Source organism: Mytilus trossulus, chromosome 9 (genome assembly GCF_036588685.1).
Source record: "Mytilus trossulus isolate FHL-02 chromosome 9, PNRI_Mtr1.1.1.hap1, whole genome shotgun sequence".
Taxonomy (NCBI): Eukaryota; Metazoa; Mollusca; class Bivalvia; order Mytilida; family Mytilidae; genus Mytilus; species Mytilus trossulus.
In genome coordinates this window covers 19,967,782-20,028,729 of record NC_086381.1, presented here as the reverse complement: position 1 = coordinate 20,028,729, position 60,948 = coordinate 19,967,782, and the positions used below count along the sequence as shown (strand labels likewise).

At 30.4% G+C, this 60,948-nt stretch overlaps 1 protein-coding gene across 1 annotated transcript; it reads left to right on the top strand.

Moving 5' to 3' along the window:
* The first annotated feature begins 361 nt into the window (after nt 1-361).
* Nucleotides 362-29,702, top strand: LOC134685271 (uncharacterized). The gene is made up of 10 exons (XM_063544868.1): nt 362-480; nt 5,339-5,529; nt 6,358-6,415; nt 7,876-7,985; nt 9,213-9,350; nt 10,414-10,536; nt 11,583-11,719; nt 14,122-14,345; nt 21,177-21,269; nt 22,543-29,702. Exons 2-10 carry the CDS (start codon nt 5,346-5,348, stop codon nt 22,916-22,918), a joined length of 1,443 nt encoding a protein of 480 aa, XP_063400938.1. The 5' UTR covers nt 362-480; nt 5,339-5,345; the 3' UTR covers nt 22,919-29,702.
* The last annotated feature ends 31,246 nt before the right edge of the window (nt 29,703-60,948 follow it).

Genomic DNA, 60,948 nt, shown 5'->3' with positions numbered 1-60,948 from the left:
ATATATATAATTCAATGCAAAACCATAACACAATCGTATATTCCTATTTAAAAGGACGATATACCAGAGGCGGATTTAGGGGATGTATATGAAAATGTATAATCCAATTTCTCGTCCAAAAAATAATACATTGGTGAAATCACATGCGATTTGGGCTTTGGGCTTTTTTCACAGGAACACATTTTGGCTCACACATGCACCAATTGTCTTTGAATGAAAATATATTTCATGTTCATTTGTTTAATATTATAATCCCATGTTACTCGTCTCCGTATGGCTCCATATATATAATAATATTTGACAAATATTGTAATAAAGTGTATTGTGGTCTATCCGTTCTGTTCTATAATATCGGTCTTTCGTCAGATCTTAGAAACGGAAACGGAAGTGCTTTCTAGGTTACAGGACGCCAAAATCTTGGACGAACTACAACTTGACTATTATTCTTCCTTGTCTGTTATTGTTTGGACTTATGCACTGGTATAGTTTAGAACATTTGCAAAAACCTTATCACGGTCACCGCCTGCACCACACACTTATAATAATTCCGATTTCAATCGGTGTTTGGGGGGTTTATTTCCCCATTATTGTTTTATTTATGCTCTTTTCTATATATTTACTTTTGTTTACATATAAATGTAACAAGAAAAAAAAAATCATAAAGCATACTTAGAGAGCATTGGATTATAGGTCAACGAAATTTTACATTTCTGCTTGAAGATTTTGTGTGGGCCTGGTATTGTGTAACAGGTGGTATCAGGTGTGTTCACTCATACAGGTCAACACCTCTCATGAGGGATTTCCCCAATAAATGGTGACAAATTGGCAGGTCTGTTTGTGTGCAATAGACTTTTCCCTCGTACATGTTTCTAACCTCACATGTTCACCTAAAAATGTAGATCCGTACACCCCCTACATGCGGTAGGTCTTTTCACCACCACACACCACCGAACACCACAAAAGTTCATTATTTTGTCATTTATTGTTATCAATGTGAATTAAATATAATATCTAAGTCATTAATTCAACAAATCAGAAGATTTAAATCCAAATATCTACAGAAAACAGAAAGGAAGAGTCTTATAACACCCCACTTTTTGAACTCTGCTGACCCTCATGGACACAAATATACTTTTTTTCATTTTTAGCTCACCTGGCCCGAAGAGTAAAAATGCTTAGCAGGTCAAGATTTATCTGCTCTGAAATTTTCAGATGAATCGGACAACCCCTTGTTGGGTTGCTGACCCTGAATTGTTAGTTTTAAGGAAATGTTGCTGTTTTTGGTTATCTTGAATATTATAATACATTGTAGGTAAAGATAAACTGTAAACAGCAATAATGTTCAGAAAAGTTAGATTTACAAATAAGTTAACATGACTGAAATGGTCAATAGATCCCCTATGGAGTTATTGTCCTTTATATTCAATTTTTAACAATTTTCATAAAACTTGTAATTTTAACTAACATTTTCCACTGAAACTACTGGGCCAAGTTCATTATAGATAGAGATAATTTTAAGCAGCAAGAATGTTCAGTAAAGTAAGATGTACAAACACATCACCATCACCAAAGCAGAATTTTGTCATGAATCCATCTGCTTCCTTAAATTGTTTAATATTCACATAGACCAAGGTGAGCGACACAGGCTCTTTAGAGCCTATAGTTTCTTCTTCTAACTCTTCTAAAAAATAGTTGTACCAATAATAATAAAAGAGAAAAATATCAAAATCTAACCAATGAACAGAGATCCAGGATACTTGAACTGATTACTAATTATGAATATATTTGAATTTTATAACACACACAATGTAATCTGGAAAGTGATGAGCAGGGTTGGCAAAAACCCGGGTTTTATGAGTATTGCCCAGCCCAGTGGGAAATACTGGTAAAACCCGGGTTTTACTGGGTTTTAGTGGGTAATACTGGGCAATACTGGGTAATATAAAATACTGGTCTAAATTTTATAGAGGATTCAGTGATCAAACACAAATGTTATACATTTAAGATATATATAACCTTTTTTGTTTGTCTGGATTCATAAAACTGTAAATATAAAGCAAAAACATTTTTTAAAATAAATATAACTCTTATTTAAGAACTAACAATTAGTGTAAGAAAAATTACATTTAAAAAATGTATATGTACTGTCACTAATTAGTAAATTATTCAGATTAGAATGCAAATTAGTTTATGTAACACTAATCAGCCCTTTCAATTCTATAAGTGTTAATGGCATGACCCCTTAGGGTGTTTATTTAGCAATATAAATGTATAACATTTGAAATTAACAATTCACTTAAACATTGCAAAAATTTTTTTTCTTCAAAAGTATGGATTATTGAAACGGTGTCTTCCTCCTATTCCCACTTTTTAAAAATACTATTCCTTCTATTCCCACTTGCAAATAACAATAGGTGTTTTGATAAATAATTGTTTTTTATAACAATCAAGGTTAATTAGAATTTTACCAAAGATTTACCTGTATTTTTTTTAAAAAGCCTAACATATTTGGTACACTGTTTAGGTATTTTACCTTGTTTATTTGTAATATGTTTCTTTTTTCATCATAGAAATACTTAAAAATAAAGAAAAATTATGATAAATAGATTGGAGTTAGATTTATTTTTAATTTTTTGAATTTGTACTAAGAAATAAAGATAAATTATGATAGAAGATTGTAGTTAGAATTATTTTTAAAAATTTTGAATTTGTACTTAAATATAAAGAAAAATTATGATAAATAGATTCGAGTCAGATTAATTTTAAAATATTTGAATTTGTAACCTTAAAAAATTGTCTGAGAACTTTTCCATCTTGCAAGAACACAATGTACAACAAACGCAAGAAGAACCTTCCATTTTACCAAAACTGTAAAATCAATCATGCTAACAGACGACAACACAGTAGGGTGTATGCTCATCTTCAGTACGCAAAAGAATCTAACACACTTATCAGCTCGTATATAATACATGATAATCCACTCGTACCCAGTTTATTTCCAGCCAAGAGTGAACTAGTATATACAAGTTTCCTGACTTTACTTAAAGATCTCTGCCACCAGCACCAACTAAAACTTCAGCCTACCAATATCTTCCTGGACAACAAAGTCGCCATCTGAAAATCTGCCACTAGACGCAATACATCTGGAGAAAAGCACAAGAAAGTGGACTTCAGGTCCCATACAAGGATGACGACAATATTCATCAACTAGTATGCTGTGCCGCTGTACTTCCACTTATACCCTTTGCTGAGGTTGAAGGTGTGTGCTTTAATGCCCTAACAGACATAGGTCAGATTGATACCAACATCAACTAAACAGCCTTTACAGACTATGTAACAACATACTGGGTTGAACAGAACAGTCACCTTTGGAACCACTACTTAACACAAGGATCAAGGACAACAAATCATCGAGAGGGATGGCACAGCAAGCTGAAGAAACATTCCACGCAGCCACATCCAAACATCTTTCAACAAATTAAACTTCCATATGATATTTTACCTTTTCTTACCAGATTTATAAAAAGTGGGAATAGAGGGAATGAACCATTGAAACAATGCTTGGTAATAAACAAGGTTTCCTTAAATGTGCAAATCTTGTATTCTGTCTACATACATGTAGAAGGGAAAGAAATTGAATTTTTCATTCTTTTAGAAATTACTGTCAATGGTTATCTGTATAAAAAGTATATATTCAGCTGTAATACTATGAAACTACACCAAGACTTTACTATTTTGTGTTAAAATAAGCTAAAAAAATCATATTGCCCAGTAATGCCCAGTAGTCCCCATTTCTAGGAGTATTGCCCAGCCCAGGAAAACCCGGGTAATACTTTGCCAACCCTGACCCGGAGACGTTTTTCCTTATATTGATTTTTGATTTAAACATAAAAAAGATGCCTTGAAAAATTGATTAATTTATATGTAATTTAATTTATCTGATCTTTCTATTGTATAATATCGAAGTTTTTCTTAGTAGTGGTGGTTTTTGAGGTGTTTGGTGGTGTGCAGTGGTGAAAAGACCCACCCTCCTACATGTACATGTTCGATTTGCACCCAATTTTTATTCAACAGGATATTAGATATGTTTTTATGATATATATATAAAATATCAAAAGCATGAAAAAAAAGGTGATTTTTGATAATTACTGAAGAGACAATGGTTTAGTTTAAAACATCAAAGCTGTGATGAAATACATATTTGAAATAATGCATGTCTATAACCTTTTTGGAATAATACACAGCTACAGTTGCAAACTCTCCAGAGGTGCTATCCAGCACTTTGATTTCTTTATCAATTTGATGATAAGTTATTAAATGTCAGTTATATATATGCTAAGTGATATTCATTTCACTGTGATCTCACTTTATTTTGAAACAATTAGAAAAACGGAAACATGATTAAGATTTATTCAACAAAAAAACGCATCATAATCTCACTTTATATTGAAACACTGTATTGAAAAAAAAAATAGCAAAATTAAAACAAACTTGTAACCAAAACATGACTCAAATTTATTCAACACAAAATAAAAATGCTTTGTCAGAATCTCACTGTATTTTGAAACAATAAAAAAAAATATTTATAGCAATACACCACTTTGATACCAAAACCCAGTTAAAAATTATTAAACACAAAACCAATAGACAGGGTGCGAACATGTAGGTGGTGAACGTGAATTGACATGAAGGCATTTTGGGGCAAACAGACCCAGATTCGTTACAGGTTAAGCAAGTTAACTTTAAACTAACATGTTAAATATAAAGTGATTAAAGAAATACACCATATTCAGAAGAAAAGGAATGTCTTGTGGTTAAAGATAATACCAGTAATGTTAATATTACAATCAAGTCTGGATAATCTAGATCTGCCTTCCAAATAATTCTGTTTATTTATTTCATTCTATTCTTAATAAAATGACATTTGCTTAACATGAAGACCGTACGGTGACATATAGTTGTTAATGTCTGTGTCATGTTGGTCTCTTGTGGACAGTTGTCTCATTGGCAATCATACCACATCTTCTTTTTTTTTTATATTAAATCTTTCATTCAAAGATAAAGATTTTAAAGAATGTATACATGTACAATGTATCATGCATATACACCTCCTACATATGACCTTCAACATGGACTTTGGCTAACACTGAACAGCAAGCTATAAAGGGCCTGAAAAATTATGAGTGTAAAACCATTCAAACGGGAAAACCAACAGTCTTATCTATATAAAAACAAGAAACATCTATGAACCACATAAACAGACAACCTCTGAACATATATATTTTTTATTTATATTGGCATGATTTAAAATTTTGTTTTATTTACATGTACAATGAAGATGGAAGATGGCTGACCAGAATGATAGTGATTCAGACTGGGACAGTACTTTAGACTTTACATCTTCAAGACACCCCGGTATATCTCAGCCACCAAGGATTGACATTGAAATTGAAGATGAAGATTTCAGTAGACAGGATTCTAGGGCTGATCCAAAACCTATGCCTGCAGAAAGATATTCAGTGGCTTTAAGTTAGTTTATGCATATAACTTCAATCTATAATGTTAAAAGAAAGCTAAAATCATTTCACTTTTTGAGAATTTATATTGATCTTGTGATCAGACATTATAAGTCCTGTTTGGCCTTTTATTACTTTAAGTTTGACAAATGTTTGAATAAGGCTAAATAAATTAGGACTGCATGCCCCTTTAAGACATACATTTTTTAAATATCAATAGACAACTTTCGAGTTTGATGCATTTCATTTCCATCAAAAACTCTGGTTTTTATAATAGTAAACATCATTTGTGCGTTGAGGGGCTTTTTCACTTCTGTTCTAATGTTGAGCGAGAGGTCAGAATAATACATTGCTATATTGCATGAATTATTTAGCAAATTATTTTTAATACTCATAATTGACAATCAGCACTCCTGTCATTAGGGGATCGATTAAGTACTTACAAAACAAGGATGAACTCAAAAGTGGTCTATTGAATTTACATGTACCGGTATATCCTGGTTTTAATCAATAATTTCCAAAATAAATAACAATATGCTAGGAAAATATTTAAAATGAATAGGTGTAGATTAATGTTGTTTTGAACAAAAAGTTCCATTAACATGATTAATCTGACATAATGATACATTTAATATTAAGCTATATTTTTAGAAAACTTACATTTGGAATACACTACTTTTTTTGTGCACATCAGTTAAAATAACAAGTTTAATGTACTGTACCTTCAGATTTTGTGTTAATTAAGATGTTACAAATGATTATCAAGAGAACCATTCTCATTAATCATTCTCATTATTATAATTACGTGTTACAATGTATATTACCCAATTTTTTTAATCAGATAACAAGAAAAATTCTGAGGATAAGAAAAGGCAGAGAGATGATAGTCAAGTACCAGAGTAAGTTTTCTCTAATTTTTGTGCTATTTTCACATTTCCTGACCGGTGTGAGAAAAATATTTCTCCTCACTAGTGAAAAATCTGTTCTCGGTAAATGATTAGTCAGATTTGATTATGACGTCAAAATATTTTGTTTTCTTCTCAATTTTCCTATTGTGACGTCATAAAAAAAGGCGACCTTGCCTGATGACGTCGCATATAAAGAGCACAATTTACCTGAAAATCTTTGAAAAAGAACGATAAAAAGCCTCACGCTTTAAATAATAAAATTTAACTGTCTCGAGTGGAGAAATATCGTAATACACTTGTTGCAGTGTAAGAATCTATATATATACATCTGTACATATCACCTATTTGTTACAGTTTTATTTTCTGTATCAGCAGCAAATATGTTATGCCTTTTGTACCTTATTCAGTGATAATCTTTTAAAATGTAAAGTCTTAGAAATGAAATTCATTCTTCTCTCAAAATTTGTAAATTTATTTAATACACAATTAAATTAATTCTGCTGTTTCTCAATACATGATGACATTTCTCTTAAGAAAATTTTATAGTACATGTACATTGTACATTGCTCCAGAGTATTCCAGCTTATTTTAATATTATATATAATGATTAATAAAATTGAGAAAGGAAATGGTGAATATGTCAAAGCGACAACCACCCGACCATAGAGCAGATAACAGCTGAAGGCAACCAATGGGTCTTCAATGTAGCGAGAATTCCCGCACCCGTAGGTGTCCTTCAGCTGGCCCCTAAAAATATGCATAATAGTACAGTGATAATGGACGTCATACTAAACTCCAAATTATACACAAGAAACTAAAATTTAAAATCATACAAGACTAACAAAGGCCAGAGGCTCCTGACTTGGGACAGGCGCAAAATTGCGGCGGGGTTAAACATGTTTATGAGATCTCAACCCTCCCCCTATACCTCTAGCCAATGTAGAAAAGTAAAAGAATAACAATACGCACATTAAAATTCAGTTCAAGAGAAGTCCGAGTCCGATGTCAAAAGATGTAACAAAAGAAAATTAATAAAATGACAATAAACATATATATATATTACAATTATACATGTATAGGAAAGGTACTCATATATATGAACATGTATCTGAATTGATTTCCTCCAATTTTATGCAAGTGGCAGGATTGCCAAATAAGTAATTTTTATGCCTAGATGACAAAAATAGTTTTTAAGCTTGACATTTTATTTCCTGTTTAATTTGCAACCCTGGAGTTATTGCAGACAACAATTTCAAGTTCAGCAATGCTTCAGTAAAAGTGACTTCTACATCTAATGTTTGCTATACCTTATTGACACCTTAAGGAGGGCTATAATTATCTTTGTCATGGGTTTTGCCATTAATAAAAACAGTTACATGTACTTGGGACACAGACTCATTATATACAATAATAGATTATTTTTGAAACTCTTAGAAATATATTTTTTTTAGAATAAAAGAACCTCCACTTTATGCAACAGTTCAAAAGGATTCTCGTGGTAAGGTTGTAGAAACCAAAACCAATGATAGTCCTCCATACAACTTTAGACAGGCAATGACAGGTATGTGTTAATAAAACAAATTATAGCACAGCTAATGAGCTATCTGAATTGTATCCTTAAATAATTTAATTTGAGATGTAAAATGTCTTCTGATTGGCTGACATCGTTTAGTTTATCATATCATAGACACAATTGTGTAATGTGACCATGACATCATCAACATTTTTTCATGATAAATGCCGGTTTGAAATGGAATTTAGAATCCAATTATAAGAAATAACTGCATTTTTTTGTCAGTCTATAGAAATAACATAAAACAATGTGGTGCACACGATTAAATAACCCTGCGTAATTCAGTGTAAACCACATTTTTTATCTTATTTCTTCATAGACAGAAAATATATTACAGCCATTCTTTAAATAGGTTACAACTGTGTCTTTCTTCTGATGAAAGTAATCTGTGTTATATAATTATTTTGGTGTATGCTCTTGTACAGAAAGGACCTATTTGATTCCAATGATTAAGAGACGTATTCACACCTTCTGTTTGTCTGTCTTTTCTGTTAATGTAAATAAACATCTTTATGTAAACATTTAAAACAAGAACTATCTTTAAAAAAGACATCCGACGTTAAATTTGAGTATATGTTTAAAACTACTATTTCGATAACCTTCAGAAGCACAATGACTTAATGATGCAGGACCTCTTAAATAAAATCTCCATCTGAATGTAACTACAAGAAATTCTTTACTAAGTCTGGTTATATTAAGGCAATAATATATAAGAATATTGTGATGACACCTAAATATTTTATTCATAAAAAAATCCAGTGCAAATAGTATCTTTCTGTTTACATTCACCAAAACCCTGCGGAAATCTCACATGCGAAGGTGCATTCTAAAAATCATGTACATTAGTACAACAAAGTTTGCATAAAAATTATATAATTTTCCCGAATAAACAGCTGTCATGGATGCAAAGAGCTATATTTTTGGAGAAACAATTATTTTGATAAAAATATAAATCTTTGTAACATCTAGTTTAAATGTTTATAGTTTTTCATTTGCTTTCCATCACGATATAATTTTCGAGACGTTTTTTCAAACACAACCAAATCACCCAACATGACATCATTTTGTCCAATCACAGAAAGGATTTTTCGAGCATGCGTATTCTGTTGCCATAGTTAAATGTCCTCAAGTTAAAAGGTCACAAACCGAAACTAAACCGACTACGTCGGAAAAAATTGTACGTAAGCTTATTTGAATTGTTCTATTTATATGAAGGTCCAATTACACCTGATGGTCAGAGGGAACCAGCCAGACCTGGTAAGGACAGGAAAGGAAATCTATATGATGTAGCGAGGAGTGATGGCAATGAACAACAGGGAAAAGCAACAGTGACAAAGGAAGAAAGTTTCAGAAGTTAGTCATATGAATAAAATTAACAAAAAAAATATATGAGAAATGTTATGGTTAAAAATGCTTAGCACTAGTGTGTGTTTAATGACCTTGACAACCCAGGAGGGTGGTGTATGGTTTGAAGCTTAACAAAAATATTACATAAAAAAAGCAACTTACTTAAAATCAAAACAAAGATGCAAAAAAATCGAAATAATCACTCAGAAGCTTAATTTATTTACCTTTTTTTCATTTTTATGGAAGTTTATTTTATGAACACAAAATCTCTATCAGTTTAACTTGGTATACAACAGAATTGATTGAAATACTTCATAACATGAGTTGTGCACCTTCTATTTTGTTGTTTTTTTTAGGTTTGCAATAATAAGGAAGGGCCTTACTGTAACTGGAATATATTTGGACAACTTTTCATTGTAAAATTTGTAGTAATGTATTGAATTTTTTAAATACTAAGGCTTTTCTACCTCAGGAATATATATTACCTGTATTTGGCAAAACTTTTAGGAATTTTTGGTCTTCAATGCTCTTCAACTTTGTACTTTATTTGGCCTCTTAAACATTTTTTGATTCAAGTGTCACTGATGAGTCTTTTGTAGACCAAATACACGCCTGGTGTGAATATAAAATTTTAATCCTGGTATCCATGATGAGCTTATTTACAAGTGAATTGAATGAAACTTATACATTTCTTCATACCATGTGTTGATTATTGCATCCTTTTTTACATGATAATCAGAATTATTTGAGTTTTCCCATAGCAAATTATGAACTTAAAATGTCTTCTTCCTTATAAGGAACTATGTGACAAGGCAAGATTTTCTACAGTAGAATGTCAGAAGTATTTGAATTGAACAATACCTGTGCAAAAAGTTTTAAGACAGTTTTGTCAAAAAAAAATTATAATGTCAGCTGTGTTACAAATCCATTACTTGGAACATTTGATTTTTACTTAAAAACTTTACAAGATAAAATTTGAATTTATTTTAATGTATAATTCACGCCACTACCTAACATGAAATAATTTAGGATGCATAAGTAGTTACATATATATTCATATTTTTATTAGGTGTGAATTCCTGGGATTCAGATGCAGATGAAAAGACTCTTCAGGAATTAAGGCAAAATTTTACTGTTGAGAAACAGAGAGAACAAGAAGCTGAATCGCTTAAACTTCAACTACAGCACCAAGGTACAACATTTTGGAATTTTGTGGTCCTCAATGTTCTTTAACTTTGTACTTGTTTGGCTTTCTAACTTTATTGATCTGAGCGTCACTGATGAGTCTTATGAAAATGAAATGTGCATCTGGCGTACATAATTATAAGCCTAGTACCTTTGATAACTATGAGTACAAACTATATAATCTTAACAATATTCTTTGATTCTTTTACATGAATACATTTATTTACAGAAGTGACATCAAACTTTATATAGATTTCTTCACATAAAAAATTACTACTAAAATGATCATACAATAGATTATACCACAAACAAGTGCAATTGTTAAGATCAACTGCGTGAAATAGCATACTGTGGATTCATTTATTTTCGTGGGTACCAATTTTTGTGGATTAAGGAAAACTTGCATTTTTGTGAACATTTGATTTCGTGGTTTTCCAAAAGTCTGCATTTAATCATACAGAAAATGTGCAATTCGTTGAACATTTAAATTCGTGGTTTCCCTGTACCCATGAAAATTGGTATCCAATGAATTATAATGAATCCACATTACATCTATATAGACTTTGTAAGTTCTTTATGCATAAAAGACCATTGATTTGATAAATGTTTTTGAGGATTAACAATGTTGAATAAACAAAAGTTTTTACAGATAATTGTAATGATAGAATGTCAGATAAACAACAACATGATTTAACTGTTTTTGTTTGGTACACATGTACAGTGTTTCAGTCATACATAGAAATGACATCTGTATAATATAATTGATATTTGTTATTTCTAAAAAGGACAGATAGTAGCTATATAGCTTATCAATAAGCTATATTTTAAATTTGTAATATTTGAAAATCATTTGTTTCTAGCAATCTATATAGCAGATGTGGTCAAATGGTCTACAGCCCTTGACATGAGGTTAAATGATTGGTGCTGTAGTGTTTCAAAGGTGTGAGTTAAAGCCCATTTAGAGACAAAACATTGTGGGCATAAAATTCTAACATTGTTGGTTGTAATTTTCAGACATTAAAATAAACATATGGTTGTGTTTATGTTTTTTAGATCCATTATATGATGACCCAATGGGTACAAACAGATCTGAACCTACATGGAAAAGTTTGACCAGTGGTTTCGGTGAAAAGATTGCCAGGCTTTCTGGAAGAGGCAAAACACCCAAAAATAATAACAGAAATCAAAATGTAAGTTTTCATAGATCCTATAAAGGCAGATTATTTTTTCATTGAGTGATTCAATCAGACTGATGGCAATGTTTAATACATGCTTATACAGTGTAACCTGCCTAATAAGATACCTGTGTATTCCAACACCCTACTTAAGGAGGTAGACCTAGGTTAAGGGAAATAACTCTTAAATTGTCAGTATGTTTGTGTCAACCATTTTCATAAGTATTTTCTAAGCTTCTAGGTTACATAGATTATTTCCAATCTGTTTCAGGTAAATTCTTAAAAAACATTGATGATACTTAACTTTTACAAACGCATAACTGATTTAAAGAGTTATCTCCCTGAACCAAGGTCTACCTCCTTAATCCTACATTTTTTTTAATCCTCCAGTGTGTCATATAACACAAGTTACACTGTAATTACATTTACATGTGTGTTAATCTGATTGGGTAACAGCAATCCCTCATCATTCTGAGTTAACCTTCATTTTAAAATGAAATGTATCATGCAGGATGCCACAAGCTTCTACAAGAAAGTGTACTGGTTGATAAATGAGAAACTTGATAGAAATTATGTTTTTATGAAAAAATGTAATACAGTAGACTCCGGCCAATTGGATACCCAAAATGTCAGCTAAAAATATCCGATTGTCCGATATATTCAATTAGCCGATGAACGTATATTCCTCCAAGTTTTTTTTTCAAAATTGACAGACACAACTCTTAGATACCAATAGCTATTATAGCTGATTTATTAATGGAAATTTGTAACTAATCTCAATGTTTTTTCAGGTACAAGTTTGGATAATTTGGTTGATTGAGTAATAGATCGATCAGTTGGTTATAATGTATTTTGTTTATCTGTCAGTCTATGGATTTTTTAATTATGTGTTGATTATCTGAATAAAATGTGTACCTCTTAAATAATGAGACTTGTTGTTTTTGCATGATTTGTTTCATTTGTGTGTTAAAACAGGTAAAAGTTAAAAATAACTATGAATTCACGGAAGTAGGCCACAGGTAAATCTATTAATAGCTACGAATTCTCTAAACTATAATCGTACCCGGATCTAATTTTCTACAGTTTTTTATTTATGAAACACATTTCCAATTTCAAGTAATACAACTATTTTCATGATTATAAAATTGGACATCAAGATGAGTCAAATTAATTTTTTCTTTTCTATCTTATCTGTCGTGGTTCAAAATAAAAGGCTGAATATTATGTAAATTAGGAAAATGGCGTATGTGTGTACAAGTTACATAATTCTATTTCACTTGGGATATGCTATTGACACACGACTCATTATTTTAACACGGGACTTCTATATATATTTTAATAAATTGTTGAGAAAAAGGTACATTTCATTCATATTTAATAAACATTGATGAACATCACGCACAGTTTATCATTTCTGTCGTGTCCTTGTTTGTGAAGTAAAATGATAACGATCACATTTGGAAAAACACATAACAAACACATCTTAGGCAAAATATAATATCAGATTCATAAAATAAACAAGAAAACAAGAAAAATATGTTTTATTTGTCTATAAAAGATCTTTTTTATTAATAAAATGGAACATTTCTGTACTGAAGTTTTCTTAAACTTCCTAATGGCGCAACTTCCGGCTTCATTTCCTGTCAAGAAAAATATGAAATTATTTCAAAATATTCGATTGTACATGGTTTTCACACATTTTTCATGAATTTTCCTATCCAATTCACCGATATATTCTAATAACCGATATTCGATTATCTGATGTATTTTGACTGAAATGTATAGGGAATGGTTCGGTGTTTTGAAATAATATTACAATAGCCGATATATTCGTTTAACCGATATCCGATTAGGTAGAGTCTACTGTAATAACAATTGAATGCTTCCTTTAGTAATTTTATAGTGTTGTAAAAGCAGTGTGCACACATTTTAGAATGTTTATACGACAAACAAAAACTGATCAATTCAAGTTAAACATGTACATCAAGACAAAAATAGAGTTCACCAAATCAAATGATAGATAAAACTATGTTTATGCTCTGTTTACCTGGACTTGAGGCAAGTTGTATATGGCATATTCAATATATATTTGTGTATGTAAAAAAGAAGATGTGGTATGATTGTCAATGAGACAACTATCCACAAAAGACTAAAATGGCACAAACATTAACAACTATAGGTCACCGTACAGCCTTCAACAATGAGCAAAGCCCATACTGTATAGTCAGCTATAAAAGGCGCCGATAAGACAATGTAAAACAATTCAAACGAGAAAACTAACGTATATATTTATTAAAACAATTAAATCTGCTTCATTTAGACTTTTATGGATATTTGTCTTATTGACAATTGTACGTCTCCTAATTTTCTATTTACATTATATAGAATAAAAAATAATTTACTTTCTAATTTTTAAGGATGTACCTCAGCAGTCAAGACAACGACAAGAGCAACGACCCCAGCAACCAGCGCCTAGTGACTTAAAACCTATAGCATTGAGGGCAACACAAGATATCTTCCGTGCTTCAGGGTTGGCAGATAAAGAAGAAGTTCCAGAATACTCAGAGGATGATTTAAAGATGTTCCAGTCATATGCATCCCCCATCTTCCCACCTTATGTGACGAAAGAAGATGAGGGAGCGTAAGTCATTAATTTTTAAAAAGGAGTATGTCCAGTAAGATCCCTTTTTGGCCCCAAAATATAGCAGTTTTACAAAATAGTTAAAATGTAAACTTTTAGTTATTTATTGGAAAGTAGAATGCTACTGCTACATAAATATGGGCTGTTTTTTACAATACAATGCACATATATCAGAACTAGCATATTCATTAAGTCATGCTAATTTACTGAAATCTTTACAATTTTAACATTTTAGTTAAATTTTAAACAGTTTCTGTCTTAAATGAATGTGGCTGCATTCGTGTTAATTTCTTAATATTAAAATGTAAGTTGTATTTGATGATAATACATAACATACATAGGTTGAGGATGAACATAGATATGGCCACTTTCATTTTTGACAAAAAAACATCTGAAAAGTAACATTTTTTGGCATATTAAATAAAGTTTTCATATTTAAGCTGAATCAGAGCGATTAAATGACTAAACTACTGTAGTTAAAATCTTTCACCTTAACTAATTAAATCAACTGAAATAGACATTTAAGTGTTAAAAAAAGTGATCAAAATCTTTCGTTAGATGAACCTGAAATGTGAGGCCAAAATGGGCCCTTACCGAACCTTATCTTTTATCAACAATTTTAACTTTTGCAGGTTTTCTGCTTTTGTTCTTGGTCCATGTTAGGTGATTCAACCAAATATTAAGAATAAGCTAAAGGAATTGATTATGTTTTCCACTCTTCAACTTTGCTGTGCATTATACTTATGTTAAGGGATTAAAGGAGCTGATGTGAAATAATGTTTAAATCAATAAATATTGCAAAATTATACACCAAATTCTTACACATTTAACGTATCTACACAATAAGTTTCATTTACAAGTTCCAGATATAACTACCAGAGGCTGAAAGTTAAGCTGTAGGCCTGAGACTCTCTTAGATAACCTACTTTTGGATTTGGAATATACAATTTTTAGATAGGTTACTTACTCTATGGTATGAAATCCTGGTACTCAGTCCAGAAAGAGCAAATTAAAGAATTTAATCAAGCTTACAATTGGTGCACTGTTTGGGAAAAACAAAATAGTGAATTTTCCCCCTAAAGATCACCTGTAATAAAGGTAATAAGAAAATAGAAAATTATAAAATTTCTAAACAAACAAAACCTTCCATTAATTATTTTTGCTTTAGCTACAGACAGTTTGCAGTCTTGGACAGTGTTGGAATGACAGGGTTAATATGATTTTGAACATATTTACTTCTGTTCATATTTAGTAGTTAAACCTATCTTATAAGTAATATTTTATTTCAAACAGAATGAAATTCAGGTAAGGAGAGTTTGATTTCCTTAACATGCAGTTTACTTTAAAATAAAATGAATCAAAGCTTTTTATATTTCCTTTGAACATGCAATGCAATACATAATCATTATGTTTGATATTGGGTTTTCCTATTTACTATTTGTATTTATACAGTGGAACCTGTTAAACTGACTAGCTATGGGGCTAGTGAAAAAAGGCCTGTTTGGACTGTGGGTTTGACCCTTGGTTAAATATTCAGGTTTCTGTTTTGACAGGAAGTTATTGACTTGTGAAGTCAGATATTTTATATTTAAAAAATTCTGTCTCATTGTAACTTGGAAACCGATAGACACAAATTTATACATTATTAACCTTCAGTTTCACTTTCTCTTTGAGTTCATTGTTTTAATTTGCATCGATCAGAATCCTGTCATTGTATTAATTGTTTACTGAGAGTTTCGGTTTACTTCTATTGTTAATTTCCTATGTTCGTATAGTCCATTAAAAATCAAGTTGAAATTTCATCATAATTGGGACATTGTGATACAATGTGCAATACCCATGAAGTTTGGTCGACTGGGTCTTCTGCATTATCAGGGTCTTTGTTTTAGGGGTTCTTAACAGGGAATCCATCATTTTGAAAATTTATATTTTTTATTCTGCTATTTGAATTTTTTTATTGAAGTTTAGTGTAAGTTCTATTGGAGATATATTCACCATTTCTTTGATTGAAACTTAATAGCCTTTTATAAAAAAACTGACTACTCTAAGTTCACAGTTTAACACCTTGCTAATTGATAATACTGAAAAATCATCTTGTTTGAACAATTGCTTGTTGACCGCATATGGATCAATACCGTTTTCATGATTAAAATATAATTAATAAACAAAACCATTTAGACAGGTAAAAAAATTGTAATTGAGAGAATTGGGAATGCATAATTTGATCAGTGTTTGGAATACACAGGGTCCAGTTTGAAGAGGGTAATTTTACAAAGTCTTTGAAGGGGAAAACTTTTAGTTTTCAATGGACAGGGAAAAAGGTTTATTATGGTCAGGTTTACCTAGGTTTTACTGCAAACTAGTGTCACTTGTTCTTTAACAGTACTCACTATTTATAAAGTTTGATATAAGGTATGGGGCAAAGTTTTAGGTTTATTTTTTATGAGTGTGGTTTTAGGGTAATATACAATGTATTAAGTTTGGAATTTAAATATATTAGTATTCAAGGTGCTAGCAGTTATATGTATGTATGCAGTATAACTTAGAACACATGTTCCCTATGATATGAATTTTATAATTTGTATGCCAAATTAGATATTTTACCTTATTATCTATTTCTTTGGCTAATTACCCATAATAGAAAAAAGATACTACTGTTTGCTAATATTTTGTTCACTTTATTATTGATTTTAGGATCAGATACATATCGAAACTTGATGTTTTTTGGCCCAAGAAATATAATCTCAAATATTTCATTACACATACAGAAATATGAACATTAATCGGTTAATTGTCACAATAAAAAACAAACAATATCTATTAATGTACTTGGCTTATTAGCCATAAAGAAAACAAAACTACAGTACTATTGGCTAATAATTAGTTCACTCTTTATAGATGTAAGGGTCAGATATTGGTACTTTTTTTGCCCAAGAAATATAATCCAAAATATGTATATGACTCAATTGTTAACATAGATTAGATTTGTAATTTGATGTTATGTTCTAATCATTATATTTGTACTAAATCTATATCTATTACATAAATCGTTATGTGATATAATATTTTTTATACTTTGCTATGGGTGTATTAATCTACTTTTATTGTAAGATTTATGTCTTAACTAGCTATTGTTTAATGTTGGTGATGATAATTAAATATGATAACTAGGTCATTTAGGTGGGCATTTGGAAAATAAGTCTTTTCGGTGATTGTTTGTGCACAACTCTTGTTTTGAGATTTGAAGAAAATTTAGATAAACAAAATTAGTTTTTTCCTAAACCATTTAATGGTACTTGTAGTTTTCCTGAATAATATTAGATGTTATAAAAATTTATTGTAAAAGGATTGATATTGATCATCTTATTTTATTAAGAAACCAAATTGTTTAATTACTTTCATTTTTAGCTCACCTGGCCCAAAGGGCCAAGTGAGCTTTTCCCATCACTTGGTGTCCGGCGTCCGTCGTCGTTGTCGTCCGTCGTCGTTAGCTTTTACAAAAATCTTCTCCTCTGAAACTACTGGGCCAAATTAAACCAAACTTAGCCACAATCATTATTAGGGTATCTAGTTTAAAAAATGTGTGGCGTGACCGGGTCAACCAACCAAAATGGCTGCCACGGCTAAAAATAGAACATAGGGGTAAAATGCAGTTTTTGGCTTATAACTCAAAAACCAAAGCATTTAGAGCAAATCTGACAAGGGGTATAATTGTTGATCAGGTGAAGATCTATCTGCCCTGAAATTTTCAGAGGAATCGGACAACCCTTTGTTGGGTTGCTACCCCTGAATTTGTAATTTTAAGGAAATTTTGCTGTTTTTGGTTATTATCTTAAATATTATTATAGATAGAGATACACTTTAAACAGCAATAATGTTCAGCAAAGTAGGATTTACAAATAAGTCAAATTACCGAAATGGTCAGTTGGCCCCTTTAGGAGTTATTGCCCTTTATAGTAAATTTTTAACCTATTTTCGTAAATCTTTGTTATCTTTTACAAAAATCTTCTCCTCTGAAACTACTTGGCCAAATTAATCCAAACTTGGCAACAATCATCTTTGGGGTATCTTTTTTAAAAAATGTGTCTGGTGACCCGGCCATCAAATCAAGATGGCCGCCACAGCTAAAAATAGAACATAGGGGTAAAATGCAGTTTTGGCTTATAACTCAAAAGCCAAAGCATTTAGAGCAAATCTGACGAATTAAATTGTTTCATCAGGTGAAGATCTATCTGCCCTGAAATTTTCAGATGAATCTCACAACCCGTTCTTGGGTTGCTGCCCCTGAATCGGTAATTTTAAGGAAATTTTGCTGTTTTTGGTTATTATCTTGAATATTATTATAGATAAAGATAAACTGTGAACAGCAATAATGTTCAGCAAAGTAAGATTTACAAATAAGTGAACATGACCGAAATGGTCAATTGACCCCCTAAGGAGTTATTGTTCTTTATAGTAAATTTTTTACAATTTTCATAAAATTTGTAAATTTTTATCAACATTTTCCACTGAAACTACTGGGCCAAGTTCATTATAGATAAAGATAATTGTAAGCAGCAAGACTGTTTATTAAAGTAAGATTTACAAACACATCACCAAAACACAATTTTGTCATGAATCCATCTGCTTCCTTTGTTTAATATTCACATAGACCAAGGTGAGCGACACAGGCTCTTTAGAGCCTCTAGTTTTCATTTAAAATATCACTTGCGTGATTATTAGTTACTATTAATAGTAATAACTCATTCAATAATGTTAACAAACAATTGAATACAATGTACATCAGTACATTTATATAAACCTTTTACTTTAAAAACAATTATCAAAAGTCTGTTTATTTCAAATGCTAGTCATTAACTTAGCTTTGACTTTTTGCCATTTCTACTCAAGATTCTTACTAAGAAGAAATTAAAAGAATAAGAAACAAAACAGTAAGAATCAAGACATACAAAAATAAAAAAAAAATAAAAAAATGAAATATAATTAAAGACAAAAAAATAATAATAAAGTAACAGACAAAAACAATATTTTATTCTACATTTAAAAAAAAGGTGAAATGTCAATTTTAAAAGAAACCCAACTTACCTGTACAGGTAAATTTTAATGAAACATATACCAGCTGAAAACTTCAACCCTGATTGATTTTAACAGGTAACATAATTAGATAAAAAATCTGGCTATGATTTATGACCCCCAATAAATGGCCAACATCTCAAGATTGAATACCCCAATAAATGTTCACCATTGGATGTTGACCATGCAAGAGCGTGGACATAACTAAGAGGAAGTCCAGGCTGTACTGTATATGCAGTTGCTGCCATGTTCATAACATGTTCTTATGTTATTTATAGCGCATCAGATTTAGAGTCAAAATACCTCAAAATTCAGAAAAGCAGTCTCAGTAAGAAAGAATACAAACTGTATCCCATTTTCTTTAAAAACGCCCCCCCCCCCTTTTCTAATAGATATTACATTCCTTAGCCTTGAATAATAAAAATAAAATGTTGTTGGCTTTGAATAAAGTTGAAGGTTTCGGATTTGGTTTTAAGATATTTGTTTGTGCCGCAAAAGGATATGATTGCTTGCTATCAACCAATAATATTTTACTTGTTTGCAAATTTTTATGCCCCATTTATTGGCATTATGTTTCCTGGTCTGTTCGTTTGTCAGTTCATCATACTGTTCGTTCATTTGTCCGTCTGTCCAACCTCAGGTTAAAAGTTTTTGGTCGCAGTATTTTTTGATGAAGTTGAAGACTAATCAACTTGTAACTTAGAACACATGTTCCCTATGATATGAATTTTATAATTTGTATGCCAAATTAGATATTTTACCTTATTATCTATTTCTTTGGCTAATTAGCCATAATAGAAAAAAGATACTACTGTTTGCTTATATTTTGTTCACTTTATTATTGATTTTAGGATCAGATACATATCGAAACTTGATGTTTTTTGGCCCAAGAAATATAATCTCAAATATATCATTACATATACAGAAATGCAACATTAATCGGTTAATTGTCACATTAAAAAACAAACAATATCTATTACTGTACTTGGCTGATTAGCCATAAAGAAAACAAAACTACAGTACTATTGGCTAATAATTAGTTCACTCTTTATAGATTTAAGGGTCAGATATTGGTACTTTTTTGCCCAAGAAATATAATCCAAAATATGTATGACTTAATTGTTAACATAGATTAGATTTGTAATTTGATGTTATATTCTAATCATGATATTTGTACTAAATCTATATCTATTACATAAATCGTTATGTGATATAATATGTTTTCTATTTTGCTGTGGGTGTATTATGCTACTTTTATTGTAAGATTTATGTCTGAACTAGCTATTGTTTAATGTTGGTGATGATAATTAGAAAAATAAAAGCGCATATGTCATGTATTGGTAAAAAGGTACAGACAATTAAGTTGCAGACATTTCTCAGTCTTTCTTGAACAATAAAATTTACTGCCACAAAATAAGAAATAGGGCTGAGAGTAGAGTTTAATGAATAATAACAATCAATCAATCATAATTTCTGTTATTTTGATTGCTTTGTTTTCCAATGATTTTGAGATATTGGACTAGATGATTTATTTAAATGTTTTGGGTGTTTTTTGCTGTTGTCAAATTGCTTTAAAACTTTCTTCATATAATCATTTGAAAATTTACATTTTTAAAAGAGTTAGATTAATCCTTTTTTTTTATATGTTTCACTTTGGAAGATGCTGTTTTTGTACATTACCTGTTAGAAGGGTTAGACATTGAGGCATCACTCAATGATATTATAATTGATTCATTTTTATCCTGTTTATTTTTTCAGATATACCTATTATTTTGGCCATACTAACAACCTACAACAGTATGAAGTAGAAGATGAAGCTGAGCAGGCATTTATGCCAAAGATTGCTGAAAAGTAAGTGTAAAAGATGGACGAAAGATACCAGAGGGACAGTCAAACTCATAAATCGAAAAAAAACCTGACAAGGCCATGGCTAAAAATGAAAAAAGACAAACAAAAGTACACATGACACAACACAGTAAATTAAAGAATAAGCAACACATAACCCCACCTAAATCTAGGGGTGATCTCAGGTGCTCCGGAAGGGTAAGCAGATCCTGCTCCACATGTGACACCTGTCATGTTACTTATGTATCATATTTGACTTGTTACACAATGAATATTGATTGAACATTTGTGTTCACAGCTGATTTTCAAATGTTAAGATTGACTTGATTATTAAACTATTTTGATTTCTTTTTTACAAACTTATAAAATTGTGAACTTAAAAGAATGTAGAATACTTGAAAAGATTTTAATTTCAATAACTTCTCCACCAATAAGATCTGACCACCATGAAATAGCCACTAATGCTGGATGTGGCATTAAACACCAAAAATCACTGAAAAAATCTAAACTAATCATTGCACATGTCTAATATATTTGAGTATATCATAATTAAAGTTTTCATGAAAAGGGAATTGCCTCCCCTTAATCACTGCAATGTTAAATGATCAATGCATAAATAAGGCCGTTAGTTTTTTTGTTTGAATTGTTTTCAATTGTCATTTTCGGGGCCCTTTACGTCTGACTATGCGATGTGGGCTTTGCTTATTGTTGAAGGCCATACGGTGACCTATAGTTGTTAATTTCTATGTTATTTTGGTCTCTTCTGGAGAGTTTCATTGGCAATCATACCACATCTTCTTATATAAACAAATAATATGATTTGAATTGTATGGATAAGGATTTGTAAAGGCATTTCCTTTTGTCAAATCTCTTTATTTAGATGAACAAATATGATGTTTCAACATTCAAATATTATGACTTTGAATAGATAACTAGAAACTTTATTTGAACTGATTATATTCTTGTGATTGCTTCAAAAATTTATACAATCTAAGTTTCACCTTAAATATCAATATCTGGCTATTTTCAACACGTATCTATGATTGTGCAAGGTGTCTGTCTGCAGTGTCATAATTACTTTATTTGGTAAATTTGTATAGGACAATGCCAATTTAAATATAAGAAAAACATGTAGACACGGGGTATTTATTATAAATTACTTTGAGGAAATGGGAGGGGATGTTTATAGTTTTCAATACAAATAGTATGAACATGATGAAAGTGAAAGAAACGTCATGTTTTGTCAAATGATTTTTTCATAAAATAATTCATTTTTCAGATTTGAAAGAATTCTGACAAGAATTTATCAAGAATTTTTTGGAGTTATTAGAATAATCACCAGCATAGCAATACTACTACTTGTGGAGACTCTAAACTATGTGTTGAAGTATGTTTTACAACCACTAGTGGTAGGAGTCCTGGGAACAATTGGAGAATTTTTCTTTAAACCATTGCTTTCCATATTTTTCAATGGATTTGTTCAGCCTTTTGGAATTTTCCTGTGGAATGCAGCTGTAAGCTTTAGACATATGTTTGGACCCCTTGGAGACATCTTACGGAGAATACTGAAGGAGGTAGCGATGTGCTGTAAATCATTTAAACCTATTGAGATACATTGGAAAACAGGAACAAAATCTGATATTCAAAATGTCTGATTAAAACAAGGAATATGTGATACAGCAGTTCTTTAATAGCAAATTTTTTTAAGAAAAAAAAAGTAGAAATATTTTTTTGTCAGCAATTATTTGAAACTATGACAAATGTATTAAACAAGAATATTCTGATCTGTCAGCAATTATTTTAAAGCAGTTTTGTGTTTACAAATGGACATTTTGTCATTATATTTCATTTTAATTCCTGGGCGAGTTTCTTTTATCATTTAATAATAAATCATCTTTTACTTTGCAAATACAATGTTTCCTTGTCAGATTTTTTTTGAATAAAATTCTCATCATTTTCAATTTCAAGTTAAAATCACAAAGAGAATTTCAAATGAATTCAAAGTTTATCATCCTCATTATTATGTTAAATATATTTTGTAAAGTTTGCAATAATATTAAGAATGTCTTTTATACATATTCTTATTTCATTTTGAAATTGCTGATTATTGCAAGGAAGTGAGTGGTTGTGAATTTGTTTTAACAGAAATGAAACCAATCTTGTAATAAATATGTATACTATGACAGTTGTCAATCATACCACATCTTTTTTTTTACATATGAAATGATTAACATACAATTGTTTAAGTTTTCAATAATGTAGAATTATTATTAATGTATTTCAAACCATATGAGGAATTGATTGAAATATCTGACACAAAAATGTTAAAACCTTAAAATTTTCATGATTATCACTTGTATTTTGAATAAAACAAATTAGTGAACCAATTGATATATAGGTCACTGAGGTGTTCATAAAAAGGATATAGTAATATTCAAGGTCAGTATTTCATAGATGGTCATGGTGAAAAGGAATGTCAGAAGAACATAATGCTTTTGCAATAACAGATATTTGTGGCATACAAAAACTGATTATTTGGACTAGTTTCATTGAAGCACATATGCATACTGAATATCATTCGTTTATTGAAAAATTATGTCTAATGTTTAGACTTTTCAACTTATGATAATGTTTTTTTCTTGCAGAAAAACATTTTGAAAAACAATTAAAATAGTAAGGCTTATAAAATGATAAGTATAGAAAATAATACACTGGTGTAAATAAATGGTCCAGACAATTTTTTCTTGAATTAAAATTCACTATTTGTTATAATTTTAGTACACTTTTACTATAGTTAGTTTATTCCATAATGAGATCTGTAGTAATTGACCCTGAACTATTACACATTTGTTTTAGGGGCCAACTGAAGCCCACCTTGGGGTGCATTTTAGGGGCCAGTTGAAACCCACCTTGAGGTACAGGACTTTATCTCTGTGTTGAAAACCCTTTGGTGGTCTTTGGCTGTCTGCTGCTCTATGATTTAGGTGTTGCCTCTTTTACATATTTCCCATTTCCATTCTCAAATTTATTTGGGAAATTTTAAATATAGACAAAAAAATTTAAAAGATTGAAAGACAAATCTCATTTCAGTTAACATCATCATTGTTTGTTTAAACTGCAATGTAAAAATCATTCAAATGCAATGTTTATTTATTTTGAAATGTTTTCATATTATGCATGACTTATTGTGATATTGTAAATAATATTGACTTTTTAAAATTTACTATGTTTTTTATACTTGTTATATTATTATGACTGATTTTTGTTTTAGAAATCAAAAGTGTTAAAATATGTTTACGAATATAATCAAATTATGTTTATTTCTTTATTTATTTCACAGATTTTATTCATTTTACAATATTTTTTGTTTTATATATGAGCACAATATTTTGTGATTTAATAATCTATTTGAGTGTATTAGTTAATAGACCATAGATTTGTGTGGACCAGTTAGTGCTTTTAACCTAAAACAGTCTTGTAAATAATGTGGTTTTATTATTATATTATTATATTCATGGGGTACTAATTTACGCTTTTTTTAGGTTATATGTGAACCACAAATTTCAATATTCAAATAAAATAACCAGTTTCCTTTAGGCTAGCTTGATAATATCTATTTGAAAACCTACAAATAAAATATTCACTTAATTACAGTTTTTCTTGAATCCACAAATTTAAACCCTGAATATAATAAACCAATCCACAGTAGTTAAAATACTTTAGGTCAGTTAATATTTATAATTAGTTCAATGGTGTAGAACAATGATGAATGAGTATTCAGACAATTATCAAACAATTTATCCCTGCATTGCATTGAGTACTGTGCTTATTGCTGTATTTTGTCTATTCACATTGGCTAGGTGTAAAGGGGAGGGTGAGATCTCACAGAATATTATGTGCCTGTCTAAAGTCGGGAGCCTCTTGATCTGACCTTTGTAAGTCTTGTATATTTAAAATTAAGTTTATTTATATGTTTAGGAGTTTAGTGGGATGTCCATTTTTATTAAACTAGTACATATTTTCTTTAGGAGACCTCTAAAGACCATCTCTAGATATAGGGTTATCTTGCTGTGTTGTAGACCCATGGATGGCCTTTTGAGACTGTTTTCTGTATTTTAGTCAGGTTGTTGTCTCTTTGACACATTCACCATTGCCAATTTTATACAAATATAATAATACATTTACAGTGGCTTTTAATACATAAATATCATTTACCAATCTCCATCCTTTGCTCCTTGGTCTTTAACTGTTGTTACAAACATCAGGAAAAAATAATAAAACCAAAAGGATGGTAATTAGTTTTAGAAATGCATTAATTTATTGATCAATGTGAAAGCAGCTAGTACAATTTTATAAGTGAAACATATTTAATTCATTTAATGGTATTTTCTGTATCTAGAAAATTCAGTTAATTTTCTCTGAAATGGTTTTGATGGGTAATTATCTATTATTTAGTAACATGTTCAAGATAACAATGAGGAGTTATTGAATAATTAGTAAAGTTCCACAGCAATATGTTGCTTCCATGCAATTGGTTGTTAAACCATGTCAATTAAAAGACTGAGGTGTAAACTAGTTTGAGAAATGCATTGATATATATAATATATTGACAACACCTAGTATATTTAATAAGTGAAACATAGATTTTTTATTGGTATTTTCTGTATCTAGAAAATTCCATTATTCTGTAAAATTGGTTTGATGGATAATTATTAATTTACTAGTGACATGATCAAGATAACAATGAAAAGATTTTAAAATCAGAAACGTACCAAATCTACATGTTACTTTTATGCAACGGGTTGTAACACCATGTCAATTTTACAGGGGAGGTGTTAACTAACTTGAGAAATTTATTGATCTATGTGGGAGCACTTTGTACATAATTCTATTATTCTTCTGTGAAATGGTTTTGATGGGTAATTATTAATTATCTAGTTACACGATCAAGATTTCTATGAGGAGTTGCTTTATAATCAGAAAAGTTCTAGATTTACAATAAAAAAAAAGGTATACTTCACCTTAATGTTGCTTCCATAAAGACTTTTTCACAAGAAAATATTATTTTCCTGATATTTTTGCCGCAAATTATCATAACATGTATTCAAAACAAGTTTATATTTTCTTTTTACGCATAAGGCAGAAATTAAGTGTTTTGTGGCAGGTATAGATACTTAATCCATAGTCAAATACTTGATGATTTTAAAACCAATATTCAATTATGTAGTAATCATAATATTTACAATTCTTATAGTCTTATTATTTTTTTTTATTATAAATTGATGTCAAATGAACACATCAATAACTTATCAACTGTAATTTGATATTTACTGTACTTTCCTATTGCAATGAATAGCATAATACCCATACATCTATAAATGCTTTGTTTTAGTATTTTGAAACTCATACAAAGATTTTATAACTCCAACTCCAAAGTTTCAAAATGCTGTAACTTTCTTACTAATGCTTGAAAATTTATAAAAGTGGTAGTTATGGAATACTCTTTCAAAAAAATGCAATATTAATGTTGGTATTATGCAACAATTATGTAACCAATCATAATTTTAACTGTATCTAAAATATTTTTCCAAAAATTTCCACTTTCGACTGAAATTAGCATCTGTGTAGGTATCCCTGGAGGATTGATTTTCTTATATGTTGTACCTATGGCCATTATCTACAAAACGTGTCTCAGATTTCAGATAGAATGTATAGAACAAACTTTACACCTAATTAAACATTATCACCTTTTATGTGGTTAGGATGTTCACACTCATTAGAGATTATTGAGAGAATAGGGACAATTTGAGACACCCTTTTGAAATTTTTTCCGTAAAGTTAAAGAGATGATAGTGCTTAATTCATTCAAGTGAAATGACCAAGATTTTGCCACTAATTACATAATATTGATTACATAATAAAAATATTCATTCATTTAAAAGATTAATCTTTTATCTTTCTATGTATACCTCTTTTTGTTATGCATTTAAAAGAAAGTTACAGCATTTTAAAGGTAGATGATTGGAAGTAAAACAAATCTTTGTATTGTGCTACCTTAAATCACCAAAAATCCTCTTTTCACAATTTGTTTTTTCATTTTTCATATTTTTTTTACCACTGAGACGATTATGTAGACATTGGAAGTATTACAGGAAAATAAAAGAACACATTTCAAATCCGTCCACACAACATATTTGTGCTTTTATTTGTAAAGGATAAAAAAGGATATTTACCAGTTTTATGTATATTTGTAATTGATTCGTGAAATTCAGCTTACTTAAGATAAACACATTTGAAATCACATATGTTTTGTCTGATCTTATACTGTAAATTCTGAAATTATTGCAATGTTTTATATTACTGCAAAAAATGTGACAGGGTTGAAATAGCAATAATTTAACCTTGCATTTTGAAAATTTTTATATAAATTAAACAGTATGTTTCTCAATATGGAAAAATTAAAATCACATTTTAGTCTAAAATGACAAAATTGCAATAATATATGCACACAATAATTTATGAATTTAAGGTACAAAAAAGTGGAATTTTAGTAAATAAGTGAATTTAATAAAAGATCTAAAGCAAAGTATTAAAGTTGCTGAGGGACAAACACAGTATATTCTCACGGCAATATCCATTCTCCATCAAAACCATTTGACCTAGGACCATTTATTAGCACCAAATTAAACATTAACTAAAACCTGTATAAAATGGGAAATAGAAGTATTGAGAAAAAACTGAACATAAGATATTCTGGTATCTAAACATGTCAGTATAATAAGACAAAGGTTAAATAAGGTATCATTGGAAATACCATACTTCTGATTCTTTTAAAAAAAAATCAAATGGCACTGAAAAATACATACTGTGGATTCATTATTATCCGTTGGATACCAATGTTCATGGCGTTTGTTCTTACAGGTGAACTGGGAAGTAAAATGTTCAATGAACAACAAATTTTGTAAAGGCTTGTATGCAAATTTATCAAAACCTCGAAATTAGCTCTCCAAGATCATGCAAGTTTTCCTTAATTCACTAAAATTGGTACCCGCAAAAACTAAATCAATCCACAGTATTACTTAGATATTTGCTCATTCATCTGTAGATACTTTTTCTTGTCATTCAAAATTATATGTTGCTCAAATTTCCTGTCTCTAATTAATCAAATTTTGTAATCAGAGAATTTGCATTTATTATTTTTTTTATATTATAATAAAGTATGACAGTGCACAATATATTATTTATAAATCATAACATTATATTGTATAAGTTTGATCTAAAGAAGGATTTATGTTTATTTTCCCTGTCTGTTTATAAAATAAAATGAACATAAACTGATGGTTTCCATTTATTTCTGGCTATATGCATAATTTTGAAGAGTACCATAACTTTCTTTTATTGAAGACCACTACTTCCAGTGATTGATTTGTTTGTAATATACTATCCCAATCAAAGTGGATTTTAGTTCAACTTATGAAATTCATATTAAAACACTTGTATTGATAATTCTAGAGAAAAAACTAATAGTCCAGAAGTTTGGTGTCTATATGAACGAAAATGATTAGCACTTTGGAGTTTATAAGATATTCTTGAGATTGTGTTTCCATGATACATCAATACTGCTTACCAGCCAATTTAATCAACAACAAAAACAGTGGAATCAATCGAAAAGATTTGTGCAGCCTGTGACTTTTGTTGCAGTAAGCTCAACATATTATGAATAGTTAACTGTGCGGTGACATTAACTACTATTTTGTAACTTCTTAAAAGTTTTATATTTTAGAAGATGGAAGACCTGGATGCTACATACTTTGTATATAGATGCCTTATATTTTCGTCTGTCACATGCCCATTGTTAGATTTGAAATGTAATTCCAAATTGTTGGGTTACTTCATTAATTATTACTGAAGTTATTTATTTTATTTGTAATACTTGTAGATACGATTTGGGGTATTTGCGCATACATGTAACGTTGCGCTCTTATGAATTGTTATATTTCCCGTTTTTAAAGTTTTATGACGTTTAGCCTTTTACGTACGTTACGTTGTCTAGTTTTTATTCATTACAAATTATTTGATTACGGAGACACATCGTTATTTATAGAGAGATCATAATCGGTAAGAAATAATTTATGTACATTTTTAAGAACAATATTTATTTAAAGAAAGAATATCAAGAATTGTAAAAGTATTTATAAAGTAATATTTATTTCAATTAACTTTTTACTTTAACAAGTTATTCATTAAGCGTGAAAGAAAGTGTTTCCTATTGTTTGTTTAGTATTATGATTTTAGTGTTTTAAGTTATATTTTAACTTCCGATGTATGCTTATGTGTATTTGTATTCTATTGTAGAGAATCGGTTGATATAATATATGAGTATAAGAAGCCAAAATTATGTGTAATTTTGAGGAATAAAAGATACATATTTATACCGCATACTTGAATTATCGTCTTATTATAATTTGATACCTGCCTGAATGATGTGATCCGCTACACCCATTGTTCTTGACCTCATTTTTATGGTGCAGTTAAAAACTACTTAAAAAGTGCTAATTTCTCTATTATTATGAGTAATAGGATGACTATGTTTGGTATGTTCTTACCTTGCAAGGTCCTCATGCCCGTCATATATTTTCACTTCACCTTGACATCATTGTATTGATCAGTGTACAAGGTTAAATTTTGACTGTCAAGTTCATATCTCAGATACTATAAGCGTGTAGCATATTTGGTTCATGGTAGGATTGTAAGCCGTACATGTCCAACTGGCAGGTGTCGAATGACCTCGACCTCATTTTCGTGGTTCAGTGACTACAGTAAAGTTTTTGTGTTTTGGTCTGTTTTTCCTTAAACTATAAACAAGAAACTAATATATTTGTTGTATTAAAGGATTGTAAGCTGTATTGTATATGTCTGTTTGGCAGGTATCATCTAACCTTGACCTCATTATTGTGAATCATTGGTTTATCTTAAGTTTGTTTCTTAGATACTTAAAGCTGGAGGTCAACTATATATAATGCATAAATATATTGTAAGGTGTACATGTCTTCTTGACGTGGTTCGTCTGACCTTGACCTCATTTTTCATTTCGTGATATCGTGATAATTGTTAGCAAGAAACTACACACCCTACTGGAATACCTGCTTTGACCTCTATTTAAGTTGAGACTTTCTAATACTGTCAAATTTGTGTTATTTGTTATTATTTTATTAGCCTGTTTATCCATTGAAAACCTTATTTCATTTCAAACTTTCATATTTGATCAAATTAAAATACTTAAAAGTTTGTTGATACTGGAAATAAGTCATCAAGTTATTCAGAGAATAACACAAAGGGCACTTGCCCATCTAGAGCACCTCAAATCTACATTGGATGTTGTTATTTGTCAATATTTAGATTTTTGTAAAGTGATGTCTTTTGCGTTTGTTTTTGTTAATCCATGCTGATATCTGGTTTTGTTTTCTTATGTTTGTTGATTGCCTATTAAAGGGTCTTTGTTATTTTTGTTATCATCTAAACAAAAAAATATTTTCACAGCAGTTTTCAAAATATTTATTTAGAACAGTCTATGTAGTCTTTGCATAACTCCTTATCATATTTTAAACCTCACTGTACCTAACATCATGGTCCTCGCATTTTGATCTACCTTTTTCAAAATCTTTTTATTAACTTTTAATTGCTCATTCCAAAGTCCTGATACCAGTGTAATAAATGTCCAGTATAGTTTATTCCATCCGCCTTCACTCGGAAGAAGCACTCGGAATAGACGGCAGAAACATTCCACAACCTAAAGTTTTTCAATTTGACCTAAAATGAATTAAAATTGAGATAAGATTTCAGCATGTCAGCTTTAAATGTTCAGGGAGTTAAGCCTTAACTAGTAAATATTCTCAACTATAATAATTGATCTTTTAAGATTATTAGTTTTTAGCGAGAAAAAGGATATGATTGCTTGATATCAAACTATATTTTTTATGCCCTTTGAATTATACCCTTTTTAATGTTACTTAAAGATATATGGCGAGTGTATGATGACCTCTCTCTCATATGCCGACTTTGAATAGAAGGAGATGTGGGAAATAGGTGTCATACAACCAATTAAAAACCAAAGTTACACCAAAAGATTTCATTTATTTTAATTCATTTGCTATTAAATGTTTACAAAACTTTTGAATTTTTGAAATACTAAGGCTTTTCTACCTCAGAAATAGATTACCCTAGCTGCATTTGGCAAAACCTTTTTGGAATTTTGGTCCTCAATGCTGTTCAACGTCGTACTTTATTTGGCCTTTTACACATTTTTGGATTCAAGCGTCGCTGATGAGTCTTTTGTAGACGAAACGCGCGTCTGGCGTTAAAATAAAATTTAATCCTGGTATCTATGATGAGTTTATTTGATGGATAAATTGGTAGTATGCACCTATACAGAAATGCGGCATTAATCCGTTGGTACATTAAGAAAAACAAGTTATTCTTTACTTTGGCTTATTGGTCGTAAGGAAAAAGATACTACTGCTGGCTAATATGGTCGGATATATATTGAAACTTGATATTTGTTTGTCCAAGACATATTACATCAAACATTCCTTCTATATATGACTTAATTGTTAACAGCGATAAGATTAGTAATTGAATATATATTGTTCAAATTATGATGTGTGTACTGAATCTATATTCATTACATAAATCGTGGTGTGATCCCATTTTTTTGTAAATATAAGATGTTATATGACTGGAAATGAGACAACTCTCCATTAAAGTCACAATTTGTAAAAGTAAATCATTATAGGTCAAAGTACGGTCTTCATCACAGAGCCTTGACCTACACCGAACAGCAAGCTATAAAGAACCCCCCCAAAAAAACAAATTTTAAACCATTCAAACGGGGAAACCAACGGTCTTATCTACATAATAATACGAGAAACGAGAAACACTTATGAACCACATCAACAAACGATAACTACTTAAGGGCATACGATACAGTTACAGGGAAGGTAATGACGTTGTTAACGTAATTTGTTATTTTCGCGACGTCAAACTGTGACATATCGGGATAAGATGCATTTTTTCGACTGATTTTTATCATTCAGACTGATTTAATTTGAAAACGAGTTCATGGACCCCTATTTTTCAAAACGGCATTTGGTTTCATTTTGCAGGGAGATCATGTGACTTAATTTTTATAAAACTGTAAATAGAGGATTTTTTTTTAATTGTGATAAACGTGAAGCAAAAAATGACGTATTTTCCTCAATTCATGAACATTTGATAAATATGAGTTATTTCTAAATAAAAAATGCATAATGTTTTGGGATACTTATAAAATACTGAAATTACCGATTATTTAATCGAAAAAAATGTGTGTTTATCTTTTATAACAAAAAAGTTATGTCTTTCTTTCGAAAAAGAAATTACGGCCACAAATCTGAACTTTGAGCAAATATACAAAATTTCTACCTCATTTTACTCAAAAAGTAGCACATGAAGGTATATTTTTTATTACATATTTGATTTAATCAGGTTAAAAAATAGCCTATATGCAACTTTTCACGAACTTGTAAATACAGGATCAAAACTGTATCGTATGCCCTTAACATCAGATTCCTAACTAAGGACAGGTGCATGTTTTCTGTTTTTATGTTATATGCTAGATGTTCGTGTATGCTAGCTTCTGTTTAAAAGTTGTGGTGATAATATAGAACTTCAGCACATATCTGTATAAAAGAGGGACGAAAGATACCAAAGGGACAGTCAAACTCGTAAATCTAAAACAAACTGACAACGCCATGGCTAAAAATGAAAAAGACAAACAGAAAAACAATAGTACACATGACACAACATAGAAAACTAAAGAATAAACAACACGAACCCCACCAAAAACTAGGGGTGATCTCAGGTGCTCCGGAAGGGAAAGCAGATCCTGCTCTACATGCGGCACCCGTCGTGTTGCTTATGTGATTACAAATCCGGTAAATAGTCTAATTCGGTAGGTCAAATTCATGAAAGGGAAGGGGATTATAACGGTATAAACAAGTTTCATACATTTCACATGCTTTTCCCACCAATAAATACTGATTATAACTATATAGACAAAAGTACTGAAAGTGAGATAAATGCCAACACTCAGTCAGACATCCCTCTAAATTTTTCCTGAATTCGAGACAACATAAAAAGTTTTGAAAGTTAGGAAGACAAATATAGCAATAAAGTTCACTTTTTTTAATATGACTTCAGATATGTCTTATTTTCTTTTTTATAATTTTTAGATAATAGGCCAGTGCTTTTTACTATTGACCAATTGCTTTACAATTTGCCTAGACATTTGAAGTTCTACATTTTAATGAATAAGATATTACCTTTTTTTCTTATAAGTATTTGAGAGATGTTGTGTTTGTACATTAGATGATAGGAGGTTAAAACAAATCAAGTCATTGATCACTGATAAATAGGGGATTCATATGTGATTATATTTTAGAATGACATTATGTTGGCCGTAGTGAGAAGTTACAACAGCACATTATCAGCGTGTCCCTATAGGGCAAATGCATCATGAGGTGTTCTCTCTGCCGTATAAATGAAGATTTCAAGACGTTTGTGCTATTTAATTAGATTTAAAATATAAAGCAATAGGGAATAAATTCCACAAAAGTTTGCCAAACAAAGACGAATATTTGAAATCCAAGGTTGTATAAGAACCAAAGCAAATGGGCATTTATATGACCAAAAAGCACAAGAATAAAGTCAATTTCATCTAATGTTTCTTGCCTAAGGGAGTCGACCCTTTAGTTACTAAATATTTTCTTAGTTTTTAAACGGACAATCTGAGACAAATTTGATAATAGTGTATTTATTTATTGGTATAACATTTTATTAAAGAAGCGACAGTTTTTTCCACCTTTGTGAACCATGTTAACAATAAGCTTCATATCACATATCATAAACTTTTCAGTACTACATTTTAAGGAATCCTGTTACACAATCCCTATTTTTCTGATTCATGTCCCGTGCAAATCCAGTCACAAAATAAGTTCACAGTAAAACGTTGGCCTCACTCGCCACTCTTAATATGTAGATTTTTCTAGAACCATATTTGGCAGAACTTTTTTGAAACTTTGGATTTTCAATGTTCTGTTAATTCGTATATATTATTTGTTTTTCCAATTTTTGATTTTAGCACCATTATAAATCAGATAAGTCTAATGTAGACGAAACTGTCATCTGCATATATAAAGTATCCAACTGTTATCCTTGTGATATATTGTTTTAACATCTGCTGATTACTAAAGAAAATATCTATTTATGCTGACTGTACTATAGTACTATATGAACTTTATTTCTATAAATTACCTTTGTTTCATGAATATCCAATAATGGAAATATATCGATTTAACCCATTAATCCACGTGACCAGTCCCTTAAATATGTATACGATATAACCAGTTAATTCAGTTTTATTTACGAGAGGGAATGATGGAAAACAGTACAATCAACCACGTTAATTTGTCTTCTACTGAGGAAGGAATAATGGAAGCACGCGTAATATTTTCACTGATTTTTATAACTTCAACATTTATAGAAAATGTATGTTGTGTTATTGTATTATTTAGATACAAAACCCTTAAGGAGAACAGATTTCACAGACTAACAATGTTTCTGAGCGTCAGTAATGTTGGAACTTGTTTGGCAACACTGTTACACGTTAACCTAACAATCTTTAAGTGCTTGACCTCTTCTATGTGCGTTGTGGTCATTACTATTACAATGGCTATGATAATTTGTTCGTTATTTCAAACATTTATGATTTGTTTGGACACACTTTTCACTGCATTTGAACGTCAAAATAATTTCTTTGAAAAGATATGTGGTACAGGACCAATTTGTTTGATATACACAGTGATTATTGTATTTTATACATGGTTTTTGGAAATCTAAACGCAAACGGATGTAGACATTCTGATTTAATCAGAAACAACGAGAGTAAATTGGTATTAGGAATTGACATTCCTGTTTTGATTGCCACTCTACTTATATCCAGTCTGTATACAGCAGTGGTAGCCAAAATTATACAACGGCATAAACAAGTACACGAACTGAGTCGTGATACGGCAACACGATTAAAACACTGTGGAATCACTCTTGGAATATTAATAATAGTTTCCTTTACGGCGGTACTACCCGGAAGTGTGTATTCGTTGTCCATTCTATTCAATCCTGAGTCTGTTGCCGTTTCAATGAGACGTATCACGAATTCATTGTATATAATTAAACCATTAATAGAACCTGTCATATACGTGTTACGTATTAAAAATCTCCGTCGATACCTGAAATGTAAGTGTTGCAGAAGTATACTTGTGCGTGATGCGGTAGTGGTATTTGCAGCTCCAAATAACATTGTAAATAATTGACTGAACTTCATTGATCAAAATTCGTACTTGAATGGTCACAAAAATGAGCAATCCGACATGACAAAATCGATTGAGTTTTCTGAATGGTAATTGTTACATCTAACTGTCGGGGATGCTTGACCGACATTTACGTACAGCATCAATATAACTCTGTTCTAGCGTATATGACTGCGTTCAGACAATTATAGAATATTGCAGACCATTGAAGACAATAACCCATCTTTTTTTCACCGTTTGTTTTGTTACACATCAGTGTTACTGTTGTTCCGTTGGTTTCATCTTATAGTTGATGTGTTTTAACAAATTTTCGCTTGTTGCCTTGATTAATTTTTTGATGTTTTTTGTTAATCGATTGATGACTTTAGAACAGTGACCATCTGGTCTTATATTGAATCATAATCGGCAATTTGTCACCTTCGCATTACAAAACTGATAAATCATCAAAAGTCGGTTATGTAAAATTTAAATGGCTCCCTATTTTATAGCCATTTTGTTGAAAATTAACGTTCCTTCGTTTTATTATGACGTCACAAGTTGTACTCATATTGATTATCCATGCGACTCCTGCTCTCTATGTTTTCCTATCATAGATTTGGTTGAAATCCAGCTGATTTTGCCAAATTCCACCAAAATGTCTTACCTTGAACTTTTTTGGGATGTATAAATCAACGTGTTAGAATTAAACTTTGACAAAAATAGTTCTATTAGACTTTCTCATATGTCTTTAAGTTAACTTAACCTTTTTCTGTCTAATTACATTAAATTTTATAATCAAGGCCAAATATGGCACTTTCCGAACTTACTCCTTATTCATTGTTTGCTCTCACGCGTTTATCTTTTAAAAATACAAAAGGATAAACGAAATACAATCAAATGGCAAGTATTTCCAAAAAAAAAAGATTAATTAATTTTGATCTTATCATTTTTTTTTTTTTATCTGTTTTTGTTATACACTATCCTCCAGTTGTTTTTAAGAAATAAGTAACACGAATTAACCTGATGTCAATTGGCGTAAACGAAGTGTCATGTCACAATTGGTTTTTACGGCGACGTAGCAACAAAATCATTGTGACATAGGAAATTTACAGGATAGTGCACGAATTCGGAAGTCGACTATTAGTATTGTCTATGTTGTTTTCTATTTTGAATAAAATCATTCAATTACTGTTTGTGTTATCGTTAAAATGAGTGTCTTATTATACTATGAGTATCTATCAGTGTATATAAAGTGCGAATCCAGCTAGTTCATTTTTACTGTTATATGCGGGTATGTCTATTGTAGAATAAAGGATCATGGGAAAACTGTATTTGTTTACCTTTTGAAAATATCAAGTTAAGTGATTTGAAGGTAAGTTTTAACATATTTTCATTGTGATATGTCTTTAAAATATACAAACATAGCATTAAAGTTCATATAAGTGTTATAAAAGCATCATAATATAGCATATCGATTATTGAAAGCGATCCATTTTAACTATAGATGCGATGAATTATCACTGTTAGTGCAGTCATTATTAAATTATTAATGTAGAATTTGCAAAGATGCGAGGAATTTTTATTGTAGAATTATGTGATAAATGCACTTGCAACAAATGAAAAAACTTAGTTGATGACTTTAAGATTTATGATACATGTATTTTCAAATTGAAATACAAACTCCTCATTCATTCTTCATCAAATATATAGCTTTTCAAACTTGTAAAAAAAGCGATTCTCAAAATGTCATACTGTATTCCTCAGATTACGTTTCTCCTTGATTTTAACCAAAATTTAGAAGATATTTTGATGTTTTTTTGCAGTTAAAGATTGATATGGCGGAGTTTAAGTGCAGTCTGTGTAAAATTGAGACGAGTACATTTGAGGACGTTATCTTCCACGCAATACTGACATACGCAATCGAATATCCAAATGCGACCCACTATTTTACTATATCCTGACTCATATTAAGCCCATTATAAATATATTAAAAAAGTAGCGTGGATTTTTTTATCCCTTTTTATCCCGTCTCGTTTCGTTTTTGAGCCATATATAGATGTCGTATGTGACAATGAGACATCTCTCTATCCGAGTCACAATTTATAAAAGTAGACCATTATACATCAAAATACGGTCTTCAACATGGAGTCTTGCCTCACACCGAACAACAAGTTATAAAGGGCTCCAGTGTAAAACCTTTTAAACGGAAAAACAAAGGTTCAATCTATATCAAGATGTACGTAATTAGTGGTGAAGTGATGGAAATGGATAAAAAAAAAGGATAAAGATCCCTATACGCTTTATAAGAAATTAAATGGAATACATTTGAAATAAATGTTATTTCAATTGAATTTATTAGAGTGTTTTAAAACCAAACTTTCCTCCGTAAGTTAAATTTTATCAAATCTTTCTCTTACCTTATCAATTGTTTGAGCAAGTCGGCTAAATTAAGGCTTTACAGCTAATTTCTTAATGCCTGTAAAGCAAAACTTTGGTTGGCTTGCTTGCTTTGTTTGTATAATTGTTTATACAAACTTTGTAAATAAGATTGACATTTTTAAACAATATGAATAGGCATAGTTTAACCTGTATTTTTAATATTTGAATTAAATTGGGTGTTATCATAATGATTATCTAATAAAAAAAAAAAGCGAGCAAGCCAACTAAAGTCTTGCTCTACATGCTAAAAGAAATCACCTGTAATAGATAAAAAAAAATTATACAGTGAAAATGCACCGCATATATATACAATACTAATGATTCGCTCCACAGTAAAAATGAAAGAATAGTATCATTATTCGACAGTAAACATGACTAGCATTACGAAATCATCATAGTGGAATTTGGTTTAATATGAAGAAACTGAATGACAAAACATATTCTACGTTATACAACTTTAATAATTGTATTAAAATGAATATTTTTACTGCAACAACATCTTACCTGTTAGTTATAAAGCACCTGCACGATCTGTTCATGAAATGTCCTTAATATTCACCTATTTTGGTAAATATTTCACAGCTGGATGGCTTTAGGCGCGATAAGACCCCGCTCGCATCTCTTACTTTGTTTTATTAGTATTATGTATTTCTGAAAATATACATTTTAACTAATTTTCTTCATTTTCTTCAAAAATTAAAAAAAGTTCGTCTGTTTATTTATCATTCTACATTAGACATTTATTGCATATACAGTAAAAATGATATTTTAGGATCCGCACTTTACATACACTGATCTATTCTTTAATGCACCATTTCTGAATCTAATTTATTGTAGGTAATATTTTCAAAAGAGTACACCATAATTGTGCGATTTGCTAACCATGTTATTATCAATGGAAATTGAACCCATGACCTGACGTTTTCATTTTTGGGTACGAACAATAACATTTAGTCATTTAGATTATGTAATAGCGAATTGTAATGTCCATTTTCTATATTTTCTCTTTTCTTACCATTATTTTCAGTGTAGTATGCGGTCAATATTGACGATGCCTTTTGAGGAAAGCAACAAATGGAAGTTTTTAACGACCTTGACTGAGAAAACCTGATGTATTTTTCGGGTTTTCTACCTACTGATATCGAAATGATAATGCAATCATTTTGTATCAATGATTCTGATTGGATGACAACAACAGTAAAATCCTGTAATACCTGTCTATAGCTTAGGGCAGCCGACACAGATTAACTTTGAATTTCCAAACCTCACTTAGTATTTCTGTTTATGTTCTGCCCAGCCGATACACTCTTTTATAAAAAAAATAAAAAAATAAAACGTCGTAGTTTTTTTTTAGAAATCGTTGTCAAATATACATAATGAGATGACACCGATAACCTTGCAGAGATCAATACCAGAAGGCGTCGAAATTGACACATGAATCCAACACGGTGACATATACTTGTTATTTGCAGTTTTGTGAATGCAACACAATTTCATTTCATGACGCAAAATTATAAATATCAATATGTTCTAAGAACCCCTCAGTTTTCAGCATTTAAAATTAAGAAAAAGTTGCACATTTAGCGTATTGTTTAAATCTGTCTTTGTCGTGATGTTACATTATTGTATTAGATAAGGGTTAAGGTTTGGTAACATTTAAAAACGTTTAAACCCACTGCGATTATTTGTACCTGGCCCAAGTCAGAAATCTGATGTTCAGAAGTTTCCGTTTGTTGATGTGGTTCATTAGTGTTTCTCGTTTCTTGTTTTTTTTTTAATATGGATTGGACCGTTCGTTATTGTAATATTTGGAATCCTTTAAAGCTTGCTGGTCTGTGTGAGCAAAGGCTCCGTTTTTAAGATCATAATTTGGCCTATAATGGTTTACTTTTATGAATTGTGACTTGGATGGAAATTTCTCTCATTGGCACTCATATTTGTATATCTAGTAAACGATTGAAAAGTATAAAGTTAACCTCTACGCCTCTTCTCGTAAAGAGTTTCATTTCTTCTGTTTACTTTTAATCGGATATTAGCCTGTATTGTTATATTGCTTTTGTCTGTATTTTTTCTAATTCATTTTTGCTTTATTGTCACAAGAAAACATAAAAAAAATAATTATTGTCACAAGAAAAATTTAGAAAATGATGGAATAAACCTTGTTTTATAGCTAATTAAACCTCTCACTTTTATGACTTGTTCCAAAAGCATAATAAGCTTCAAAGATATCTGAAACACCACTCAATCGAGTAAACCTTATTTTTGATAATTATTCCTGTCAGGATTTGAACCAAAATATTATCGATAGAGTTAAATCTTTAATTTTTTTCTACATAGCAAAATAACTGTACCAAACCAGGAATATCTGACAGTTGTTATACATTCGTTTGGTGTGTTTAAGCTTTTTGTATAGGGATTTTATTCTTTTCTTTGCTTATACTAAATATAATTTTATTCAAACATAATATAATTAAACTTTTGCTGACTGCATACATGGAATCCCTTACATAATTTCTTTTAATTAGATAATGGCTACTATTGTCTAGCATATACCGACGCGTTTTAGGTGGGATTTGTGTTGCTTGGTCAATATTTGTCTATGTTGTGTGTTGAGTAGTACTGGTGGATGTTGGTCTTTTCTTTCTAGTCATGGTATTGTCAGTTCATTTTCGACTTATGAGTTTGAATGTTCCTAAGTATCTCTTGTCTGTCTTTCAAATATAGTTCTAAGATTAGTTCAAAGGGATCTTTATACTAGAAGTTATATTTGAACATTGATAGTTTTCAGAAATTTCATACTGTGTTTAGAGACTTTTAGAGTGCTCTCCGTTTCGTTATTCGTTTTAGCACAACAATTTTTTAAGTTCCTTTCTTTATGCTCTTTTACTCTGATGTGTCCTTCCAACTGTTTCCCTTCGTGCGCCGTTGATGAGTCTAGTTATGTCAAACCACCATTTCAACCAACACAATTAAAAACATACATAAAAGAAAGGGACGACAACTGAACCATTATTTTGACACTTTTACCTATAATGTCTGTTTTGTTCACGCATCGTTGTCGACTGTCATACAAGTGAGAGGTTTAGCTAGCATTAAAACCATGTTCAATCCACAATTTTCTACATACGAAAATGTCTGTACCATGTTAGAATATGACTGTTACACCTCGCCAAAAGTTAAGCAACACCTGATTATTTTCCAGAATCGTTTTTTACTGGATTCATAACTGATCGAAATATCGATACAATCGACCGAATTTGTGTTATTATAAGATAACATATAGAATGTTAATCTAAGGGTGAAAGTTTTAACTGCCTTCATGATTGAACATTTGACTTTTTCATTTTGGGCAAATGGTTGTAAAATAGCAAAATTAAATACAAAATAAATTTTCAACTAATGCTGAAATTTTTGAAAAATGTCCTCTGCACTATACACAAAATTCTTTTCAAAACTTGAGACAATTTGTGAATACATTTAAATACAATTTAGGTCAGTAGCGAGTGTATCTTCCAGACTTCCGGAAAAGTTGACCCAACGTCGCCTCATGCTTTGAACTAAGCTTCGTAATGTTCTAATAGGAATTATTTTCCATTCTTCAAGGCAGTTCGTTTTTTTTTAATTCTTATTTGTCAGTTAACAATAAATAAACGAAATATCTGGAATCAAAGCAATATCAAATTTAATTTTAAAACAAAAAATGGAAGCAAAAACATGTAGGTGTTGTTTAACTTTTGTCGAGGTGTATACATTCGTTTGATGTGTTTGAGCTTTCGAATTGTGCCATTTGATTATGTCGGTTGAAAAAAATTTCTAAAAGGTGAAATTAAAATCAACACATTGTAAATTTTACTGACAACATTACGGGTTGGTTGTCCGTTGTGGAATATCCGTTTCATAGAGGATATCGAATATGTTCCTTATGTTATATAATGTCGTTCCCTTCTCACGAACGTTATCTACTGACTTTACCGGCTTTGTAATTACATGAGCAACGCGACAGGTGCCGCGTGATAAACAGGATCTGGTTACCCGTCCAGAGAACCTGGGATCACCCCCAGTGTTTGATGGGGTTCGTGTTACTGTTGTACCCTTATTTGTAACATTTGTATCTATTGTGTCTGTTTGTTTTGTTCACACATTGTTGTCAATACAATGGAATTTGATGCGACTGTCATATAATAAAAAGGTTTAGAAACCAGGTTTATTCCACCATTTTCGAAAAAGAAAATGCCTGTACCAAGTCAGGAATATGACAGTTTTGCATGTTGTTGTCCATTCGTTTGATGTGTTTTATCTTTTGATTTTGCAATTTGATAAGGGACTTTTCGTTCTTAATTTTACTTGAAGGTCAGTATTTTTGAGGTTTTACTTTTTATTGGGTACTAAATACTGCTTTGATGTCATTATTTATTTGATCTAACGAACAGCAAGTGTGTTCGTTATTTAACATTATGTCTAAATAAGTCTCATCAGTGTCGTTCGAATCACTAATTGGAAAGCAAAATCATATACGTAGTTGAAGATTATTTAAAACAGAAATATAAAAAAAAGTGGTGAATGTTTTGGCTAAAGCAATGTATGCCTCGGTAAAATATATATATATACATAGATTGATACGTTTATGCAAACAATTGGTCGATACAACTGATGGCAGATATTTTGTCCTATGTGGTAACACTAGCCTACTTATAAGAAAATCTATACTGTGAGCTTTGGATTTAAGGACGTACTGTGACCTATATTTTTTCTATTTTTATACTTTCGACTTAGATTGAGATTAGTCTAATTGGCACTAATACCAAATCTTTTATTTTATATTGAAATGAAATATCCTTAATAGGGGGATTTTATGTGCCTGTTAATAAAATGAATTATAAAACATTAAAAAAAACTTGCAACAAGTTATATTTATTGTCGAAATGTATTCTTTGTAAAGAAAATTTGGTACAGTTAATGTTATCTACTATCATAATCTTTTCTGTGACTTTGGATCTTCACTCCTCTTCAGCTTTATGTTGATATGGACTTCCAAATTTTTTGTAATGTGTTAAAGCATTTTTTCTTACCGTTGTTTTATGGACTTTTCATTTTAACTTTGTTATCTACTTGTTTCATATCAGTTTGATGAAGGCGAAAATATCACCTGCCTTTCTGAATTATCGAGCTGTAATTCCTGATTAAGTTTTGCTTTAATATCTGCAGATTACAAAAGAAAAGAGCTTTTCATCCTGACTGTATTAAGGAAGCATATCGATTTTAACCTATGAACCACGTGACAAGTCTGTTGAATAAAAGTTATATGACTAGTTAATTCTGTTTTATTTCAAAAAGGAAGTGATGGAAAACAGTACAGTCAATCTTGTTAATTTGTCTTCTACTGAGGATGGAGAAATGGAAGCAAGCCGTATATGTACTCTGATTTTTATTATTATAGCATTCATAGAAAATGCATGTTGCATCATCTTATTATTTAGATACAAACCCCTGAAAGAGAAAAGATTTTACAGACTAACAATTTTTCAGAGCGTCAGTAATGTGGGAACTTGTTTGGCAACAATATTGCACATAAGCCTATCAACGTTTGTGTACTTCAATTCGTTTATGTGCGTGATTGTCATAACTTTTGCAATGGCTATGATAATTTGTTCGTTATTTCAAACTTTAATGATTTGTTTGGACAGACTATTCACTGCATTTGATCGTCAACACAATTTCTTTGCAAAGATGTGTGGTACAAGACAACTTTGTTTGATATACATAATAATAGTTATTTTTGTTGGAACTTTATACCTGATTTTTGGCAATTTAAAAGCTAAAGTTGTAATCACTCTGATGTCATTGAAAACAACGAGAGTAAATTGATATTAGGGATTGATATTCCTGTTTTGATTTTAACTCTACTAATATCTAGTTTTTATACAGTAGTGGTAGCCAAAATTATACAACGACATAAACAAGTTCACGCAATGAGTCGTAATACGGCAACACGATTAAAGCATTGTGGGATCACTCTTGGAATGATAATACTAGTTTCATTTGTGGCTGTACTACCCGGAAGTGTATATTCATTTTTCATTCTATTCAATCCCAAGTCTGTAACAGTTTCAATGAGACGTATTACAAACTCATTATACATAATTAAACCATTACTAGAACCTTTTATTTACGTGTTACGAATTAAAAGGTTCCGTCGGCACCTTCAATTTGACTGTTGCAGACGTATACTTGTGCGGGACGCGGTAGTGGTATTTGCGACTCCAAATGACGATGCAAATTATGAAATGCAAGTCTTTAAATGAGAAAACATATTTGAATGTTCTGCAGTTATCACAGAACTGAGCAATCAGACAAAAAAAATTGAAAAAGTTTTCAGAATGTTTGAAGATGAAGCTTACTCAAAGGAGTGATTGGCCGACATATACCGACAGTTTCCTATTCATAGGACTGGTTACTAACGTATATGCAGTTCAGTGTTTCTGTTGGTTTTTTTATTTGTCCTTAAGATGATGTTTTTTCCACAGTCCAATTTTCAACCCGGATTTGTTTTCGCTTAAACGACTCATGACAATTTGTTGAATATCAGTATACTACTTTTGCCTTTGTATGACAGCGTTTAGACAATCATAGAATATTCGTGTGATCATTGAGGACAATAGTTTTACGTTTTGAGTCGTTCTGCCATATGATATGCAACTGGAACCATTATCGGTTATGTGAATATCAGTATACTACTTTTGCCTTTGTATGACAGCGTTCAGACAATTATAGAATATTCGTGTGATCATTGAGGACTGTAATTTTACGTTTTGAGTCGTTGCGCCATATGATATGCAACTGGAACCATTATAGGTTATGTGAATATCAGTATACTACTGTTGCCTTTGTATGACAGCGTTCAGACAATTATAGAATATTCGTGTGATCATTGAGGACAGTAATTTTACGTTTTGAGTCGTTGCGCCATATGATCTGCAACTGGAACCATTATCGGTTATGTGAATATCAGTATACTGCTTTTGCCTTTGTATGGCAGCGTTCAGACAATTATAGAATATTCGTGATTATTGAAGACAGTAATCTGATTGCTTTTACTTCTGAGATGTTACGCCATATGATCTGCAACTGGAACCATTATCGGTTATGTGTGACCACTGAATTAAATGTTCATTAATAGGTTATTTAAAATTTTATCGTACATTTTAATGGTATACAACTAATAAACGCAAGTAGCAATAAACAATACTAGTAGTCACAATTAGAGACTAGTAACTATTTGAGATCTTTTACCATGCACACTGTTTAAAGACATGGGTATTTAATTCAAACATTTGAATTAAATTTTGAAAATCATATATAATATCAGTGTAAAACAAAACAAACGTGAATCCACTGGAAAAAATATGGACCTATTCTTGAATATAAACAAATTGGAATTCAAAACTTAATAAATGTGAATTGTATAGAGAGGATGATGTCACTTATGGCATGCTTCGAGAATTAAAACAAAATCACCTGTCTTATAAAGTCGAAAACCCAAAATCTGATTTAAGAAGCATCATAATTATAGATACCGTTAAAGCTTTGGAGTTGTGCTAGTTCATATCGCACATTATTTTTTATTTATTTAAAGCATATATTTGAACTCTCTGATGTAAATAGTCATATAACCTATGTCGTGTTTAACACATTTTTAGAACTGTGCAAGCGTCTTACCTGATGTTCGGTTTGACCCTTTTAAATTGTATACACTTCAAGATTGTAACAGCTTAATATAAGTAGACTGATAATTGATTCATCCAACATCACAATCATATATACTGTTGAAGGATATCTGTTATCCGAAATATTTATAAATAATTACATTTATTGTTCCTTTTTGTGTTATTGGTGTTGTTATGTACACTTTTAGGCGTTTATATAATTTATTTTATTGTGTACATGTATCGTTACTTGTAACGATCCAGCGCCCTCGTGGGGAAAATCGTTGACTATTATTCAGACGTTTTATATATATATATATTTATATACAACTCGTCTAAACATCAACCCAACAATGTTAGATCTGTAAATTTGCTTTCACAAATTTTTGGTTCTTCCCTCGCCGGGATTCGAACCCATGCTACTGTGATATCGTGACACCAAATCGCCTGCACTGCAGCCGTCCCGCTAGACCACACGACCACCTGGGCTCTCAAAAAAAGAGCTTTCGGTGGGCATGTGTTACCTTTCCACGTCAGTTTTAATCTAGCGGCGTACTACAGTACATGATATATAAGGCATGAAGATGTTGTAGGGTTGTCACTGACTCAGACGTACTTATATATATATTTATATATATATATTGACTCTTACAATTCAAGAGTCTATTTAAAAATGAGCGTACATTTAACATGGACTTTTGCTCCCTAACATCACTGACGAGAAACATATTGTCGAAATTCCGGATCTGGTGTACAAAAAAATATTGACACCTTATGTTTGTGGCATAACATCGTGGTCACAAGTTAATTGTTTTCTGTTAAGTATTTAATTTATATCAAGATCGTTTTGTTACATCTTGTGATCAATTTTATTTTAGCAATCGCCAATGGCAGTCAGCAGGGTTAGAGAGCATCAGTTGTTCGACCTGTTGGTCAAATGCGTTTTGTTTAAATATACTTTTTTCCTTTTTCGGTCGAAAAATGATGTTTGTGTTGTATTTGGACCCTTCTACCACGAAATTTGTTTTACAATGCGCACCTATAAAAATTGCGGTTTTTATCCAACGCAATCATAGGTTTGAACGTAGTTTTCAATTTAGAATTGTATATATATATATATATATATATATTATATAAGTAAAATTGTCCTAGATACTAGTATAAACCTGTAAATTGCTTTATTTAATTTTATTTAGTGTTAATGTCATCGTTTAAATGGAAACTATCGTTTTACACACAAAATGCCATTCAAAAGCTAGAAGACACGTTTATTAATTATTAGTTACTATAATCCGATAAAGAAATTATGATCATCACGTTTATTAATTATTAGTTACTATAATCCGATAAAGAAATTATGATCATCAAACATCGACTTACGATTATCATCTTGATTTTTTTCAACGGCAATTGTCTAAGCACTAAGACAATTATAGTGAACCGATACGATTTAAATTGGATGGTATGGTATAGAAAAAACCTTGCAGCTGAGTAACTATTGACAACAACAGACTACGTTTGACAAAACATGACTGAAAAGATTTTACCTATTTCTGCCATTGCCTTATCGAAAATGTTTTAACAAATACCAAATATTTGTGTTTATAGAAAGAAAGAAAATTAAGAAATTGGGGGAAAAGCTCTTTTAGTACACAATTTATACTGGACATATGGAGAATTTTTCATTTATACTGGACATATGGAGAATTTTTCATTTTTACTAGAAATAAGATCGATAACACCATTTCGTCTTTTCATTTTCTTAAAATTTATTATAAAACCTTTGTTCTCATAGTTAATATTGAAATACTGTTTCATAGATTTTTTTATGCACAAACATGTGTTTTTCATGAACAATCTAGGCAAAGCTAGGCAATTGTGAACGATTCGTACCTCGACAAAAAAAAGCGGTCACAAATGATTATTATTTTTGTTGAAAAAGCATTGTAAAATCTTCATTTGGCAAAGTATAAGAAAATTCAGTAATTTTTTTCATATACCCCTGATCTACTTTAACAGAGGGAAAATAAAAATTGAAAACAAAGGTGAATACTATTGAGGGTACAAGAAATTTTCAGATGTTTGATATCAAAATGACCAACCAATCCCCCTTTCCCAGGTAAGAAGTTATCAGTCCCAAAGCACTTGTTTTGTAATATTTAATGAATGGCTATTATCTATTTTGAATTCATTGAACCATAAAACTAATTTTTGACTCTTCACATTAAATAATCCGCGAAGCGGATTATGTAAAATGTGAAGAGTCAAAAATTAGTTTTATGGTTCAATAAAATCAAAATATATATTATTGCCATTCATTATAAATAAATTTCTATCAAAAATAAGGCTCAAAGAACTTTTGATATTGTTTATATTAACAAAAACAACGTACACACATGTTGGCGTATGAATACACAACGTGAGAGTGGGCGTGTCGCCATCAAAATTGACAACATTGAAAATAAAACTAATAATTTGAACCAATCAGAAGACAGTAAAAACACCAAATTTATTTATTGTCATATGCTACATATATTTACCCAGCACTGATAAATAAAGAATCTTGAGAAACTTTGTTCTATAAGTTTACAATATCAGTCTATATAAATTGTCTTTACATATATATAACTGACATATCATGTGAAGTTTATTTAAAATTTTGGTATAAATTTATGTTGAACACCTGTGTTTACAAAAATTGAACAATTGTAAATGAACACAGCTGTTCTATATTATTTTTGGTGCTCGTACGGTATTGATCTTAGGAGTAGTTTCCCCTGACTACACGAGACAGTTATGAAAGCAGGCAATTTCGATTTCAGATCAAATATTTAAAAAGATGAGCCGAAATCATCGAGAATTTATGATAAATTCATAACTTTCAGTGTATTTTTTTTCAATACAGGGATGGATATCCATTGTTGCAGACACTAAACATACTATATATACACATGGAAAAAAATATTGCAACAACTTGAGTTTTTAAAACTTGAAAAATCAGTCTTTTTGTTTGGATGAAATATAATAAATTATTTGTATAATATTATTGAAACATAGTTTATGATAACATTGGAATTTAAACGAACAAAAAATGTTTGAAAATAAATGAATTATATAACCATAATTTTAATAACAAAATGAAGTTTTTTTTTTGTACAAAAAAGAAAATACGAACCCATAAACAGTACACAAAACACGACTTAGAAAACTGAATACTGAGCAAGACGAACCCTCTCAAACTAGAAGTGAATTCAGGTAATTTTAAAGGTTGACTGGGCCCCTGCTCTATATATGGCAGTTTTCGTGTTTCTCAAGTTAGTATAAACCCAATGATAATTAAAATCAGAAAAGTCAATTTCTGGGAAAAGTGGTCGATATTGTAGGAAATTGCATTTTGTTTTTATGATGGTTTTTAAAATTCATATTTCTTGGTCAAAGATCCGACAGACCCATGATTTTCTACATAATATAACATGAGTCATACTCATGTGTCTGCAAAGTCAGAGCCCACTTCAACCTAGTAGATGTAACATATTGAGGTTTTATTTAAGAATTGAATGCTTCTTTTTATAAATTTATTGGGGTGTAAAAGCGTAGACCGAAGTACATTCATTCTAAAAATGTACGCACGGTCAACGCTTTTACAACCCTATAAAGTTACAAAAAGAAGCATTCAATACTTATAATTACATTTTTTAGCTAGGAAAATATAAACACGATTTTTATGAAGTTTAATTTAATTCACCAGTGCACTTTATTATGGGACCTCGTGTCATCATGAATGATAAATGTTATTGTCTAATGCAATTGCTTACGGAATAACATGCGATGTGCAATTAGCCAATCAGAATAAAACATACATCTAATGTAATTATTAGATTAAGTATTGGCTTTTCTATAACTGATATGTCAAAAAATTCCTTTCACCAAAATTATAAATATTTACCTGTCGTATCAAATTAGAATCCTGGTACCTAATATCAATTATATGGTTAATTTAATTTTCCTGTTACAAAACATTGATTTTTTTGAAAAACTAAGGATTTTCTTATCCCAGGAAAAGATTACCTAAGTCGTATTTGGCACAACATTTATAGAATGTTGGGTCCTTAATGCTCTTCAGCTTTGTACTTTTTTGGCTTTATAACTATTTAGATATGAGCGTCACTGATGAGCCTTATGTAGACGAAACACGCGTCTGGCGTATTAAATTATAATCCCGGTACCGTTGATAATTATTATTAACTTGTGTAAGTGTTATATACAACAATGTCAATAATACTCAACACTCTATACGTGTCGAGTTGTCTCAGCTACAATCGATATTAAAGCTTTTATTAATAAATGTCAAAATGCTCAATTCACAAATTGATTTGACAAACATTGTTATGCGACTTATATAAAAAAATAATCAACTATCCTTCTATTTGTTGTTACAAGTGATATGCATTGTCTATTTATTTTCATTACCCTTAATTACAGGTTTGGTGGGGTTCGAGACGCTCATTTTTCTATGTTGTGTTTTGTGTTCTATTGTTTGTCTTCGGATTTAGTGGGATTGATATAGTAATAAAGTGACACGGATAGTTTTCAGAGGTAAAAGATGTTAGTCTTACAATTTGATACATATATAATATTGTGTTTAGATAGGCTCATCAGTGGCGCTCTTGTCAAACAGTTGGAATGGCAAATCAAATATACAGTTGAAGTTTATTTAAGGTAAGGGTTGCATGATACCTTGGTTTCTTTCTTGATATTATACCAATACGATACACCATTTTGTTCAGAAATGAGTACCCAATCATTGAATAAAACAAATGGAACATCGCCCGTCCCGTTTGTTTCCGGTAAAAAGCTCAAAATTGCGATTTCTGAATTTTTTTTAGGGAAATTTGTATTTGACTTTTTCTGAATTAAATAGTTAATGCAAGTCACTATAAAAAGGAAAACTGATTAAAACATATTTGAATAAAGTGGTCCATTCATTAATGATAAATTTTATTTCGAAAGTTCATTAAAAAAAAGTTCCTAAAACAATATTCTTTTTATTTTTAGGTACAAAAACGGTTGTCATGGCATTACGCCAAAAATATCCTCTTTCTGGGTCCACTGTTACAAAAACCGTGAACTTAAGGATTAAAATATTTGCATTCTAATAAAGTTGATATGTCCCCGAACTCGTTTATACGGAAAAAGGCATGTACAAGTCTCCGATTTTTAAGAACAAAACTCTTATTTTCGTTCAGTGCTTCAAACTGTTATGTTTTGAATCTTATGATAGCATTCTGATTGCCATTAAAAATAATGAAAAATGCGTTATTGCCCCAGGTTTGGTAAATTGTTTGTATGCAGCAATTGGATGAAAAGACATCAGTTTTGACTAGAAAAGTCATTTACATAAGCCGTGTTTAATCCATTTATTTAAATCTGGACACCATCAAATATTATTCAAATATGATCAAATATTTATGACTGAGCAGGATAAGCCCGGTACAAGAAAGGTAAATGACTGGTATGATTTGTCCAATTGTTACACATGATGTTCAGATTTGGATTACATGGTGGGTTGTGTGCATATTTGCAGACAAACTTTGCAAACTGTACATTGGAAAAGACCAATGCAGGTTTAGCATTCTGTCATTCGTAAACGTTATGCAATAAAACTATTCTGAGAATATAAATATATGCATGCTCTAGTAGACGTTATGGCTAAACGTGACGTCATAGAAATGAAAACTAACAAAGTTAAGGCCGTTGCGTTACTTCTTCGATTCAAATTTTGATAAAATTACAACAAAACGGCGATTTTATGCTAGGCGATGTTTTTATTTTCGATAATATTATAAAAATCGAGCATTGGTTAATCCAAGCAATTTAAATTGGCAGGTGCCTCCATTTTTCAATTATTTGAATTCGAGTTATCTCCCTGTGTACGCAAACCTTTAGTAACCTTAAAATAAAAATTCCGATAAGAGGTGTCTAGTTAGGCTTACGTAATATATGTTTCAGGTAAAAACACCGAAGTGTTTAAAACAATTCCAAAATATATTAACAGTAAATTTACAAAGAATGAATTTACCAATGATTTGTATGTAAGCATACAGACTATGTGGGATGATAAACTAGACGATTTCAATTTTCGCTTTGTCAACTTCCGGTTTCCTAATACATAACAAGTATATGAAAAAAACCCGTTAAATTGACAAAAGGATATGAACTACATAAACAAATAAAAGAAGTTAATTTACAATAATTGGAAACAAGCAGTCAAAATTGTGTAACTCTGCATAAAAGATATACTACTCATCTGACTTAACAATTCCCGAACAACATCGCTATTATTTAGAATAATTTATACTTTTGAAACAGTAAATTTTATAAAATGGCCAGATAAAAGATATAAATATTGATTTATAACAGAAAACAACCGTATACATTACATAACCCGACAAATTCCAACACAAAAAAAACCCAGTCACACCCGAATTAGTTAAGGCCCTAACGCAAAGTGACGTCACATTTGAAATTTAAAAAAAAGACAAAAAATTACGCCACATATGAATTTGTAAAGCAGCACACCAGAAATGAAAAATGACGTCTCATTTGAATGAATAAAACTATCTGTCAAATATAAGATAGAATTAGGATTGATTTAATATTATGTTTGTACTAAATACTGATATTACATTTAATAACAATATGAAAGTGATATACTAGCAAGTAGTTTGGTTCAATTAGGTCAGAAATAAGTCCAAAACATAGTATTTTGATCTCATATGGGTCCTTATTCATTCATATAACCTTTAACTTAAACCTTAGTTAGCATTGGTTTGCGCATTTGTTTAGCATGTGATAATTATAACGCCATACTAAAAAAACAAAAACAAAATAAAACATGTCACCTTTTAAGATGAAACAAAGGAACTATTTCGTGAAGTGATTCTGCATAAACACAATTATTCGTATAAAGATGATATCGAAGAGACAAAGTCAACGATCTATCACTGTTTCATGTGCCTTTTTGTTTATTTGTACATATACATGCAATTATCATCTTAATGTTTTTACAAATTTTTAATTATTTGCGTCTTGTCGTTAAATGCACATGAAGAGTTCGCCTTATTATTTCGTTTTATTTCAATTGGTTTTATTTCCAATAGAACTTTTGTAAATCTTATATAAATTGTGGTATGTTAGTCATCATTTAAAAGAGTGCGAGTGTTAACTAAACTGCTTTAGATAATATGAAAGTATAACGAATTACTGCATTTTTTAAAATCTTATGTCAACGTATGTGTTGCCTTTAAATAAAGTATTGTCTAAAAAAAAAGATAAATATGCAGCGGTAAAACAAGGGGTTCCAGTTCAGCAAGCATGAACTTTTTTCAAGTTGTTAATAGTCATGATGTGATCACGTTCTAAAGCATATTATTTTGAATACAGGTTAATTAATTATTTTCTTGTACGAGAAACGTGACATTTAAAAAGAATTAAATTTTCCAGTTATGATAGTTACAGTTTTTATTGTAAATGATATCTTCATATAACGTAGTTATAACAAACAATCTGTTATACTAAAAAGGTCAGAGCTAAAGTACACAATTTTTTTTTTCTTTTATTATTTTTCTTTCCCTGTTTCAAACCTTTATGTTTTATGCTATCCAAATATTCCTACAATTCATCCTGTTTTTGGGGAAAGATTAGTGATTTTCGGTTCTTACCATCAGTCTATCGTATTAATGTTCCAAATATGTCAGTTTATGTTCGACTCAAGCGTTTGAATGTTACTTTTGTATTTTTCTCCTTATTCTAATTTAGTAATTGTGTCAAATTATGTTCCAGGTCGAAAAATAAATTATAGTGTTAGATTGTTTTACTTTATCCTGCAATTCTACTATACAGATACAGCCATACAGATATCGCTATGCTGTATCTGTAAACGATACAGATATCGTGTAAAAGCCTCTCCCACTGCCGGACTGCGTATTGTATGAACCTGCGTGACCTGAGAATGTGTACTGCAGTCGCATTCCAATGACGTATCAATTGCGAATTAACGATTAATTATACGTTCTGTTTTTTTCAAACATTTATATTTATATATATATATATATATATCGGCGCGATTATTAAAATGGGTATAATTAAGAAATAATTCATGGGGGCTTGAATATATCGTGATTTTACCACGGAGTGTCCCTTTATGACAAATATTTTACCCTGAGCGATAGCGAGGGGTAAAATATCGGCATAAAGGGACAACCCGTGGTAAAATCACGATATATTCAAGCCCCCATGAATTATTTCGATTCTAATAGGACAAATACGGAATACTTTTGGATCGAAGCGCTCTAGGTGGAGGCAAATATTTGCCGTTCCCATAAATTAACGCGCTTTTATATTGGCGTAAAAGAACGTAGCAAACTGAATAAGTGGAATGCTCAAACTATTTACAATAACGTATTTGGATGTATTTTAATGATAATTTACTTATATGTCTTCTATGTATAAAAAACTGGGCTTATACAACATTTAAGCATCGTTTGTTTACGTTTCCTTGTGATGATTTTCGGTATCAGAAGTGTGTATTTTCCCGTAAAATGTTTTTATTCTTACGTCATCTTTCTATGACGTCGGGTTCCTCATTCATTAAAAAACATATGACGTGGGGTACAATGGGAACAGCCCATGAAATATATTCATATTTTACCACGGGTGTGTACTCAAAGCGTTTGAAGGACGTCATGTTAGAATAGATAGTTAAACAACTGCAATAAATTCGAAATATTTATTTGCACAAATTGATTCTGATTCTGGTTTCATCTTATCCAACAAATATATTCTTATAAGACTAGTGAGAAAAATTCATTTGGGTATAAAAGCGTTGACCGAAGTACATTTTGTTCTTAAAATGTGCACACGGGCAACACTTTTACGTACAATCCCATGGAATAACTAAAAGAAGCATTACTACTAATAAATACATTTTTTTCGCATTTATATACCTGTGCACTTTATTGTAGAAGCACTTGTCAACATGAAGTTGACTAAGGAATAACGCAAGATCAAAGTTAGCCAATCAGAATAACGTATTATAATGAAACATACATCTAATATAATTATAAAAAAAAAAATATAATATAATGATATGTCTCTTTTTTAACACTATAGAAGAGGGCAAAAACAAGAAAGGTTACAAATTATTTAGTAGGATAATTTAGATGCACTTTTGTTGTATTGTCATGCGATCATAAACAGTTAAGACGCTTTAAAGATTTACAAATACAAGATGAACTCTAACAATCGAACATACTGGCATCGCTTTGAATTCATCCAAGCTCTTCAACTCAAATTAAACAGCTCTGTATCACATTTACTTATCATTTAATCTCAAACTGTTCGAAAATATAGTATACAGTGATGTTTGAAACCAACGTCTTGCTCGATACCCTAACGGGAAAACATTAAACGGACTTTTATCATTAAACTTCTTCATAAATAAACATCCAATATTTCAAACCGGTAAATGAATGAAAATTATCTTAATAACCCAGTTTCACGTTCAACTGAGTATGTCTAACCTAATTTGCCTAACTATTTAATATCATTATTCGACTGTGTTTTAAAGTTTTTGTCCATTCGTTTGATGGGTTTAAGCTTTTGATTTTGCCATATGAGTACGGACATTCCGTTTTGAGTTTCACTAGAATTTGACAAGAAAAGGTATCTACAGATGAATGAGCAAATATCTAAGTAATACCATGGATTCATTTATTTTTGCGGGTACCAATTTTCAAGGATTAAGTAAAACTTGCATGATCGTGGAGAGCTAATTTCGAGGTTTTGATAATTTTGCATACAAGCCTTTAAAAAAATTGTTGTTCATTGAACATTTAACTTCCCAGTTCACCTGTAACAACGAAAGCCATGAACATTGGTATCCAACAGGTAATAATGAATCCACAGAATGTATTTTTCAGAGCCATATAAGGTTTTTTAAAGGAATCAAAAGTATGGTATCTCCAATGATACCTTATTTAACCTTTGTCTTATTATACTGGCATGTTCAGATGCCAAAATATCTTATGTTCAGTGTTTTCTCAATACTTCTATTTCCCCTTTTTATATAGATTTTAGTTAGTATGAGTTTGATGGAGAATGAATATTACGATGAGAATATAATGTGTTTGTCCCTCAGACAACTTATTATGCTTTAGATCTATTATCAAATTCACTTATTTACTAAAATTCCACTTCTTTGTAACGTAAATTCATAAATTATTGTGTGCATATATTATTGCAATTTTGTCATTTTAGACTAAGATGTGATTCTAATTTTTCCATATTGAGTTCAATACGGTTTTATTTATATAATTTTTTTTTAAAATGCAAGGTTAAATTATTGCGATTTCAACCTTGTCACATTTTTTGCAATAATAAAAACATTGCAATAACTTCAGAATTTACAGTATTAGATCAGACAAAACATTATGTGCTTTCAAATGTGTTTCTCTAAAGTAAACTGAACTTCACGAATCAATTACATATATGAGACAATATCTGAAAAAGTCGATTTTTTGGCTATAAGAAAGAAAAAAAAATGTCTTTAAACCCGGTATTTTAATAGCACAAATCGAAGAACAAACATTTGGGATCTAGGAACTGTTGTCTGTAATTCAAACAATTATTTAATAAGGAAACAATGGCAATTTTAAAAATGGTACAACAAACATCCAGTTCTTTCCTGTTACCAAAGGGAATCAATTTTAAAATGTTTCTAATGGGAATAAGGAATAAGTTTAAGACGTTATTTGTGGTTTACTAGTATATCCTACAATAGTTTATCAAATGCCAATTATTGATTTTAACATTTGCAATACAAAAGGTTTAGAAATATACTTAAATATAGTTCGGTATGTCGGTAACATGAAAGAATCTTGAGTAACAGGACAACGGTAACAGGACAGAGTTGGTAACAGAAAGGATTTTTCTGCTTTATTTTAAAGTTTAAGAAAAAGACATCATTTTAGATTGGTCACAATTGGAAGATAACAGCAAACAATGTCATTTATACTTCGAAACCGTATTTGCAAGATGAAAAATCTGCCTAGGTAATGAAAAATTCTAAAATTAATTCCTTTCTGTTACTATCTACTATACTTAAATTGTACAATGTTCTCTGCTGTTATCAAAAGCAAAAAACCTATTTTGTTATTCAATATACTGTATATTATTTTGAAATTTATTTGATATGGTGGTGATAACTTATATTAATTAAATGAAATGGTTGACATATAGTAGATTAACTCTTCGATTCTTCAGTGAAAATGTCTTGAACATCCTTCCTGTTACTAATGATGGTTATGCTGTTACTTTTTATCAGGTAACATGACAGAACGTAACAGAAAGGAATTACGCGATAGTTTTTGTCCTTTTTATCACATTAAATGTAAGTGTATTTCCTCTGTCCTATAACTTTTAAAAAGATGATATAAAAACACACTTAATATTGTGGTGCACACTTAAAAATATTCTCAGAAAGTGGAAGAAAAGGCTATAACAGTATAGAACACCAATAAGTATTTTTCTATAAATTCTTACTTTGGATGGGCTTGATTTTCAAACCTGGCTGCCTTTCCAACTATTTCTTTGTACTAATGCATTCAGGAAATGATGCTCTTCACAATACATAATGGGAAAATAACTCTAAGTCTTATAAACGTTACCACAGGTAAAAAAAAACGTGTGGTAACAGGAGGGAAATCACCTCTGGGGACAAATTTCTGTTGTCTTAAAATTTGCAAAATTTTATTACATGCTATAGTTATAATATAAAAAGACAAATTAAGGGCAAGTTTATTATATAATTTATCATATATTTGAGAATCGGACGCCTGTTTAATTAATCTGGATATTATTTGAATGATTTAGTTTTTAAAAAAACACAGGGGACAACATGATTTTAGGGGGGGGTGAACATTTAAATTACAATATTTTATTTGAAGAAATATAACAATGAGTGTTTAATTGGCAAGAGTTGGTGCATTATATAATTTAGTTCATACTGAAACTTGAAATTTTCAAAAAAAATGGTTGAATAAAAAAATAATTGCTGGTGAAGTGGGGGACATGGAAAATCGACTTTTTCAGATATTGTCTCATATATATATAGGTAAATATACTTTTTTTTCCTTTAAAAATAAAATTACAAATATGCTGTGTGGAACGATTTGAAATGTGTTATTTTATTTCCCTGTAATATTGTACTTCCAATATCTACATAATTGTCTCAGTGGTAAAAAAAAATTGATGGGTAATTATCTATTATTTAGTAACATGTTCAAGATAACAATGAGGAGTTATTGAATAATAAGTAAAGTTCCACAGCAATATGTTGCTTCCATGCAATTGATTGAAACACCATGTCAATTAAAAGACTAGGTGTAAACTAGTTTGAGAAATGCATTGATATATATATATATATATAATTTATTGATAACACCTAGTATATTTGATAAGTGAACATAGTTTTTATAATGGTATTTACTGTATCTAGAAAACTCCATTATTCTGTAAAATGGGTTCGATGGGTAATTATTGATTAACTAGTGACATAATTAAGATAATAATGAAAGGATGTTTCATAATCAGAAACATACCAAATCTACATGTTACTTTTATGCAACTGGTTGTAACACCATGTCAATTTAACAAGGAAGGTGTTAACTAATTTGAGAAATATAATGATCTATGTGGGAGCACTTAGCATATAATTCCTTTATTCTTCTGTGAAATGGTTTTGATGGGTAATTATTAATTATCTAGTTACCGGATCAAGATTTCTATGAGGAGTTGTTTTATAATCAGAAAAGTTCTAGATTTTCAATAAAAAAATGTGTACTTCACCTTAATGTTGCTTTCATAAAGACTTTTTCACAAGAAAATATTATTTTCCTGATATTTTTGCCGCAAATTATCCTAACATTATGTATTCAAAACAGTTTTTATATTTTCTTTTTACGCATATGGCAGAAATTAAGTGTTTTGTGGCAGGTATAGATACTTAATCCATAGTCAAATACTTGATGATTTTAAAACCAATATTCAATTATGTAGTAATCATAATATTTACAATTCTTAAAATCTTATTATGTTTTTATTATTATAAATTGATGTCAAATGAACACATCAATAACTTATCAACTGTAATTTGATATTTACTGTACTTTCCTATTGCAATGAATAGCATAATACCCATACATCTATAAATGCTTTGTTTTAGTATTTTGCAACTCATACAAAGATTTTATAACTCCAACTCCAAAGTTTCAAAATGCTGTAACTTTCTTAATAATGCTTGAAAATTTATAAAAGTGGTAGTTATGGAATACTCTTTCAAATAAATGCAATATTAATGTTAGTATTATGCAACAATTATGTAACCAATCATAATGTTAAAGGGATAGTAGCTATGATTTTGAAAAAAATATGAACAAGTTTTTAAGCTGCAAAAATCAAAGATACGTACTAAAAATAAGCAATAAGATCGCTAGAATGTTTTCATAAACTGCAGAAGTGTTAATAATTGATAATTCATATCATGTTGCGTGCCTTTTCATCTCATTAATTATGCATCGGGTTTACTTCCCGAACTTTGCCGACACAGCAAGTGAGCTAACCAAGATATAAATAGATATGAACACGTAATTTTTGTATTCTTACGTATTTGTTAATTACTTTATATTAAACGTACATATTGGACGCCATTTATCAAATTATGTAAATAAAAAATAAATCAAAAACCGGCATATTATTCCAACCCAAGATTCTCTAGCAATGGCGATATTATACACTTGTTATTACATTTGTATGACCAAACAATGCCGATAGCGTATACACATGTTTGTGTGTTGAATAGGGGCCTCCATGACGAATACACGTGAAGAACAATACTAAATCATAGCCGTTGATTTCTAATTTCTTCTAAGGTGGGAAAATCCTGCCCGTAAATTCATTAACATAATTTTGAAAACATTGCGATTTATTTTCATACGATCTGGAATTTTTATTTAAATTAAAGTAATGTAAACAAGTTACACAAACCTTCGGCTGCTTCTGTTTGACTAAGCATGCGTCGCAGGTGTTTTGAGTGATATCAATTATCGATCTCATTGCCGGTTTTTATTTCTAATTTACATTAATTTGTCTGCACCTATTTTTTGTTTCTTTTCTCGCAGAAACTAAATTCACGTTCCATTTCCGCTATAACATTCCCCTGTTCGACAAGTTTCCCTTCAAAGCACAATGTGCGATTGCGCATTGGGAACTGAAGAGTTCAAATCGACATAGGTCATATGAATAAGGGTTGGGCTTAACATCGAATTATTATCTATAGACAAGAAATAAATTTAGGTGTTAAAGTTAAAAAGCTTCTAAATGATAAATGTAAATTTAACCAGTAGTTGTTTTAATCATAATTATTAAACTTTGTGTACAAAATCCGGCATATAGATTAAAAAAGTAATTTTAATAAAAATCGTAGCTACTATCCGTTTAACTGTGACTAAAATATTTTCTAAAAAATTTCCACTTTCAATTGAAATTAGCTTCTGCTTAGGTATCCCTGGAGGATTGATTTTATTATATGTTGTTCCTATGGCCATTATCTACAAAATGGTGTCTCAGATTTCAGATAGAATGTATAGAACAAACTTTACACCTAATTAAACATTAACGTCTTTTATGTGGTTAGGATATTCACACTAATTAGAGATTTATGAGAGAATGGAATACAATATAGGAACAATTTGAGACACCCTTTTGAAAAAATTCTGTATAGTTAAAAAGATGATAGTGCTTAATTCATTCGTGTGAAACGACCAAGATTTTGCCACTAATTACATAATAATTGATTACATGATGATTGCATAATAAAAATATTCATTTAAAAGAGTAATCTTTTATCTTTCTATGTATACCTCGTTTTTTTTATTTTATTTTTTATGCATTTAAAAAAAAGTTCCAGCATTTTAAAGGTAAGTGATTGGAAGTAAAAAAAATCTTTGTATTGTGCTACCTTAAATCACTAAAAATCCTCATTTCACCATTTTTTTATTATTATCACCTATTTTTTGTTTCTTTTCTCGCAGAAACTAAATT

Bases quoted from the DNA above. Each gene is read 5' to 3' on its own strand.
- LOC134685271 (XM_063544868.1), top strand. From the start codon at position 5,346: ATGGCTGACCAGAATGATAGTGATTCAGACTGGGACAGTACTTTAGAC. The intron at 6,416-7,875 runs GTAAGTTTTCTC...TATTTTTTTTAG, and splicing joins GATGATAGTCAAGTACCAGA to AATAAAAGAACCTCCACTTT. The intron at 7,986-9,212 runs GTATGTGTTAAT...ATTTATATGAAG, and splicing joins CTTTAGACAGGCAATGACAG to GTCCAATTACACCTGATGGT.